The sequence below is a fragment of the Musca autumnalis genome, unplaced genomic scaffold (genome assembly GCF_047663935.1).
Source record: "Musca autumnalis isolate F117 unplaced genomic scaffold, ASM4766393v1 scaffold_3, whole genome shotgun sequence".
Taxonomy (NCBI): domain Eukaryota; kingdom Metazoa; phylum Arthropoda; class Insecta; order Diptera; family Muscidae; genus Musca; species Musca autumnalis.
The window spans coordinates 135802845-135872837 of record NW_027411866.1 but is presented as its reverse complement, the minus strand read 5'-3'; the positions used below and the strand labels follow the sequence as shown (position 1 = coordinate 135872837).

Genomic DNA, 69993 nt, shown 5'->3' with positions numbered 1-69993 from the left:
TGGATTTCCCCTCCCGCACCTAAACATTTGGTCGCATCGAGCCAGATAGACGCCAGTATTGTTGTTGCTCCCTCTCTCTTGAACGAGAATTGAAGCTTTTGTTGTTGCTTTGCACGGAGAAATCATTGGATCATCTCACGTCACATATAATTGATATTATTACATCTACAAATCACCATACTAACACCAGGTACGTAAACTCAGATTCCATAAAAAGTGAGCTACCCCCGAGTGTTAGTATTTTTCGTTTCGGTTACTAATTTGAGCATTATAAAAATCATTGGTCGAATTTCAATCGCCCTACGCGAGTGCATTAAATTCGTTGCCTTCATTCCCCCTTCATACAGTCCACACAAATTTTGTCTAAATCGTTGTTGTACCGATCATCTGACGTCGCGTTGATCGTACAAATCATTTGGCGTTGTTATTTTTGTTTGATTTGCTCCTTACAATTTGGTCTCATCATAACAACGAACTCTCATTACTTCCAATCGCCTATTCTCATTGTAATCCCCAATTGTAGCTAAAAGTTCATATTGGTCGACTCATATTAGCACTTCTTGTCTTAATACTTGCTTTGCCCACTACAAAACATCTTAGTTGTTGCTAAATTTGCAAATACTTTGTCGTTGTACTGATCACCCAACGTCGCGTTGATCGTACGGAGCATTCGGTGTTGTTACTTCGTAAAATATTAATTGTGGCTATTCTCATTTTAACTGAGAACTTGCAAATATATTTTATAATATTTGCAATAACAACATCGTTAACTTCCAATAACTCATGCTCTCGAGTTGTTAAATTATTACACACATTGATCCTTCTTATTTGTTGATCATTTGAAAGTTTGTTATTGTTGTTGTTATTCCCCAAGGCCTTTTCTATCGAAGCCCTTTTGTTGAGAATTTGCATTGGCAAATTAACAATAACAACACACATTGCCTACACTCACATATTGTCGTTTGTTTTACCTTGGTTTTACGATCATCTCCCACCAAAAAATATTTGGCGTTGTTATTAGTCCTCGTTTTATTTTAAAACCCTTTGAAAATTTGCATTGGCAAATTTGCAATAACAACACTCCATCCAAATTCTCATTCCTTTGGTTTATTTGTTGTACAGATCGCCAACATCACCAACCAAACACATTCGTTTGTTCCATTCTCCTACCTTTGTCTAATAGGTAATTCTACTAATTTGAGAAATTACATGGTAATTCTACCAACAACGTTCCCGCCTTTTTAAGCGTCCCTTAAAAAACTCTGCTGCTCCTCTGCACTCACTTGCTTGGTCGTTTGCAACGTCTGTTGTTCAGTGGGAGTTTCGCTGTTCACACACAGCCATTTCTCTGCTAGCGTCGCTTGTTTGGTTAGCACAGTGGGGTAAAATAGTACAAATTGTTTTTTTTTAATAATTAATTTTGAAAATTATTTTTCAATTATTTTTTGAAATTTAATTAATTGGCAGTAGGGTTTTTGGAATTTTTTGACAAATTCACCCTACACTCGACATTTTTTCCTCATATTTCTAGCAGAGAACATACGTGAAAAATATTTATTTTTTGACATTTTTGTATTGTTTTTGGAGTTTTTACTTACAAATTTTGGAAAATTGTTTGACTCTCCGTAGGGAATTTGGTATTTTTGGAAAAATACACCCTACTTTTGGCATATCTTGCACCAACGTATCAACCAAATAAGATATATTTCTTGCAAATTATTTTATCTGCGTTGATTTTCTTGGCCAAACATTTCTTTTTCAGACAAAAAGTTTATTATTCGTTGGAATTTGGACAAGTACACCCCAGCATTGGAAAATCGCACTTTTCATACACCCTACACTGGGTAGCACCATATACACTTTTGTATAATTGAGATTTTTTAGCATTTTTTGGCTTAATTAAAGTAGTTTTTGTTCGTCCTGAGAAAGGTTCTTGAACATATCTCCCATTTCACCCTACTTTAATTTAAAATTGTTATCGCCCTGCGATATCTCGACGGTACAATTGTACAATTTTGGAAGTTTTTGTGGAAATTTCTTATTTCCTTTGAGCTATAGTAATTTGTGTCAACTGAATTTCCTCTTTTTACCATTCCTCGTAGTTTGTTGCAAATTAAATTGTAGATTTTCGCTGATTTGTGCATTTAAACTTCGAAATGTCAGTCACCCCACACACTCGTTTTGTTAGAGCTTCGGAGATATTTTTGAAATGTGTAGCATCCTTTGAACGGATTGATGAGTCCACATATAATGTCTTCACTCTCGAAATTCGCAATTCAGAATTTCAAAAATTGTGGCACAAAGTCAAATGCGCTTATGATGAGTGCAAAAACTACCTCACGACATCCGAGACTGCACAGGCTGATGGTTTTGATGTCGTTGAGGAAAAATATGGTACATCCTACATGGCCTATATCCGCTGTATGTCCACAATTAACCAATATCTTCAAAGTCCTAAGTCTGCAGGCACTGAAATTCCTTTACATGCTATAGCTTCCCCAATCTCACCACCTCCACCAAAAGAATTGTTCAACGTTTCAAAAGAAACGCAATCTCCAGGTTTGCTTTCGAGTAAATCTTTAGCTTCGGTTTTACCCCCCAACATGCTTGCACAGTTAGAAATCTCACCACCTCCTACAAATTCGTTGAATCTTCCCGAAGTAGAAACTCAACCCAATTTATCATTAGACGAACCTGTCTCGGTTCCTGTGCAGTCTACTTCTCCCTCCGTACCTGCTCCACCTGAAACTTTTTGTAATCCTTGCAATTGCTCTAGTGACCCTGTTTCTAACTCCACATCACCTGTCGATACCCACAGCTTACCATTGCCACCAATCGACATTGATGTTTTTGCCGGCGATTTTATGTCTTGGCCATCTTTTCGTGATCTGTTCACCACTCTGTACATCAAAAATGTGCGTCTTTCTGACATTGAACGTCTGTGCTACTTAGTACAGAAAACCTCCGGTGAGGCTCGGGAAATCGTTTCGAGATTTCCACTCACCAATTGTAGTTTCCCCTTAGCGTGGAAAGCCTTGTCGAATACGTACGACAATAAGCGCATTCTGGTGAATAGCCACTTAAATCAATTGTTCAATCTCCCCTCTTTCGATAAAGAAACAGTTTCGGGTTTGAAAACTATCCAGCGTGGTATTAATAGTTGCCTTGCTGCAATGGCCGTCTATGATGTCATTACGGATCATTGGGATCCAATAGTTGTTTATATTTGTTTGCAAAGGTTGCCAAAGTTAACTTTGACTCTGTGGGAGCAAAGTATCAAAAACAAGTCGTCTTTGCCTTCTTGGAAAGACTTAGATGCTTTCCTCACAGAGAGGATACAAACACTTATGTGTATCCAAAGCCTGTATGGAAATCAGGTCGCAAAATCATCAGCCACGAATGTGGTTTCATCCAACTCCTCCAAAAAATTGTTGTTGGTACAAAAATCACAAAATGTATCACCCCTTCGATCCACTAATTTGTCGAACACTTATTGCCCAATTTGTCCTAACCAGAGCCATGTTCTGCGTCTCTGTCCCCAATTTGCTAAACTGTCATTTGAGGACAAATTCTCCTTGGTAAAAAAGTATAAGTATTGTATAAATTGCTTATCGCGTGGCCATGTAGTTAAATCTTGCCAGAGCAAACATAGTTGCAACTGGTGTAAACAAAGGCATCATAGTCTTCTCCACCGGCCACAAGTTAGAAGAGTACTTGCTCCGGACACTTCAAAACTGTCTCCCTCATTTACTGATGTCAAAAGAGGAGATCCCAGTTATGGTTTGTCGCAGCCCAGACACCCTACAGGCAGTTCTACTTTGCCATGCACTTCTCCGACTTTTACAAATGTCAAAAGTCGAGAGTCTAAGTGTAATATGTCGACCCGCTCTTCTAATAAATGCCAAAGCAATCTTCCAGATACTAATACTTTGCAAATTAGAAAAGTTGTTGCTTCTTCAACGAAGACAGATCCGGCTTTTACTAAGGTCAAAAGTCGAGAGTTTACTTCTTCTTTGTCACGCCCATGCACATCTCCGGCTTTTACAAATGTCAAAAGTCGAGAAACTGCCGACAAAAACAAGCTAAATCCGGTTCCTATCCCTTCAATAGATAATAATGTGCTCCTGGAAACTGCGAAAGTGAATATAGTTCACAATGGCAAATCGCACACGAAATTCAAATCGACCACTTTAGAAATCACCAAGTGAATAATTGTTAAACATAATAACTTAAATCGCTCGCACACTATCTTGAAAGTTAATATCGGTATATTGTACATAGCTCACTTAGGAATCTGACTTTACGTTCTTTCCTAACATTTGAATCGAATATATTCCAATTTGTAATAAAATGCTAGACAATTGGTCTAGCATGGGAGGCGGAATGTTTAGGTTTGATACATTCCAGCTCAACTTCCCGAGCTCAGTCGATCACGGATGCTGATTGACATCATCGTGCATCACCTCAGCAAGTTCCCTCTGCGGAGACCGTAGAGTGTTGATGCTAACGAGCGGTGGTTGTTGAGTTTTCTCTCATTGGAATATGTAAATGTAGTAGTATAAATCGACTCAGATCCTCTGCGATCGCTGCAATCCTCTGCGATTGCAAGAACCTCTGCGATTGCAAGAACCTCTGCGTTCACTTGTCGACCAACCTTTGCATAGTTAACTTGTCGCGTATTAACCAACCGTCTCGCGTTAGTACTAACCGGCCTCTGTCGCCACTCCAGATTACAATTGGTAATCTTTGTTGTAACAGGCCTCTGTCGCCACCCCAGATTACAAGGTAATCTTTGTTGTATGAGAAAAGAAATATATTCACCAATAAACCAACTTATCTTTAATATTAAAAACTGATACTGCTTGTGTTTTTATTTTCTTTGGTTTCTTTTCTCTCTCCACTGCTCATCAAACGGTATCCTGAGCTATCGTTTGTCTAGCCTATGGATTTCCCCTCCCGCACCTAAACAGATGTCAATTGCAAAATTCTCTAAAGGAGGTAATGGAGACTGATGAACTAAGGCAAAGTTTTATCTCGAGAGCGGTGGTGATTTAGCTAACAAGCAATTATCATTAGAAACTGCCTTATATGTGGCTTTGTGGTACGAGAACGACACTCAGAATATACCTTTGTTATACTGCCTACGCAACTGCATCACTGTAATACTATTCAAGTGTGCCTGTTAGGATATTTGATCTAGAGGTTCTCGGTTGTACCTTTGGAAAATGAGCTCTCTAGGTAATGAAGATTTTCCAGAAGGTGGTCCAATGGTGTCATGAAGATACACCCTGTTGCAGTTCTCAGGGCGTTGCGCTATCCCTTGCATACCACACAGGCGCGGCATAGCTTAAGACAGCATCCGGCAAAAAGGGGCACACGTGCCCTTGATGAGAATAACAACAGAACAACCACCACTCAGTCTTCTTTCGGAAGTCAATGAAGAAGGTTCTGATGTCGCTTGTTTTAATTTTAGCAATGTATTAAAGCACACGCTGTTTGTGGAGAGAGCGAGAGAGAGTCGCATGCGTGAGACCGCAAACAATGCGTTTGTATTAGTGCCGATACCTGTCTAAGAGGTCGACAAGGGCTGACTTCCGCGTCGTCAATTGTTTTGTGTTGTTTAAACTTCGTCAAAATATTTCAGTTGCTCACTTATACATTGTTCCTCGAAAATGCAACTAAATGTAAAAGAAATAAAACTGATACATGTTTGCTTTATACTTGCGTTAAAAATGTGTATTTTTGACGTTTTGAAACACGTAGCTTCGCAGTTGTTAAGTACAACGCCGTTTAGAAACATAATACTTCGCAGATTTTCAGTCATTCGTAAAGCAACTAACGATACGGAAGTCAGCAAGGTTTCATTTTCTGCAACCCCAGTGCTGCCGGCCAGCGACTTGAGGAACTTGTTTCTACTTCTGATTTTGTGGCTAAAGCTGTGGCTTGCGTGGACAACATAAACATGCTATGGGATGTTAAACCCATTATATTCGGATAATTTATGGTCGGAATCGTAAAAACCACATACATTACAATATCTATGTCATCTGGGGGTGTGATATTTTAGAAAGGTTATAACGAGGGTTTTGTCTAAGGCTGAGGTGAGCTCAGTCGCAGCCAGGGTCAACTCAAGGACCCACGAAATCTTAAGTGAAAACACGAGTGATGACAATTTAATTCTTTATTATCACCCTTTGGTGCTTAATTAATTATTAACATGTGGGTATTTATGTGAAATATGCAATTATGTATGGTGGTTATTCGTCTCAGCTGGGTGGAACCTTACTGTGGGCTCGTCAATCGTCTTCGGGCGACACGAGAAAGAGTGTTGTTGGTAAAGTGGTAGTTGTAGCGCTGGTGGCAGTTGTTGACGTGATCGTACCCAGTAGTAGTGGTCGTTTCGTTGATGCTCGGCTGTAGTACTCGCACCCAATGACTCGGCTTGTTTGGCTTCTGGGTTGATGTGGTCGTGTTGAATCGACTCGGGTTGATGGTATTTGGCTTGGTGTAGTCGTGTTGAAGCGACTCGGGTTGATGTTACTCGTCTTGGTGTAGTCGTGTTGAAGCGACTCGGGTCGATGTTACTCGGCTTGGTCTTGTCGTGTTGAAGCGACTCGGGTTGATGTTACTCGGCTTGGTGTAGTCATGCTGAAGCGACTCGGGCTGATGTCTTCGGGTTGATAATACTCGGCTTAGTGTAGTCGTGTTGAAGCGACTCGGGATGATGTCTTCGGCTTGGTGCAGTCGTGCTGAAGCGACTCGGGCTGATGTCTTCGGGTTGATAATACTCGGCTTAGAGTAGTCGTGTTGAAGCGACTCGGGATGATGTCTTCGGCTTGGTGCAGCCGTCTTGGAGCGACTCGGGTTGATATTACTTGGTTGGGTGCAGTCGTGTTGGAGCGACTCGGGTTGTTACCCTCGGCTAGGTGAAGTCGTGGGGTCACCCTCGGCTCTGGATTCGGCTGTGGTAGTCGGGTTGGTGGTCCTCGTTAGGGCCCTTTGGTTTAGTCAGCCTGGAACGAGAAGACGATCGTATTTAGAGGGAAGCGAACGAATCGCGAAAGCGAACGAGTCGCGGAAGCGAACGAATCGCAGTGAACACAAAAGAAGCGAACGAATCGCAGGAAGCTTCGTTTATGTTGGGTACCAGGCGACTGCGGACACTGCCACACGTCAACTTCGTGTATCTTCGGTTAACTCCGGCACTTCACGACTTCTGGTGTCAAAACCTGGAGTTCTTATTGGGGGGCAATGCGAAGTGAATGAGAATTACTTACCCACACTTTAGAAATAAGTATAATTTATAGGCATCGAAGTAAAATAATCGCATTAAGATAAGTGTTATGAACTGATGGTATTTTATAAAGATGTCCGGGTATGTATTGACCGAAGGTAAATTCATACGTAGCGGTATTTATAGAAAGATGTACATTAAGGTGGGGCATATATTGGGGTGGGTAGACCGCAAACTAAAATATTATTAAGGAAAATAAATAAATGTAATGGTCACGTTACAAGGTAGAGGTAAAACAATTTCGGAAATATCACCACGCCCTTTGGAACTCCCTGTTTCTCTTCGGGTCTTGTCCTTCTCATTTCTAAATTCAAGATACAGCTAGCTATTCTGCCTCCCCAATATACCAAAAAACCTAGGCCAACACTGGACGGACTGGTCTATAAAGGAAGACAAGTCCTCCGCTTCTTGTACGATCCTTCCGCAAAACGTTGTAACCAACGCAACGAACTGCATGAATGGTGCATTTTCGGGGGCGCTGAACAACAACATGTGGTGTCAGAGTTATGTCTCGTATTCCGACGACGAAATTGGAGACACGCTAGGAGATGCTCTGGCGCAACAACGTAATTCCTATCGGAGTATTCCTTGAGGCGACTAAGATTGTAGTGCGATTCTGTAACTACTTAACGACAAAATTACCGACATGGATAACTGCAAATTTTTATTTGCTTATAATATCGATATTTAACGAAAATTGTCAGTAAGTTACCGACCAAAATAAAGTAGTCGCTAACCTCTACCTTCTGTTACCTCCCCCACAAAAGTTCGAAAATGTTCGGAAAATTTGTGCGCACGATAACTGTTAAAGGAAGTAACCGATTTGGTCCATACTTTGCACATCGTGAAATTTCTACCAAACTCTTGTGCGTACCTCCCACACAAAATTTCGGAAAAGTTCACTTTAGGACCTGCTCTCGAATCGATTTGATTTTTGTTGTAGCAACTTGTATTCACTGCCCCCATACGACGGTATAAGTTTCATCAGGGGCAAGTCCATACTTCCTGAGAAAATAGCGTGAAAGGTACAAAAAGCAAAGTCGGCAAAGCCGACTGATACTTTTTTACTTGTTTTTCTTACACATCGCAATAGAGAGTAACCCTTCCGACAAGGGCAAAAAGAGCTCTGTGCATGCTTTGCGGGATATATTGCCAGTCCTATGATGAAAAGTACACGAATACAATAAAATAATTGTTAAAGTGACGGCCCCTGGTCGAAGATTCCTCCGAGTCAATCCTGAGCATAGAACGAGGAACCGGCAGTCGTAGGATTGTGCAGAGGTCGTAGTATTCGCTATTTTTTCATATGAATTTCCTTTCTCTGATAAATCATCACTGTCAAAGACTACTTGTGGTGGCACTTTCATATCACGAAAATGTCCCTTCAACTCATTTCAAAATAATCAGCGGGTTTAACTAGATTTTTTTAATAAATCAAAGTGTAATATTTTTTCCAATATTAGATATATTCTAAACTTGTACATGATATCTATTTTAAAAAATAATTAAAATACGATATACGTTGAGTAGATACTACTTATGTATGCTTATAACACTGTGCAGCAACATTTTTGGGGTTCACCATTACAAGAGCTATTTTTGGTAAATATTATTTCAGAAGCACCCCAGATGTCAACATAAGTCCCAATTTACATTGGGCGAGTTTACTTGCGGCAATTGCCATTTTGTACGAGAGAGAGGTGAGGCATATGGTAACCCTTTGCCTCTCAGCACCCTCTCTCACCTACAAACTGACAATTGCCGCAAGTAAACTCGCCTAATGCATTCACTAAGTTTTTCAAATATCCATAAACGTATTAAATACATACATAGACAAAAAAGAAGAGAAAACCTGTCCATTAACTCCAGCCCAACGTTAAATAATTTTTTAATGAAATAGTAAAAATATATAAGTATGTATAACGCAAACACGAAAACAGATGGAACATAAACAAGGTTTATATAAATGATTGTAAATTAGAAAAAAAAAAAATAATAAAACAAAAAGAAAAGAAACGCTAATAATTTTTCCTAATGAACAAAACCAAAAAAAAACATTATTCCAAAGTAAAAAAGAACCTAAATATCGAAAATAAATATGCAAAACCAATATAAATAAAGTGTTTTAATTGTACAAGGAAGGTTTAAAGATATCTTAACTTTGTCAGCAATCGATAACGAGTTGTTTTGCTCAAATATTATTTAAAGTAATAGGTTGGTGTTACAGCCTTTAAAAAAAATTAGTGTATTTCCTGTTGGTGGGAATGCTTTTTCATACGATTTGCCCAATTAATAAAAACCATTGCTTCAAATATTTCTTGAGGAATATCGGTTTTTTGTTGTTTATTAATTTTTAAAAAATTAGCTTATAAATAATTAAGAATATGTTTTTCAGAAACAATGGATGAATTGCCGTAGCATTGAAATGAAATGCATCAAAATCGTTTGTGATGATTTATATATGAGTTAAACTTATCATCAAGAAAATGATGCATTTTCTTTGTTTTTAGTCGTTTTAATTAGATTAAAGGACTCTTTTTTTGGGGAATGGGAAAGTAAATGTCAACTATAATTGTTTCCAAATATTTTCTTTGTTGTGTGTGTTAAAACTTTCCTAATTATTTTCCATTACTAAGAAATGTGTGTGTTTTAAAACAAAAGCGAGGAAAATCTAACTTAAAATAACTCGAAACGAAAATAAAGATAAGAATTGTGTTAAGACTACTAACTCTTTTAAATAATAACAAAAAGTCTAGAGGTTGTTTTTTTCTTTAACGACCCAAGAAATTCCTTGACCAATTCTTAACTATTGGTTTCGATTTAGCTTGTTCCATACGTTCACGTTCTTGCATTTGTTCCATAAGTTTTTGTTGATTTTCACGGAATTTCATAATGGGATCATCAAATTGACGGTAATAGTGTAGAACATCGCGGACATCTTCAACATCAGTGGTGGCAATGGCTAGGAAAGAAACATTGATTTGAGAATGTTAAGTTTTCTTTTTTGGAAATAGTAGCTCACTTACTCTTCAGAAAACTGATCAAATCAAATAGTTGTGAGTCGTCATCATTACCCATCCATCTGGCAATGTTAAATGTATTATCAGGATGCATTTTGGTGGAATTGGGATCCCAGTCGACAACAATTACCTAGAAAAGAGAGTTTTTGAAGTACTTTACAAGGAATACATTTTCTCTTTTAAAGTTGATAATTATTTATTTTATGCACGGGAATTGTGTAACAGTTTTTTTATTGAAGTTTTTGTACCCTTTTAAATAAACTTTATACGTATTTTTGGAGATATGGAGAACATTTTAAACGAAGATTTTTAAATTAGGTCTTAGAGCCAATGTCCACTCGATTTTAGAAGTTTTTAAATGCTTATTTCCTATTATAATGATGGACTTTAAGGGGTAGAGTCTAGACTGATTTTTTATTATTCTGAAAGGGGGCGGGGTCGTTATCGACGTGCATTTTAGAGAACTAAACCTCAATGATTATCATCCACGGTTGTTATAAGTATTGATAAGTCAGAAAGTATTGATGAATCCTATGCTTATCTTAAATATTTTCGTTTGGTCGGCTTAAAATATCTTAAAAGCCACCTGTGCTGTCACAACCAGATCATCTTAGTAATGTCATCAAATCTACATCTTGATGTCCTCCCATTGAAATATTCAAAAAATCCTCTTTATAATCATATTGTTACCATCTAGAGATTCTCCTAAACATGTCCCCGAAATATTTCTTTTCTCTTTCGAGATAACACCAAAAATATCATAGAAATATACGTTAATTTCTTTCTCAGGCACTTTAATTTTTTTAAGAAAATCCACCATACTCACCTTCCTTAAATCACGATTCAAATTATCCAAATTCTTAACATGATGACCATCAATGAAATGTGTTGCATCACGAACCAAACGATACATAATATAACCATTGGGATCCAAAGCATCCAGTATCGGGAACACAGTCATACCTTGTTCGGCAGTGAAGACAACAATTTCAAAGTGTTTTGCACATTCTTGCAGGAAGACATCTACACCGGGACGTTTCTTAAATCTCCAACCAGTTTGATATGTCCAATCGGGATGCACTAAGACATCTTTCATTTCTAAAACCAATGTATATGGTGGCTGGATATAAGGCGGCTTTAGGGGATCAGGCAAAAGTTTTTCTCTCGATGGTTCTTGAATCATTTTCTGATAATAGTGCATTGATTTCCACATACGCTTAAGATATTGCTCTACAGCTGGTAGCTTGATAAATTCATCTTCGATAATATTACCATCTGCATCAACTTCAGGTTTACCAAATTCATAAACTGACCAAACTAACAATGCTCCACCTGCCCCGGCAAAAACTGCAAAGCTACAAAATAAATACAAAGGTGAGGAGTTATTACGCAAGCCAAAACAACTCCGTAGGCATAACCAAATAACCCGTCAACACACTTACCCGACTTTCATACGTTTAAATGCTTTTTCATTTTCCTTGGCCTCTTCTTCCTCCTTACGTTTACGTTCCTTTTCGCTTTCTTCATCGACGGCAGCAGTTTGTGGAAATAGTTTGGACAAGATTTCTGGACTTGCTGGCTTTTCTGTGTAAAAGAGAAACAGAGCATACGTTTGAATATTGCCTGAATTTAAAATGTATCTACTTACTTGATGCATCTGTGGTATTTGTACGATAGCAAGCAAATATTGGCTCCGCATGGTTACGTACAATTTTGGATTTAGCTGGAACAACACCTAAGCTAAGGGCACGTTTCTGCAGTTGTTTTCCAACGAAGCTTTGAGCATATGCTGGCCGGGCCACATTGTTCAGTGAACATTTTAACAATCTTCCAAGGACACTTTGAGCCATCTCGAAGTTCCACTAATATTGAATTTTCTAATTGAAAATTCTAATTTTACGTGAGACGAAGTTCTAACCGGTGATGTTTCGGGTGAATTTCTTCAATCATATGGTTTTGACAAATGCTGCCAATAAATTTGCAATTGACGTTCAAGGGTGATTAGTGAAGTATCGTAACGTAATGTAGAGCAGAGGTGCTCACATTGAAGATGTGTTTCTCCGTTGCAGGCCAAACAACAACTGATGCTTAAAGCGCTCGGCACATACTGTGAGTTGAGCGTTGCTTTACAACAACCACATGAAAAAAGTGTAAGTGAAGCCAAGTTTTTTGAAAACAACAACATGACTGACGCATTAAAAGCTCTGTTCCTTTACGTGCAAGAATCTTCAAGTTTTACCACTTGTTACTCGAAAAGCGTTCCTTTACTTCAGTTACCATACAATTCATATTGTAGCAGTTTACAACTTTTGCTACTTTTGTCAGTTTTACCATTTTCAAAAGCAAAGGAACAGACCAAACGTTAAACATAAATTAACTTTTTTGGGACAACGCATGTCCCAACGTGTTACTAAACGGACCGTATGTGCCGAGCGCTTTACTCTCACTTTACGCTACCGTGAAGAAATGAGCAGCCCTGATGTAGAGCAACGGCATGATGAAAGGGTAAAGCCCTCGGCACATACGGTCCGTTTAGTGACACGTTGGGACACACGTTGTCCCAAAAAAGTTAAATTATGTTTAACTTTAATGCGTCAGCCATGTTGTTGTTTTTCCAAAAAACTTGGCATCACCTACACATTTTTCATGTGGTTGTTGTAGCGCGACGCTCAACGCATCGTATGTGCCGAGCGCTTAAGTGATGTCAACTTTTTTAAGTTTTCATCTGGTTGCTGTTTTTAAACGTATTTGTCCACTTAAAGCGCTCGGCACATACAATGCGTTGAGAGTCGCGGTACAACAACCACATGAAAAAAGTGTAAGTGATGCCAAGTTTTTTGAACGACGTTCAACGTATCGTATGTGCCGAGCGCTTTACTGCTAAACCTAATGGTAATGCATTATTGTGAGCAAATTTGACGTTTGACATGATCTGATGTAACACCTTCTTATTGCACCATGAACCTACCAAAACAACGCTCTCTGAGCGTCCGTATTACCCAAATACGTTGAGTCCCAAATCACGTTTAAAACACAAAATACACGACCGAAACTTATTTAAATGTTTTCATTCGTAAAACCAATAATTTTCCTTTGCAATGGATTGTATTTCGTGTTTTGTTGCGCTTTTGTTTTTAAAATACCAAACACGCACACATACAAACAATAACTAGGCGTTTACACCAGCCAGTTTGTCTTCAATAAAACTCTGATTTACTAACACATACATGTGTCGGCTGTCTCCCAGCTGTCCATCAGTTTTTCACAGACAGTAGGGTTAACAAATTTTTTAATATTTTGTGAAAATGTGTGAGATAATAATTGAAATGTGTTGAAAACAAAAGAATATGAACAAAAACAAAATATGTGAACGGAAAACAAAAGGAAATCGATGATTTTCATTAATAACAGTTTTTGCAGTTGTCGGGACGCCTACATGGTATAATTAAAAAAGGTAACCTTATGCAATCATATGATTACAATTTTTTCTAAATTGAACCTTTGACAACATTTCATTGTCAAAACGGATTTGACAATAATTTTCTATGTATAATGCGGGGCATACACTATGGGCATGCACGACAGCATTTGTAATAGTATTAGTAAATTTTGAAGTTTTTGTCAATGTATTTGGGAGTAGTTTTGGCAGGATTGAAATCAAAATAGTTTTGATTTTGTAAATGAACCCCTTTCAATCCGATGAATTTTGTTTATTTTCCAAGTAACCAACAAATAATTTTTGAAAACAACAAATATTATTTGTGAGGAAATTAAAAAAATTGGAAAACTTCAACCCAAAATCGAGTTTTGGAGGAAAATTCATCATTTTTGGAATATGGATTGAAGGAATGCCACACACTATTCAATCACACACGTACACAAGGGTTCATTTGGCAGTGCAGTTTGGCAGTATAGTGTATGCCCCGCATAAGTTATCATTACATACATAGATACATACATATTTGACGGTTATGTTTCAAATCCAAAATTAAATATTTTCAGTAAGAACAAAATTAAATAATAGGGAACGACGTTGGAGAGGAATTGATGTTTTAAATTTAAACACGATCCGCGAAGTGGATGGTAGCTGTTGTCGATTTAAGTTTGTGAGAAATATTGCGATATGCAAAGGTTGAACCAATGTCAGCCACTCCTTTCGATAGTTGTCGTGTCCACCGGAGATTTTGGATTTTCGTTGTAAACTTTTCTCGTAAGTTATTTTAGTAGTTTTAGTTAGTGCCGGCAAGGATTTTTAAATTTCATTGTTACAGGAAATATGGACTTGCCAGAAAGTATTGTACAGTTATAGGAGTTCGTGGAAAACCCGCGAAAGATTCGAGTCGCGTCCTTAAAATGTAGAAATGTTGTGTGGGATCTTCCCGAAAGAAGTTGGCCGATACCCAGCAAATGTTCAATGCCAAACGTTCTATTCGCACATGAGTGCAAGTGATTCGGCATGTTACCCCTTTCACTTTCATCAACTTGTCCCATAGTAAACCAACATTAAGAAGGCAAAATAGGAAAGAAATGTTTAATTTCTTATATTTATATTATAACAAATAAAAACATAACAAGAGTTATCGTGCGCAAACTTTTCCTAAAAAGTTTGAACTTTTTATGGGGGGATTGGATCGGTAAATCTAACTTAAACTAATTTTGGACAATATAATACGATATCCACAGTTTGGATTATGTCGATTGATTTGTTCGAGAGTAATCATGCGCACCAGCCAGCAAGAAATACAGACGCCCACGACTCCACTCCAAATAGTCTGAAATGGATTTCGCCCAAACATTCTTGAAGGGCAAAACCATTGTTTCGATGTGACACATTTTTGATCGAATTAAAGATAATAGACCTCGTTAGTCTAGAAGCTGAGAAAGTCTCCCCAATGTTAAATTTGTACATCATTCACTTGGAAATTCCTCTTGGGAAAGTCACTGCCTATGGCAATGTGCATATTACCTCAAAATTTAATGTAAGCACCATATTAGTCATCTTTATCCCTTCAATAAAAAATAAAACACTGAATATTAATAGTATCCACACAGAAAATCTGTTTTTTAACTTACCACTTCAAATAAAATATTAAATAAATGTAAACAAAAGTTTGTTTTTGCTTTGTCCCGTCATGCAGGGTTGGATAGTTTCAATTGCAAATTTAACTACAGACAGGCTAACTTACAGAGAAATCCAGAGATGTATCTTCGTTTTTTTGAAATGAGGTTACCTTTTATTATTTTACCATGGGACGCCTACGTCACACAGGTATGTTGTGGGATTTTGACAATCAATACATGAAGTCAACTGTCCTGTCTAATTTATAAAAAATCATTAAAAATGATATTCGCCCTTACAGGCAAAATTTCAAAAATTAATAATAATAATTGTTCCACAAACATCCCAGGCGGGACAGGGGAGACTTCTCTCATATCAATTAGTGCACCCCGATTCATATTAAGCTCAATGATGTGGGACCTACTGTTTATGTCCGAGTCCGAACGGCGTGTCTAAGACACCACTTGTAGAGAAGTTGTACAAGGCTGAAATACTCAGAAAATGTCGCCAGCATTACTGAGGGGTATTTTGCGGGTGTGCATACCATTGCACCACGGTGGCACCCAACAACTTTTTTTCAACTTACAAAAAGTATACGCTCGACGTATTTCGGTAGTTCTCATAAGAATACATGTGTTCTACTTTTTTCACCACACACGCCCTGGGTATACGTCCGTATCATGGTGGAATAAGAAGGTGTTACATCATATCATACCAAACGTCAAATTTGATCACAATAATGCAGTGCTATGAATTGCTTGTTTACATTTTGTATGAGATTTTATTCATAATAATGCATTTTGACAACTAGTCTGCAAATCAGCAATTTTTGGCGCTGTACAGGTGCAAACAGAATGAGAAATTCAACCGTATTCAAGCCTAAATTTATGTACAAGAATAAAGAAATGCAAGATCGCATTTTAATTAGGTAGTACTTGGCCTTTATTCTTCTACATGAAATTGAGCGTGAAGCAAGCAACAAAGTTCAATGTATTTTAACCTTTACTTCTTATTGTGCCATGAGCTGTGTTCCTTTACTTACCTGAGGTTACCATTTTTACCATTTGTTACCATTTTTAATCTGCAAAGCGTTCCTTAACCCCGAAAAGTGGCAAAACTGGAAGCAATTTTTAAGAGAGTGAGAGAGGAGAGAGAGCGAAAATGGCTTTCTCTTTTACCACAGGCCAGGGATGGAAAATTCAGTACAATAGTACTTTTTTCAGTACCATTTCACTACAAAAAGTACCGAAGTACCCCAGCGACCAATTCAGTACCATTTCACACTCTAGTCCCACACGTGGACAAATTGTATATGAAACTAAAAATGCAAAAAGCACTTTGCTTCGAATATTGACATTTTTATACCCTCAGCCTTTAGGCTAGAAAGGGTATATACACTTTGATACGATGTGCATCATCGAAATAACGGTTTTAGACCAGAAAATTTCATAAAATTTGGAGTCGATTTAATCATGTCCGTCTGTCTGGCTGGTGCGCACGAAAACTGCCAACGGATAAAACAATTCGAACCAAATTTTGGATATCGTAATATTTTGTTCAAGCTTAGTTTAAGTTCGAAGATGGGGATCATTAGTCCACTACTTCGGGTACATCCCCCACAAAAGATAAAAATTTTTCGGTAAAATGGTGTGAACGATAACTCTCGAAGGGAGCAATCGATTTGGTCTAAACCATGGTACAAATACACAGGTAGCCGCATCGGCAATTGTTGGCAACATAATATGTCAAAATTTGACATCAATTCAATGCAGTTGACACATTATGTTACCATCAGCTGGCATGATAATGCTACCTGTATTATTGTACCATGGTCTAAACTTTGCCCGTCGTATTATTCCTTTCAGGGTTCGAATATGGACTACATCGTTCCACAGGTTCCTCCGACACAAAATTCGGAAAAACTGAAGTTTAAGAGCTCCTCTCGCATCCTTTTGATCCTTTTTCAGTAGATTGTTCTAGCGAGATAATGACCCAAAAGCTCCAAAACCCTGCCGGCGCATACTAAAATGGCTTTGGTTCAAAATAACTCTCAAACTTTTTCAAAAATTTCTTCCAAACTTAGTTTAACGTAATCTAATATTTCGAATCCTTTATGAAGAAGTTTGGTTACTAAAAATGTTTGGTATAGGTATGACAATGATTTGGTATAGACCCACATTACGGTACCTACAGATTTTAAAGCAAACTTATGATCAATGTTATATACGGCATACTTATTGTGTTTAGTTTTTTTTTTGGTCAGTGGCTGAGGGTATATCTCCGCCAGCACAGCTTACTGATACTTTCTTACTTGTTATATATGCAAATTGCTAGAAATTTTAAAAATCTGGATGTGTGTACCGTCATATTGGGAATTTACCAAAATGATTAATGTAAATTTTTTCTTCGTGGATATCGTCCACACATTGAGAATCCGAATCCACTCACTACAGTAAACTAATCATTTAAAAGACTTCACTTTGAGCGGTATCGTAGTACCTTCCAATTTGAGAACCTGCAATACCTCTTCTATGGGGGCTATATTAGTGCCGGTAAACTATAGATAGTCCGACTATCGTTTCGATTTCTGACGTAAAACAAAGTTTACATTGATCACCTAAACATGTTTTTTTAAAAAATGATTTGTTTAAAGTTCAGTATATATTACATTCTTCATAACAGCTCTAGGCTATATTAAAATGTGCTTATGTACCCACAATTCTCTATAAGAATGTTTTATACTCATATAAGCTCTGTTCCTTTACGTTCAAGAATCTTCAAGTTTTACCACTTTTTACTCGAAAAGCGTTCCTTTACTTCAGACACAATACAATTCATATGGTAGCAGTTTACAACTTTTTCTACTTTTGCCGGTTTTACCATTTTCAGAAGTAAAGGAACAGACCAATTGAATACAAAATACCTTATTTCAGTCATTTCGATGGAATAATGAGCATAACACCTTTAACTACCGATAATCGGGTGGTACCGTTCTATGGGGGCTATAACAAAACGTGGACCGATAGAACCTATTTTCAATACGAAACATCCTAGGAGCAATATAAGCCTTTGTTTTTAACTGTTGTTTTTAACTGAATAAATTAATTTAATTTTTTTTTCAATTTTAAAAAGTACCTTTTCAACGAAGAAGTACCATTTTAGTACTTTTTAAAATTTGTAATTTTCCATCCCTGCCACAGGCTACCAGACAAATTTTCTGCAGGTAAAAATTGCCACTTTTCCGTTCCTTTACTTTTGTGGTAAAAATGTTCATGAGAGAGCAATTTTGAGCAATTTTGACACTTTTCTCTTTTACCACTCTTACCATTAAAAAAGTAAAGGAACAAAGCTATTGTGTCTGAAGTAATGGAACGCTTTTCGAGTAAAAATTGAAGATTGTCGCGGACCACACTAGAGTAATTTCACTGAAATTTTGACATGAAATTATGAGTCTCTAGATCAAGATCCATAGTAGACAAAAATCATGAAATTGCTGTAGTGGGGAATTCGACCTAAGAACACCTAATTTCATGACATTTTTTAATGAATTTCCCTCTAGTGTGGACCGGGACATTCTTGCTCGTAAAGGAACAGAGCTCAAATATAATATTTTTCTACTTTTCAAACTACATTGTCTAAAGCAGCCCTATATTATGTGCATGTTTTCATAGAGCTGAGCTTTTTCTTATGTTCCTCATCAACCAATAACAATGGCGAAAAGTACAACTCTGTGCCTTGTCGCGATTTTAGATATTCTCAATTGCCAGCCACAGAATTTTGTTTACAATAAAATTGTGAATTATATTCGTTCAAAACTAAAAATGACCGCGGAAGATCAAAATTTAGACGTTGTTATCTGTCGTGCTTGCCTAATTGATTGCAAAGATTACAAACCTTTGCACAGGGAAGGAATAATATTTGGAGAAATTACAACCTTAGCAACGTTACTTAGTTTTTTGGCTGGATTGGACATTAATGAAGAAGATAATATGCTACCCGATCATTTATGTTCACGATGTGTTAAAGATTTGTCCATTTCCTACATCTTTAAAAAGAAAGTCTTGGAATCCAATGAAGTTCTGCGTTCACAACTAACTGATGATGATGAGGAAAATGAAGAACGGAAAGCCACTACTGAAGAAGCTGGCAAACAAGAAGAACATGAGAAAGAAAACCAAAAACAAAGGTCACAAGAAAGTTGTCAATCTGAAACTGATCTTAAGGAGGCCGCACAAATGAAAAGAGAATTGGAAGCCTCCCAACTCTATGAAACCACCGAGGAAGAGTATACTGTTATCCGAAATGAAGCTGACAATGAAACCATGGAACAGCAAGAAGAACCTATGGAAGAAGATGATATGTATGTGGTTCAAGAAGTAGCAGAAACAACTGAAATTTACCACACTACCGAAATTGAAGGAACCCATGAAAATTCTCAACCTGAAGAACACCATGAAGAAGAACACCATACAATTGTTGACATTGTTGAGGAAAGCGATATTCAACAAGTCGACGAAGATGAGGAAGAAGTTGCATATGAAATACATGTAACCGAAAATTTGGATGAAGAATATCATGAAATAATAACATCCGATCCGGTGCCGCCCGATAATAAACAAGAAAAATCAAAAAAGAATTATACCCTTAAAACTAATTTTAATATAAAACCTGAGGTACACAATTACGAATCCTCAGACAGTGGACAAAACACAACGGCTGGAAAAAGAAGCCGAAATAGAACTAAATCAACAAGTAAGGCGCCAAATCCTGATTTTCAATGTAAGGTAAGACATTCATTGTGAAAATTTTAATAATTATACATAGAATGTAAGCTATTGTTTAAAGTTTATTGAAAAGTTCAAAGGAAACTTCAAACCACTGTTGCTATCGGTAAAACTTACCCACTACTTTTTATTGGTCGCTAACTTACTGAATAAAATCGTTAATTAGAAAAATTATGAGCATTTTATGCTAGGTTTACATTTGCGAAGTCCACTCGATTTCAACTGCCAATTCCATTGACAACATTAGCAACAGTATTAGATAACGAAGGTCAGAATGTTATGTATTTAAACCCAGATATTCCCATTGCTTGGTCTTGATGACTTCAAAAGTATTTTTATATTTTTTGGAAGTTAATGAGAAATAAAAACATTGTATTTATATGTTTTTAAACATTGAACACATAACCAAAATCGATTTCTGAACCACTATGCGGCGTCCATTTGACATGATGGACTGTGTGTGGAATTCATTCTGCACACTTGTACTGCCTGCGCAACTGTATCAGTTGTATCAGTGCCAAAGCTAACAAAGCCTGCCTTATGGGCTCGCTCGTTTTTCTAAAGGCTCCCGTTTTATTCCTTGTTTCACACTACGGGTCTTAAACTTTTTATTTCTGAATTCCAAAAATTACTGGCGTCTAAACATATAGTTGATATTCCAATGTTCCAAACACTATTGGAGAGAAGTCATCTCTATGTCCTCGAACAGTTTGGCACGATTGACTGTATCAAAGGATTTGGGTAGGCTAAATGCCTTTTCTGGTGGTTGTGGATATGGCGTGTAACGCTGTTTTGGTAATATGCTTTTTCTTAAATCTATGTTGATGTGTTCGGCAACTGGGAAACTGCTTCTTATCTAAAATGCCTTATTCGTCGAATAAAAAGTTTCTTCCCTTAGTGATGTTCAATGTGTAGATGGGCAAAACGTCAATTTTAATTAGCGTAGATTTACAATTCTATTAAGAAATATTTTGGAAATACTTTGCAATTTGGGAATAATGTTATTTTAACATGGATTTTTTCCAAACTTCAAGATTTAAATTCTTTGGGAAATAAATATTCGGAACACGAAGTTGTTATACCAAAATAAAAACTGTTCTACCATACAAATTATGTCTCCGCTAAGTCGTGTCTTCTCTGATCAATATCCATTTTATCTTTACACACCTAGTCCAAGGTAAGTACGGTAAGTATTCATAGTTTAGTGTTCTAGTTTATATTTATTAAATATATAATTTATACACATCATTTTTATTAAAAATATAACATGTTTCCCTGTTTTATACTCTTCCCTAGATTTGTTTCAAACAGTTGAGTAATTCTAGTTCCTTTAAATATCACATGCAATTACATTCAGACGAAACCCCCTATGAATGCGAGATATGTGGTGAACGTTTTAAAACCCGCAATGCCCACGATGGTCATCGTGCTACACATGACCCTAAAAATACCTGTGAACTGTGTGGAAAAGTATACCGCCAGCCTTCATCGTTACGACTTCATATGTTATCTCATACCGGAGAGAAACCATTTAAATGTGATATTTGTGGCAAATGTTTAACACAAAAGTCTGGCTATAAGAAACATATGCTTACCCATACCGGTGAAAAGCCGTATCCATGTGATGTTTGTGGCAAAAGATTTCGAATATCGAGTAATATGCTGGTACATCGTCGTGGTCATTTTGGCGAGAAAACATTTGGCTGTTCAGAATGTGATAGAACGTTTGGTACATCGGACCAGTTGAAGAGACATATGCTAACACATACGGATGAGACGCCGTTCTCGTGTGATATTTGTGATAAACGATTTAAACGGCAGTCGACTCTAAAGGCTCATATTTTAAACCACAGCACTGGAGAAAATGTATAATAGTTTTAGTTACCCGGATAAAGGTTCTTATTTTAAACCACTGTTCATATTATAAACCACTCCACCAGTGGAGAAAATGTATAATAGTTTAATGAAATATGCTTGTCTTCATTTTTTATAGTTGCACTTATACTTTGTTATAAATATTTCAATAAATGTGAAATAAACTTTAATAAATTATGGTCCATTATTAGGTGTGTTCGTTTACTCAACAATTCGTACAAATTTGTACAAGTTCAGTAACTTCTTGTAATCGGCTAAGGTATTTTGCATTGTACTGTAGACTAAACGAACGACATCCAGTAAAAATTCGTACAAATTTTGAGTAAACGAACACACATATTATATGCTTTCTTTTACTATTGGTAGAATTTGAAAACGCAAAATAAACTAATTTGGAGGCATTAAAAATACAATTTTCAAATTAAAAATTAATGCTAAGAAGGTCCTCCTTAAATTTAATGATCACTTTTAACGTAGAGTTTACCGGAAGGTTATAAATCCCTTAAAAATTTAATCATTAACAAAATAACACTTAGTCCCAATTTACATTGTTTGTAGAAGAGACACGTAAGGGGAATGGAAATGGAAAAAAATTGCTCGTAGCGGCAATTCTCAGGCAATTCAATTTATATTTTTCGTATTTGACATTATTTTCATTGTTTTGAAAACTAAACTTGTCGGAACAGGGGCTCAATTCTGTTTCTATGAAAACAAAGACATATGGCCTGTAGTGCGATTCTGTAACTTTTTTTAATAACGGTTGAGTTAACGAATGTCCTATTCTGTAACTTTATGTTACCGATTGTAGAAATCGTTAACTCATACCGACGAATATCGATTGGAAGGAAATGTCAAATATTATATTTTAATATTAATTAAAATATATTTTGAAGCTGAAAACATTATTTCGTCGCGAATACAAAACATGAAGCGTTTAAGAAGGAAACAATTCAGACTTTTGAAGGAGTGTGGCTCAAATGTGTGTCTTTTGTATGGCTACGGATGCCAGTAATGAAGCATTTCTTAAGATGTTTTTATTGTGTGTGTGATTTAAATAAAAGTGATAAAACCACCATTAATCTTTTTAAAAGCGCAGTTGTATTTTTTATTTAAAAGTTGGGATCATATTTTCGGGTTGTGGCGCTCTGTATCAAAATTCAGCGGTGATATTTGACATGACTTAAGCCCCTTCAGTGATCGTGGATCCACGTTTCCGTCATTTGAGTTTATATATTCACATATTCAATTAACGCCCACATTAAAAGAAATTTCTCATAGCGGAGAGTATGAAAAGTTCAAAAATCCAAGCATAAACGCCATGTTTAGCATTCTGATTGTTAGTGATGGTGGGTTTAAATCTATGAGATTATCACAGAACAAAGTAGGTTATAGTAATATTCTTCACGTGTCACGAACTATTTTATTCACGTCACGCGCCTCCTAGAAAGATAGTGTTAAGGACATTGGTATAGGTCTTACATAGCAGTAACACACTTGAGTTCTTTTGAAGCATTAGCTAACGTTTTTCCTCTTTAATAAGTAAAACAAAGATTAGGGCAGTCTTCATACGTAGGGTAGTAGCATGGGGCAGCTTCGCCAATGTTGCGCCTTCGTCAGCGCCGATTTAATTGATGCTACATGTAGATATTCCAAGGGAAAGTTATGAGTTAATCGAAGATCTATAACTTTCTCTTTGGTGATATTTATGCAGCTTCAATAAAATCGGCGCCGGCGAAAGCACAACAGTGGCGAAGCTTCCCCCTGTTATCCTACATAGTTAACCCTTATGTAAATGCCTTAAAAAGATTTTTCTCAATAAGGCGGAATTTACGTTGTGTACCGTCTTTATTGACATAGCATATGTTCATATAAAACGCCGTTGTTAAAAGAATTCAGCAAAATATTGCAATAATTTACTGTCGTTAAGACTTAACAACTACTTTTTTTTGGTTGTTAACTTAACAATAATTTTCGGTAATTAACGACAAAATTTACCGACAAAAATTGTTAAAATTGGTTACAGAATAGCACTTACCGAAAATTATCGTTAACTACCGACATTCGTCGTTAATTCTATCGTTAAGGAGTTACAGAATCGCACTACTGTTCCCATACTTTATAAAGTGGAAAAAGTCGTAAAAGTTGTAAAAGTCGTAAACGATTTTCATATAAAATTTGTGTACGGGAACGCAAAATGTGAAAAAGTGGTAAAAATTGTAAAAACTTTTTAGTTCTGGAACAGAGCTATAAATAGAGTTGTATTTATGTCTTTGATGAAAATGTGAAATGAAAAAAATTTTAAAGAAAATAAATGTCAAATTAAAAAGACTATAAAGGAAATATTTTTCATTTCAAATTTTCATAGAACAAGAACCCAGCCCCAGAATTGCTTTTATAAACGCAAGAGGCAAGTTTAAAAAGGAACGAGAAAATTGCCGCAAGTAAACTCGCCTAATATAAATTGGGATAATAATGGGGGTATGTTCCACAAAGTTTGATTATTTTATTTTAAAAACGAGTACATACAGTAAAATATAATAAACGAAAAACGTTTATAACAAATCAGTAGTGGGATTCTCTAACACATTATTTGGGTATCGACAAAAGTCGTTAAATTTAAAATGCTTATAACTTCGGTAATTAACGATATTGTTCGGTAAGCTAGCGACCAATAAAAAGTACTCGCAAACTTCCACCTATAGCAACAGTGATGTCAACTTTTATTTGAACTTTTCATCATTATTTTTGCGTTTTAATTTGACCGATTTTTGTCGGTAACCAAAAAATGCCCTAGAGAATCCCACTACAGGGGTCTAATTATGTGATTCGATATGGAGTTGTTTCAACCCGAGTACCCAATTAGGGATGACATTAATTTGCGAGTAATTTCTCGTAGCCAAATTGACGATCGTAAGTTGTGATCAAATTAGAATTAAAATAAATATACATATGAATGGTTATATATAAACGCACTATAAGACTTTCAAAAATATTCTAAAAGATTACGTTTATTGTACTGATAGTCCTCTGCTTTTTTCTGTAATAATTTATATTTTTAAATTACATTTATTGGTATGATAATTCACATAAAATACCTTAAAAATCCACGTTTATTGGTCTATCTGATACACTTTATAGTTCTCGTAAAATACGTAAAAAATCCACGTTTATTGGTTTATCTGATATATCCTATCTATTATATATTTGAATTTGTTGATAAGTGACTGACTGACTGACTCATCCTTAACGCCCAGCTAAAACGGCTAAAGCTAGGAGCTTGAAATTTTACCAGTAGATCACTGTTGGTGCAAATGTGCGAGACAAGGCCGGGTTTTGCAAATTCGTCCTGGAACCACAAAAATAACAATAACAAAAATCCTTATTATTCACTGTTATTACTTACTTATGTACATACTTAGTTGGCAACACATTTGTCAAATTAAATACTATAATTTCTTAATACCGTAAAATATCACAAACAATTTCAAATTTTGTAGTTTTGTAGTTTACGATAAAATAAATGCGCCTAGAAGTGCATTTATTTTATCGTAAACCAATATATATTGGAAAGACAATGAAAGTTGTTATTTTCCATTGCAACAGATGTCGCAGTTGGTGATAATGGTATAAACTTCAATTAAGCTATAAAATTTTGCTATAAGCTATATAATTTTGTTTTCACATAACAGGTGTCGCACAAAAGATTTTCTTTCGTTAAATTCCAGTTAGACAAAAAATGATTACAAACGATGAATTTTGATTTTCAATTTCAAATTAAAACAAAAATTCTTTCAATAAAGTTTGGTTTGTTGTACATATCGACACCTCCAAATAATAGTATGCTAAGTCTAAAAAGTGAGTTTTGCAGGAGAAGCTCTCAAAGTGTGGAAATTTTTTTGAACTTCAGTACTATGCTAAGTAAATATTTGTTTATAACTTCTGTTCGGATTGACCGATCATTACCAAAATTTGACATAATTTAAGTTAAAGGACGTTAAATAAAAAAATGTAAAGAACTTGAAAACATGCTAAGTCGACTTAGCATACTATTGTTTGGAGGCGGAGATATGAGTTGCTGTTGAAGACAAAATTAGGGTATTAAATTCAGAAATCCGTCAGAAATAACAAAAATAATTTCTATTAAAAAAATAGTTTTAATGTTGAGATTTTCTTTATAATTGTGTCACTTCCGCTAACGAAGTAGCGGGCACATGCTATTAAATAATAATAGGAAATTAAAAAACTAGGACACATTTCTTTAAAAAATTATTGGTGATTAAAAAGCTCAGAAATATTCTTTAAAAAAATTAAAGGACGTCAAAAAGCTCAGAAATATTCCTTAAAAAAATAACGTTACATATTGCCTCAAAAATCCACTTAAATGTTGCTTAAAATATACTTTAAAAAATCCACGTTAAATGTCCATGTTCCCTCAAATATATTCTTTATAAAAAAACCCACGTTATATGTTACTAGTACCTCAAAAATATTCTTTTAAAAATCCTCGTTAAATGTTCCCACAAAAATATTCCTTATAAAATCCATGTTTAATGTTCCCAAAAAATATTCTTTAATTATGTTCTATAGTTTTAAATGTTCTCCCAAAATTTTCTTTAAAAAATCCCCGTTAAAAGTTTCATTAAAAACTATTCTTTAAAAAATCCACGTTAAATGTTCCCTAAAAATATTCTTTTAAAAATCCACGTTAAATGTTCCCTTAAAAATATTCTTTTAAAAATCCACGTTAAATGTTCCCAATTTTTTTTTAAAAAATCCCCGTTAAAAGTTTTATTAAAAACTATTTTCCCACTAATAAATTAAAGTTGTTTTAATAAAATATTAAAACAACGACTATGGGATTAAGCCTGACTATTTTAAAAAACAAGATAGAAGTCGTCATCCCAAACAAAAAACGCCAACTCTCCTAAAAACTATTCTTTAAAAAATCCACGTTAAAAGTTTAATTTAAAACTATTCTTTAAAAAATCCACGTTAAATGTTCCCAAAATTTTCTTTAAAAAATCCCCGTTAAAAGTTTCATTAAAAACTATGCTTTAAAAAATCCACGTTAAATGTTCCCTTAAAAATATTCTTTAAAAAATCCACTTTAAATGTTCCCCCAAAATTTTCTATAAAAAATCGACGTCATCTGGATTTCATTTGACGTTTAACCTATGGATTTGACAGTTGAAATCGAGTGGATTTCGTAAATGTAAACCAAGCATTAGAAAGTTCTAACGATGTATAAGTCACTGACAACCATTCTCTAAAAACCGAATTAATACACTACAAAATTAGTCTAAGCGGCCGACCTTGTGTGGGCCTTGAATACAATTTTATTAGTCTCCAAATTCAAGTTTATTGGCTTCTCATAAATAATGCTCCGAAAGTAAGTGTCCTATCCAGAGGAAATTTGTCACTCAAACTTCGGTGAGATATATGTGGGGAGTGGGTGCATCTCAGGGGTTGTTCTGGACTCGTCCACGCGAAAAACTGTCCATGCTCGTCCATGCTACGTGAACACAGCCCCAGTGAGCCATCGTTATGAGAATACGTGACTTCCCGCTGTCCCCCCAAACAGCAGCTGCCACGCAGCGCTTAACGTTGTTGTTCTAATCCTTGAAAATGCATAATTTTTGCAATTTAATTGCAATGAACTCCCAGGTATGATCGAGGAAATAGAATATCATGAATAACGGAAGAATATCATGGTGCGGTGGTGCAGGAAACCGAGCTCAACAACAACTGCAACTTACAGCGTTGTGGTGGTTACAACATACTGAGAAAGAATCGCACCAGAAGTGGAGGTGGGGGATTAGCATTCCTATTGCACCAGTCTGTTCAATACAGACCTATCTCGCTTAAATCTGACTCCGTACATGGAATGTATGGGGATAGTAGTCAGGTGTCGAACTGACGAGGTAGAGTTGCTGAACGCATATATCACGCCGATAAATAGATGTAATGCAGGTTATAGGACCAACGTTAGCCCGCTTTTGGAAGGCCTTTTGGGACTTTAATGCTCATCATAAGTTGTGGCATTTGGTCCTCGGAAACGGCCAGAGGGGCATGGTGCTGGCTGAGCAGATTGATAGTTTTAGGTTTTGAGCGATCAATGAGGACGCCCCTAACAGAATTAGCGGAGAGTGTCACAGTTCGCCAGACATAACTATTGTGTCACCTTGGTTTGTACACACATCAATCCACACACTCATAACCCTCACCTACACATCCAACATCCCAATACTCCACACCTAACACACTAGCACACAATCAAATCTAATCGGGATTTCTCATTCCATCTACAGGGAAAAACATACGGTTGCAGCCAACCTGTTACAACAACAACATTATGTCACCTGGTCCGACAAATGGCGTTGCCTTGCGTAGTAGTTTCTGCTGGATCAGACAATCTCTCCAAAATTGTCTCCATCAGCATCATCACCTCTGAACGTGGCACTTTCATCAATCATGGGAAAGCTAATCGGCCCAGTTTCAGAGAGTTCACTGATCACAGCTTCAGAGATCTATCCAACCCTTCTAATGTTCGAGTAGCAGAAAAGCATTCTGAGACATAATCACTGCTGCAGCCGCTCGCCTTATATCTGCTGATCGAAAAACCGAAGTAAGACTAGAGTCAGGTAGCTGATACTGGAAGTTTACAGGTTGGTCGGTGAGCATAAGCGGAACAAGTGGTTAAATCATCTGAAGACTTGCAACATTGGAACCGGAATACGTGAATTGTGGGCAATGATTAAGTCAATGTCGAACCCTGTAAATAAGGAAAATAGGCCCTCAGACACGTTTAGCGATGTTACGCTGATTGACCTCTTCGCAAGTTATTTCAATCGATACATCGTCAAGGGTGGCACCGCTACGAAAGCCAGTAAAAAATACGTCCAACCCTTATCGAGTGAAACATGGAGTTCCCCAAAGTGGGGCGATATCTTTGAAACTGCTTTTCACCCCCTCCAGACGACATTATGCGAATGATTGTACGAACTTGGCATTAAATACATTCCCTGATGGTAATTGTGAAAGGCGGAACTCCTATTTGACTGATCTTACCAACTGTTCACCACATGAACGTCAGTGGTGAGGACAGAGTTGAATGTTATGATTGATGGTAGTAGAATTCCGACCACAAACTACGCCAAAATTCTAGGGGTCACATTGACAGCATGTTCATGTCGTCCGCGCATACCACAGCTTTCCACGACAACCTGAGATGTGAAGATAAAGAAAATACCTTGTTGACCACATATAACGGGATAGCTCGGTCTGTACCAAGGTATGCGGCCCAAGTGTAGTCGGCTAATATAAGTGCAACGCGATGGAAAAATAGTCAAACCTTGCAGCCGCTGTCCGGAACATGGGTGTTGTTTGGTTCCAGGTCAATCCGGTATCGAAGAACCCGCCGCAGTAGGATTGTTGTATGCTTTCGTTACAATACTTGCTCAGGTATTACCGTGAGAGCCATCCTTATCCCAATATGGTGGATAGGACCCCCCCTCCCCCCATCCAGGCAGGTCAGGAGGGATCTTCATGATCTAGAAAGAGAGGTCCAGTGTTAAAGAGAGAACCACTACATATACATTTGCACGGATACAGTCGCAGATGCCACAAACAATTATCGTGCGAATGCGGCCCTCGGAGAATATCCACCATCTATTTCAGCAGAGGATCGTCGGCTGCCACGACAAACCAGAGTAGTTTTGACCAAAATAAGCTCGGGATGGAACAGCGGTCTGAATTCCTATAGGTCAAGGATCGATGACACCGTGCAAAACATCTTTCCAACATACGACACAGGCCCGCACGACAAACTACACCGTTTCAACTTCCCTGCCAAACCTACTCAACTAACTGCAGTAGCATCCAGATTTCATTGGCCAGATAAGTCCATGTTTTTTTTTATCGAACGTTCCCAAGGCCACACTTACCCGCCCCTGCCGACCGAGGGGGCGACCTCCCCATAACGTGGGGATCGCGTACACACCATAATCCGAACCATGGTGGGGCTGTATGTGTAGGGAGAATACCAGCTACAGAAAATTCTTCAGCCATTTAAACAATATTATAGCTAAATAAATAAATTATGCATTTAAAAAAGAAATTATATTCGACCTCCTATAGTGGTATATAGTGGCATATCCCTCCTATAGTGGTACCTCCCGAATTTTGGTATATTGAGGGTTTTAGGTACATTTTTGATCGAACTACTACCTGTAATTAAACATTTGAGATTCCCAGTGGTCACAAAATTTCTTCACTAAAGCTGAAAACACATCCAATGCTTTGGAAAAGTTTTGTGTTGTTTTGGCCGTTTTTACACTTTTGGGTAAATTCATTTGAAAAATATGCCAGCAAGCAGATGAATGCTGGACTTTGATGTCGGCGTCGCCCTGTTGTTGTTTTTTTTCTCTTTCTTTTCCCAAAACTTTACTCAAACGTTGGATGTGTTTTCAGCTTAAAAATTGTCAACATAGGTTTATTTTTTGGCATGTTACTCATATATTGGTACCTTCCGATTTTCGGTATTTTGAGGATCTTAGCTAAATTTTTTATTGATGCACGTCGTAAATTGAAAACTGAAGTTTCCTGCAGTCACGAAACTTCTCCACTAAAAATTGCCAACATAGGTCCACTTGTTGGTATAGCTGCCATATAACGGTACCTCCCTACTTTCGGTATTATGAGGATTTTAGGTACAATTTTTTAATAAACTAGCAGTAATTTGACATTTGAGGTTCCCAGTTGTCACAAAACATCTCCACCAAAAATTGTCAACATAGGTCTACAATTTTATATAATCCCCATATAAAGGTTACCCCCGAGTGAAGATATTTTGGTCGAAAAATATCTCCACCTAAAATTTTGGACTGTAAAGTAAATTGACTATTCCATTTTAGTTCAGAATCGCGGTGCTCTTGAAACAACTTTAAATGGAAGGGGCTTACACCTGGGAAGTTTTTGCGGATTCTGAAACTTCAATGTTTATAGATGAGAAAAATCAAAAAAAAAAAAAATCGCCGGAGCGCTTTTTAAATAAGTGGCGATTCAAGTTGACAGGTGTAAGCACCTTCCATTTAAAGTTGATTCAAGAGCACCGTGGAATATTTTATGGTGGAACATATAATTTTTTACTTGTTTCTATTAAAAGTTTATTTTTTGTTGTTTTTTTTTGTTTTTATATTTACACAAGCGTAACAATGAGAAATAATAATAAATTAATATAAAATCAAAAAAAAAATGTTATACGAAAATAAAATAAGAAATACTACCAAAGTCTAGATAAGTAACAATAAAAGTTAGACAAGCTAAATTATGCATGTGAAGAAGAGGCGTAAAGAGATAATGACTGTGGTATGGCAGTTTAACTGTATAGTGTGTTAAGTCTATTTGCCGCAGGTGTTACAACCTCCAGTAGAATCGCTATAGTATTTGGCAACAGGTTGTGAGCGGGTTTGACGGCAGGATACTAAAGCATCACCAGAGAAGCCATGGGGACATTTACAAACTGCCAGATGAGATTTAGGTTCGCAGACAGCATTGGAGCCGCATTTACCAATGCAGGGATTGACACATTGGTAATTAATACAGGCCTTGTTGTCGGGACATTCGTTGTTGCTCAAACATTCGCCCTAGCAAAACAAATAATAATTAACAAACTAATGATTTTCTCTAAAAATAAAATATACAAAACTTACTCTTGTACAGTGGGTCAAAGGATTTCCAGTATAACCAGGCAAACAGTTGCAAACGGGACGTTCACGACCAGTATTATCATGGCCAGGTACACAAATGGCATTGTTGCCACAAGGATTGGGTTCACAGAGATCAGCTAAACGAAGAAAAAACAACAACAATAAAAACTTCATAAACATTTTTTATATTCCTCAAAGCTTACCCTTGGTAAATGGACGACAGCGCACAAAAGGATCACCAGTCATATCACGTGGACAACTGCACACCGGTGTCAAACCTCTTAAGTTACAATCGGCACCAATACCACAAGCTCCGTCACAAGTATTCTTACAAATACCATAGAAACAAGCTGGTTTATTTGCAGGGCAGTCAGAATCACCATAACATTCAGGACGACATTCAGTATATGGACTGCCAATATAACCTTTAGGACATTCACATACAGCACGATGACCATTTACTGAACTACAAGTAGCACCCACCCCACACTGGGTACATGCGGGAACACATTTGTAGTTACTGCACATATCGCGTGAACTACAATCACCATCGTGATCACATTCGTGGCGGCAACCACTCAAGGGATTACCAATGTAGCCATTCAAACAGGAGCAGGTGGGTACACCATTAACAATTTCACATTTAGTATTCTGACCACACGGACTGGGATGGCATTGTTCCTCTGGAAAATCAAAGAAAATGGAAAAATGTAAAATAATTAGTTTTCAAAGAGACATTTCCTATTTGAAATACCACTCTGCGAACAACTGACATTGCATTTCGTTAGATCATTATGTTGACCAAACTATGAGGAGAAGAAAAATTACATCTTCATGTTTATTTCAGCTTGAGTCCATATTTTGTTGTATTCAAGTATGAGAATAACAACAAAATGTTTTACAGTGCATATGAAATTGATTAGTTGCGGGCGGAGGGTAGGGAATACTATAGTTTCAGTTGTCACCAAACAACTTCATCAGTTCCCTTTTCCGCCGACTCTGTATCGATAAACAGGTCAATAAGCCCATCCAGCAATTTAAACAAAATGAGAAATTTGCTGTATGGCCCTAAAGCTGATTACCCTACAGTTTGAGTCGAACTAAAGAATTTCATATCCACCACTGTTTTATGTCGTCTTTGCTTTGCAAAGAATACGACAACAAAACAAAATATAGACTCAAGCTGAAATAAACACAAAGATGTAAAATTCTGCAGTCCAACAACAAAAAAGCCAACAACGAGAAGAAAAAATTTTAACACATGTTGGCAGATCAGCAAGGAATGGCAAAGAAGATCCAAAACGACCCGTTCCATCACAACCAGTGGTACATTGGGGCCGGCTGGAGCAGGCAAGGAAAGCTGTAAAATTCTGCAGTCCAACAACAAAAAAGCCAACAACGAGAAGAAAAAATTTTAACACATGTTGGCAGATCAGCAAGGAATAGCAAAGAAGATCCAAAACGACCCGTTCCATCACAACCAGTGGTACATTGGGGCCGGCTGGAGCAGGCAAGGAAAGCTGAAGAAGAAATTAATTGAACGTAAGAATATCGAAAATGATCCGTTTTAGAGCCATTTAAGTAACCTAACAGAGCAACAGGTTCTATGAAGATTAACAAGAGAGAGGGAATGAGATACAATAATATCGTCACCAAAACATCCTGTGCCTTTTGTTCATTTATACGGTGGGACATTTATACGGTGTAGCATACTGCTCTTCTATATAACAATTGTGAATACCACCTAAATTACGGGCGTCGTACACTCAAGTTCAGCATCATGTGTTGAATCGCGTTGTTCGCAGCTAGCGTAAAATCTGTTCATTTATTTTTCATTCATGAGCTGATCACACTGTGAACCGAAATTTTGGGGGGTGGAAAATTCCTATTGGGGATGAAAGCCCTTGGTGAGTATATACAGAACCCCGAAGGACAGATTCGCCGTGAGTCGAACTTTCGCGATATGGCGTGATGAATATTTTGCTGGAGACCATACAAGCCATCTGGAATGAGCGTTATATCTTTGTTCGCTGTTGTTTAAGCTAATATTTAAGATGACATGTCTTCAGTCAAATCAAATGAGGATTTTTTTCGTAGAACATTTCGACCTTCTAACATGCTTCCTTCAATGTCCTTTTCGTCCTTTATTTCAAGAACCGGAATAAAAGTGGCACAAGATGACATTTTTCAGCTTCGGAATATTCTACAAAAATGTCGCTCGGATGATTTTAGGTACGGTTCCCAAAGACATAAAATCGATAAAATCTTGTTTAAGCGGTCGTTTTTCACTTTTACCCGAATCTTGCTCAGACAACCCTATATCTATTTATTTCAATATATTATTGTTAACCTATTGATGACCTAGAATTCTCGGAGTCATTAAAACAGTTGTATCTTGTTTTGCTAAGCACGTTAATTTCATTATTTTTTGGAATAAATATCCGGATATCCGAATTATGGAACCGGTTATTCTGATATTAAAACCGAATTTTTATCCGGTTTTTATGAACCGAATAACCGTATATGTATATCATTAGAAAGCTATTAAAATTGTCCAACAGATATGACTAATATGCATTAGACGTTTTAAGCGGTTATGGTGCTGGAACAAAAAAACCGTATTTTTGAACCGTTTCATAACGTTTGTGAGGATACATTTCTATGCGTGAAAAAAATTATGATCATTACCTGGGGGGTGGAAAATTCTTTTTGGAGGTGAAAGCCCTTGGTGTGGACATACAGAACCCTGAAGGGCAGATCCGCCGTGAGTCGAACCTTTGTGTTATGGCGGGTTGAGTTCTGGGATGGTGACCTATTATTGCAAGCGTAAAAAGTTACGTAACTGAATTTCAAGTGGGTTTAGGGTGCTACTGAGACAGTATGTGCTAAGTCAAATCGTTTTAAGACGATTTCTGTAGAACATTTAGTGTCTTACTCTTATCCTGCTTTGTTGTTTATGTCCTTTTTGTTGAAGAAGGTATACAAATATACTTTAAAGAAAATGAAAGATACAATTTCAGGGTTAAAATATTAAAACAAAAACAAAAAACCTCAGCCGATTTGGCTAGGGCATATCACGAAAATAATCTTACGCCGACATAGCTCATACTGTCCCAGTAGCACCCTAAACCCACTTGAAATTCAGTTACGTAACTTTTTACGCTTGCAATAATAGGTCACCATCCCAGAACTCAACCCGCCATAACACAAAGGTTCGACTCACGGCGGATCTGCCCTTCAGGGTTCTGTATGTCCACACCAAGGGCTTTCACCTCCAAAAAGAATTTTCCACCCCCCAGGTAATGATCATAATTTTTTTCACGCATAGAAATGTATCCTCACAAACGTTATGAAACGGTTCAAAAATACGGTTTTTTTGTTCCAGCACCATAACCGCTTAAAACGTCTAATGCATATTAGTCATATCTGTTGGACAATTTTAATAGCTTTCTAATGATATACATATACGGTTATTCGGTTCATAAAAACCGGATAAAAATTCGGTTTTAATATCAGAATAACCGGTTCCATAATTCGGATATCCGGATATTTATTCCAAAAAATAATGAAATTAACGTGCTTAGCAAAACAAGATACAACTGTTTTAATGACTCCGAGAATTCTAGGTCATCAATAGGTTAACAATAATATATTGAAATAAATAGATATAGGGTTGTCTGAGCAAGATTCGGGTAAAAGTGAAAAACGACCGCTTAAACAAGATTTTATCGATTTTATGTCTTTGGGAACCGTACCTAAAATCATCCGAGCGACATTTTTGTAGAATATTCCGAAGCTGAAAAATGTCATCTTGTGCCACTTTTATTGCGGTTCTTGAAATAAAGAACGAAAAGGACATTGAAGGAAGCATTTTAGAAGGTCGAAATGTTCTACGAAAAAAATCCTCATTTGATTTGACTGAAGACATGTCATCTTAAATATAAGCTTAAACAACAGCGAACAAAGATATAACGCTCATTCCAGATGGCTTGTATGGTCTCCAGCAAAATATTTATCACGCCATATCGCGAAAGTTCGACTCACGGCGAATCTGTCCTTCGGGGCTTTGTATATACTCAGCAAGGGCTTTCATCTCCAATAGGAATTTTCCACCCCCCAGACTTTGAGCTCCATTTTGTTGCACAGTGTCATTGATTCAATTGTTCCCCGTTGACGATTTTTAAGAACAATCTGTACCTCTGAATGACTACCCAAAAGCTCTCAAATGTTTGAAGACCCACTGTTTCTATAGAATAGAAGACCTCAATAGGAGGCTTTTGTAGAATAGAATGCTACATAGGAGTCTTCTATAGAATGGAAGGTCTCCATAGGAGGCTTCTGTAGAATAGGCTTCTAAAGAATAGAAGGCCTCCAAAAAAGGCTAATATAGAATAGAAGGTCTCCATAGGAGGCTTCTATAGAATAGAAGGTCTCCATAGGAGGCTTCTATAGAATAGAAGGTCTCCGTTGGAGGCTACTATATAATAGAAGGCCTCCATAGGAGGTTTCTATAGAATAGAAGGTCTCCATAGGAGGCTTCTATAGAAGACAATTTCTCCATAGGAGGCTTCTATAGAAGAGTAAGTCTCCATAGGAGGCTTCTATAGAATAGAAGGTCTCCACAGTAGGCTTCTATAGAATAGAAGGTCTCCATAGGAGGCTTCTATAGAATAGAAGGTCTCCATAGGAGGCTTCTATAGAATAGAAGGTCTCCATAGGAGGCTTCTATAGAATAGAAGGTTTCCATAGGAGGCTTCTATAGAATAGAAGGTCTCCATTGGAGGCTTCTATAGAATAGAAGGTCTCCATAGAAAGGTTCTATAAAATAGAAGGTCTCCATAGGAGGCTTCTATAGAATAGAAGGTCTCCATAGAAAGCTTCTATAAAATAGAAAGTCTCCATAGGAGGCTTCTATAGAATAAAGGCCTGCATAGGAAGCTTCTATAGAATAGAAGGTATCCATAGGAGGCTTCTATAGAATAGAAGGTCTAAACAGGGGGCTTCTATAGAAGAGAAGGTCTCCATAGGAGGCTTCTATAGAATAGAAGGTCTCCATAGTAGGCTTCTATACATATGACGCTTCTCTAGAATAGAAGGCCTCCATAGGAGGCTTAGAGAATAGAAGGTCTCCATAGGAGGCTTCTAAAGAATAAAAGGGCTACATATTAAGCTTCTCTAGAATAGAAGTCCTCCATAAGAGGCTTATATAAGAATAGAAGGTCTCCATAGGAAGCTTCTATAAAATAGAAGTTCTCCATAGGAGGCTTCAATAGAATAGATGGTCTCCATAGGAGGCTTCTATGGAGTAGAAAGTCTCCATAGGAGGCTTCTATAGAATGGAAGGTCTCCATAGGACCAGAAGGCCTTCATAGGAGGCTTCTATAGAATAGAAGGTCTCCATAGGAGGCTTCTATAGAAGAGAAGGTCTCCATAGGAGGCTTCTATAGAATAGGAGGTCTCCATAGGAGGTTTCTATAGAATAGAAGGCCTACATATGAAGTTTCTCTAGAATAGAAGGCCTCCATTGAAGGCTTATAGAATAGAATGTCTCCATAGGAGGCTTCTATAGAATAGAAGGTCTCCATAGGAGGCTTTTATAGAATAGACGGTTTCCATATGAAGCTTCTATAGAATAGACGGTCTCCATAGGAGGCTTCTATAAAATGTAAAGTCTCCATAGGAAGCTTCTATAGAATAGAAGGTCTCCATAGGAGGCTTCTATAGAAGAGAAGGTCTCCATAGGAGGCTTCTATAGAATAGAAGGTCTCCCTAGGAGGCTTCAATAAAATAGAAGGCCTCCATAGAAGGCTTCTATAGAATAAATCTATGAAATAGAATGTCTTAATAAGGGGTTTATTTATTCTGATTCTGATTTCAACAATACAATAAATTTCTAAAGAATGTTCACACCATAACTTCAGCTCGATTTTGTTGCTTAGTGTAATCAAAACAGTTTCGAAATGTGCGCTTGTGCCTTAAGTCTTTCGTTTTGGGATGTCATTGTGATTTAAAAATGTTAAGTTCAAGAAATACAGATATTGCAAATAAATTATTAAACCAAAAAATAATAACAACAAAAACAACGCTACCATGTAACATGTCGTATTCATGAAGGTGAGCTAGTAACAGATGAAACGAAGAAGCATTTACCATTTACTTGGCACACAATGTTAATACACAAATCTCATGCCTTAATTGCATTTCCTTAAATGTGTAACATATTCCGTGTGGTTGTTGTACTTGTTGTTTTTTTTTTTTTCGAAATATTATGAAATTGCAATAGGTAGTATAAGCAGCTTCTTATGTGGGTTGATGTTACGGGGACAACAAGATCAGAACAGATCATTGATGAAATTCAGTGGCTTGCAATAATAAAATATAGTTTTTGTTTTTAAGAACAATGACAGATGAATATGGTCATATCGTAAATACAACAATGAATGAATGTGTCGGATTTGTATTGAATCACTTGAACGTTCAAGATCAAGGTCATTGTTTTTATTACTTTTTTGTTGGTGTTTAGTGTTGTGGCATTTTAGAGATACTTAAAAAAACGTTTTATAATATTAGCCTGAGAGCTATTGTGATTTTTTAAAAGCCATAAAATTATAAACAAGTCAATATTTATTTAATAACATCATATTTTTTATAACACCTTAAAGCATATGGGGACTTAATTAGAACTTCCTCAATGCCTAAATTTGAGAATTTAAATTGCATTTAATTCATAATCAAATTTCAATTTTCAAATTTAAATTTATCGATATAATGATTGACTTGTTTATTTTAAGGTGTGGGCAAGGTGAAATAAAACAGACAAACTTTTGGAATATATTCTGAATAGTACACGCCCGATAGATAGCCTAGCGAAAACAATTGAATGGACATAATAAATTCGGAGTTTGCACCTTATTTGTGGAATTTTATATACACAATAAGACAATGTTACTGTGGCGCCTTTTTAATATGAAAATAATATTTTATATAACATTAATAGTTGTTTTTGCTATATTTTTAAACGCCCTAACTGCTTTGTATAGAAATATGAACTAATAATAATATTTAATAGTTCTTTGTCTCTTAGAAGAAATCAACCTACATTCAGTCAACCTACATAGAACTAATAGAAAATGTAAACAATAACAAAATTTACATTAAATATTACGTAAAATATCTAAATTAAAAACAACTTTGTAAGTTCCGGCAAAGACAACTAATTATTAGTAAATTACTTGGAATTGAGTGGGTGTTGTGAAAGTTAAAATTAATTAATGTATTACAACATTTAGTCAGTCATTGTAATCTATATATCGTCACCATAAATGCCCGAAGACGTAACCCACAAAATCAAAACTTTACAGGAGAAGCAAAAACATTATAAAATGAAAAACTGTTTTATGGAATATTAATCTTATGAGGGCGAGTATTTGATGTATTATCAACCACGTAAGAATGGGAGTAAGTAATGAAACTAAAACCGCGAAAACGCTTGGTTTTGCGATTTGTCATTACAACAACATCTGCAATGTTATTCCATTTTCCGAAATGCAATTTCTTGAATAGAATCGTTGTTTTTGAACGTAGAAGCTTGAAATCCCATCAAAAAACGAATTTCGATTTGCGTGTCGGTTACGTCTTTGGGCATTTATGGTGACGATATGTATGTTCTGTGAAATTGATTACGCGAAATTGTATGACCGTGTAATATACAAATTATGAATTAGCTCTAACGATATTTATACTATTACAAAACAGAGTGATTAAGTGGGTCATTCCATTCACACATGAAATCATTTAATCAAGAAACGAATGAACTTTTGAAAATGGGTTGAAATCTTACACAATTCCTATATTAGCCATAAAAATTAAACCTATTGATTTTGATCTTCATTTGTAGTTTTGAATAGGAAGGATGAATCATTTTCCACCAGTTTAAACTAGAGTCTATCTTCTAGGATTAGAACTGGAAGATATACACACAATTCATTAAGGAAACAAGTACGAGGGCGGTTCGGAAACTTCTTAGCCTATCAATGAAAGAGAATAGTTAGTTTTTCAAAAATATTTTTATTTTTCAATATAATCTCCTGAAACTTCAATACACTTAGTCCAACGCTTTTCTAGCAATTCTATCCCTTGATTTAAATAGTTTTCCTCAAGGTCTTCAAAATAATGGTTTACAACTGTAATTGCATCTTCATTTGAGGTAAAACTCTTGCCAGCAAGGAATTTTTTTTAGATTTGGGAACAAGTAAAAGTCACTGGGAGCTAAATCAGGAGAATAAGGTGGGTTGTCAAGCAACTCGTACTTTAATTCGTTGATTTGAGCCATTGTTAAAACACTCTTGTGCGCTGGTGCGTTGTCTTGATGAAAAATTATTTTTTTGTGTTGTAAGCCAGGACGTTTTTCTCGAATTTGTACATTTAATTGATCCAAAAGTTTGCAATAGTACTCTGAATTTATTGTTTTACCCTTTTGCAGATAGTCAATCAATAAAATACTTTTGAAGTCCCAAAAACCCGTTGCCATAACCTTACCAGCCGATTGAATTGTTTTTGCCTTCTTTGGGGCACTTCCTCCAGCTTCAGTCCATTGTTTGGATTGTTCTTTAGTCTCAGGAGTATAGTGGTGGATTCATGTCTCATCAACAGTTATGAAACGACGCTTAAAATCCATTTTATTTCGCTTAAAACGATCCAAACAAGCTTGAGACGTGTTCATTCTTATGCGTTTTTGATCGACTGTTAACAAATGCGGCACCGATCTTGCAGAAAGCTTTTTCATCTGTAGTTCTTCATGCAAAATCAAATGGACTCGATCATTTTAGATGCCCATGATATTAGCAATTTCACGCACTTTTATTCGTCGATCATTTAATACCATATCATGCATTTTGGCTACAATTTCTGTTGTTGTTGCTGTTTTTGGACGTCCACTACGTGGTTCATCTTCAATACTTGTACGACCACGTTTAAATTCAGCAACCCAATTTTTTACTGTTGCATATGAAGGAGCACTTTCACCTAACACATTCACCATATCATTATGAATTTCTTCTCCCGATAAACCTTTTTTATGTAAATATTTAATGACAGCGCGCATTTCTAATTTTTCCATTGTAAAAAAATTGCGGATGCGTCTTTTTTGAACACCTGTTTCTATATGAAGGAGTTGCCAGATCAAAACAAAATTTAACATGTGTACATAACAGAGATGGAAGTTTCCAAAACACTTAACTTTTTTCTGTTTATACCGCGCTTTTTGTGCTAGGCTAAGAAGTTTCCGAACTGCCCTCGTAAGCAAATGCTTTAATCGAAACAACCCCTGTGCATAAACAGTTGACAGATCAGTATTTTCAATCGATGAACAATTATACCAGTTGATTGTTGTGGCTAAAAACGAAGTCCTTTAAAAATGTGTAAAAATTGGCCCTGATTTCAATATTATCTACATTGTAGGGTCCAAAGTACATATAATTGGCCAATTACGCAATTATGGAGCAATATTAAAATCTGACCAGCTTTTCATACATTTTTGTAGGATTCGAAGATTTTCTTTATTTGGGTCTGTCTAATGACGCCTTTCGCTATAATAATTGTTCCACAAACATCCCAGAAGGGACAAGCGAGACTTCTCTCATATCAAACAGTGCACAGTGGTCCCACTTGTATGGGAAGGCGCGAAAAAAATATTTATAGTCGGATCAATCTGATTTTTTCAGTATATGCTAAAAATAAGTAAAAAATACTTTAGCCAAAAAATCATCAATATGTGTCCAGTTTTTACTATAGCCCCCATGTAGCGCTACCACCCGATTTCAGGAATTTTGAAGCTTTTATATACATTTTCGGCCCTAATTGGCTGTACTTTGGTATTTGGGGTTCCCAATGGTCAAAAACCTTCTGCGCCAAAAATTGTGGTATTAGGTCCAGGGTTCGGTATAGCTCTCATATTACGATACCTCCCGATTTCAGGTATTTTGAAGATTTTATCAACATTTTCGGACTGAATTGGTTGTAATTTGCCATTTGGAGTTCTCAATGATCAAAAATCTTCTGCGCCAAAAATTGTGGTCTTAGGTCCAGGTTTCGGTATAGCCCTCATATTACAGTACCTCCCTATTTCAGTTATTTTGAGATTTTTATCTACATTTTCGGTTCGAATTGGTTGTAATTTGCTTTTTGGAGTTCTTAGTGGTCAAAAAACGTCTCCGACTGGTATCATGGACAGGAAGAGAAACAAATTATTCCATTTGAGGTCAGAATATTTCATGGCAAGGGATATAATAAAGTTCGGTGCGACCGAACTTTACATTTTTACTTGTTTTTCATATTATGTGTAGCATCATACATACATATATCAAAAATATACAAATGTAAAAAAATACACTCATAACTAGATCCCAAAACAAAAATGTCTAAATCTTTAAAGAAAAAAATCTAAAACAAACAATTAAAACACAAAACAAAGAAGAAACTGAGAATACAGTAATACGGCATATTCACTGAAACGACCAGAGGCATCGTCAGTATTTTTAATGTCACACACGGAAATGCAAATATATGCAGCTGGAACCAAATGTTTTGTAAACTTGACACTATTTCGAACATTCTTCAAAAAATTTGGAGAGAGGCGAAGAATGGCGATGTTAGTAAAACTCAACTTCAATTTTTAGGAAAAAAATCCACAAAAAAGTATTATAAGAATGTGATTTCCGGCACATTTTATGCGAATAATGTTTACAAATTTTTATGTAAAAGTAATTAGAAAACCTTGTACTAAAACTTCCATATCGAAAAAAAATATTTTATCCTTTCAATTTCGAGTTACTTGCCTTGTAAGAAGTCACAACCTTACTGATGTTTTTAAAGTTTTTAAGAGATCATACGTAAATGTCAACTTCTTCTGTTTTGTTTTGTTAAATACCGTTATGAATAACCAAAACAGTGCTGGAATATTAAAATATAATATGTTTAGAGACAATTTGTTGAATTGTCGCAGAGATTTGCTGATATCGATTTTTGTCGCACGTTGGGACCAGTGTGCAGTGGACCCCGATTCATATTAGCCCAACGATATGGGACTTACTGTTTATCGCCGAGTCCAAACGGCGTGTCTAAGACACCACTTGTGGAGAAGTTTTACATGGCTGAAATACTTAGGAAATGTCGCCAACATTACTGAGGGGTATTTTGCCACCGTTGAAAAGTGTGTGATGTTACCTGGCCGGGGAATCGAACCCACGACCTTCATCGTGCAAGGCGGGTGTGCATACCATTGCACCACGCCTTTCGCTATATGTTTTATATTTTACAGCGCCCGACAACCAAATTCGTACTGGTTTTAAACTCTGCTGGTCTTCGTTAATTAGGAGGATACATTTTTGATTCGCCTAATAGAAGCAGAGATATCCTAAATTAAAATAAAATTGTTAAACTTTAAAATAATATATTAGTTTAGCGTCTTTGGTAATAATTCCAATATTGGCCATCAACACCAACACATTTGCTACTGATTTGAAGTTCCGATGGTCTACTTTCACTATCACGTTGGAATACGTCGAACAGAAGCAGAGATATCCGCCATGGAAATACAAATTCATATGTTAAGAATTTGGGGTCGTATAAGACTTCTTTTGTGACACAACTGTCCCTAATATGAAGCTCAGGATGTCAGAATAGTAGTCACTTTTGTTGAAATGCGCCCAACCAAAACTGGGATATTCGTCCTTACAATTCAAACCAACAAATTTGAAAAATGAGATGTATTACCGACTATTGTGATATCTCCGTTGTTTGACCACCTACGCCAACCTATTCCCTTTTTATACCCTTAGCTTTTAGGCCCACGAGAATATATACACTTTGATGCGACCAAAAATGTGCATATTTGAACAAAATTCGTTTCAAACAATTTAGAGTCGATTTAGCCATGTCCGTCCGTCTGTCTGGCTGGCTGGTGTACACGATAACTCTCGAACGGATCGACCGATTCGAACCAAAATTTGCACTTCGTAATATTTTGCCCAAACTTAGTATAAGTTCGAAGATGGGCCATATTGGCCCAGTCCTTCGGGTACGTCCCCCACAAAAGTTCAAAGTTTGTCTGTAAAATGGTGTGAACGATAACTTTCGAAGGGATCAATCAATTTGGTTCAAACTTTGCGCATTGTAAAATTACTAACAGACATAGATGAGGTTTCAATGTGGACTCTATCGGGTACCTCTCACACAATATTTCGGAGAAGTGCAGTTTAAGACCTCCTCTCGAATACTTTTGATTTTTGTTGTAACAACTTGTATTCGCTGCCCCCTTTACGATGGTAAATGTTTTTCACTGCTATGACCCGAAATCTGTAAAAAACCTCTATGGTACCATGTGTATTGGCTGGAGCGCACGATAACTTTCGAACGGATCAACCGATTCGGTCTAAAATTTCATAGTCGTAATATTTTGTCCAAACTTAGTTTAAGTTCGAAGATGAGCGATATCGGTCCACTCCTTACGGTACCTCCCCCACAAAAGTTCAAACTTTACGTTAAAATGGGGCGCACGATAACTCTCGAAAGCAGTAACCGAGTGTCTACGAGACATAGATCAGGTTCGAATATGCTCTATATAGCTCCACTACTTCGGGTATCTCCCACACAAAATTTCGGAAATGTGTAGTTTAAGACCTACTCTCGAATACCTTTTATATTTGTTGTAACATCTTGTATTCGCTGCCCCCCATTACGACGGCACAAGTTTTTTTTCAGGGGCAAGTAAATACTTCCTGAAAAAATGGCAAGAAAGCTGTAAAAACCCCTAAGACACCCTTTGTAGTGGCTGGAGAGCACAATAACTCTCGAACGGATCAGCCGATTCGGTGCAAAAATTGGCCTTCGTAATATTTTGTCCAAATTTAGTTTAACTTCGAAAATGGCCCATATCGGCTTTCTGCTTCCTGCCCCACAAAAGTTCAACACTTTTGTTAAATGCACTTTTGGATCTGTTGGAAGATCCTTTGGAAATTTATACCGCAGCTACTCCTTGTGGTCCTGTTTACAGTAATATTATGTTTTTCGTGTGCAAGTCCATGTTCTAAATTCAAGTGTGACCAACGGAAATGACTGGTGGGCGTGATATCTATCGAAAAGCAATGACTCCCAAAAATAAGATCCACTTCCAGATGGTACCTCTTCCGCAACACTTTTCAATTCAAATCCATATTTTTGTAAGCAAGTTCATATGTGCAAAAAGGCGAACCCTCTAAATAAATAGTTTTTAGAGAAAATGATGTTGTTTTTCGATCAGTGCATAGAGGAAACTTTCAGCTCACACAGGTTAAGGCTATTTCACTGTCGGCAAAGCCGACTGATACTTTTTTACTTGTTTCATTGACAGGCTTTGCATAAGAATAAATCGTTGGATTTTTCTCCAAATAGATCTTGTCAATTCCGACCGAAATTTTATCCGAAAATCACCAAATATGCTTCTTCTTCTTTGAGACCCCCAGAAACTCCCAAAATTTCGTGTCGATCCGATCAAAATTGCGAGCTGCAGCACGCTATAGGTTTCAAGGTTTAGTTGGACAAACGGACATACATACATGGCCAGATCGACTCAGCTCTACGAGACATTAATTTTGGTGTAGGTGTACGACCACTAAAACTAGCTTATAATACCCTCCCAAATAGGGTATAAAAATATATAGGGTGTAAAAATATGCCTGATCGTATTTTAAATTTCAATTTGGTCCAGACATACTTCAAGTTCGATGATATGTATATCGTACCGGTCCACTGCTTTGGGTACCTCAACAAAAGGCTATGAATCAGGTTTATTTGATCCGTATTCACCACATGTAAAGATCGGCGAGATGGATGTTGGGAATGGGTGCACTTCCGAGCTGCTGGTTGTAACGTCTTGCGAGCAGTTACTTAAAGCGTCCATACTGGCGATGAATAACTTTGCTTGCGTTATATTCCTGATGGTGTTAGGGGACTTCAATGCTCATCATGAGCTTTGGTGTCATTCCGACCTAGGCAATGACCAGAGAGGTACAACGCTGGTAGAGAAAATGTATGGCTCAGCTGCTATAAGGACAGGAAGATGTTGCCACAGCTAGCCAAACATCACCATTGTGGCATCAGGTCTGACTCAGGCCAACTTTCTATCACTGTCTACCTTCTAAGTTGAGTATTTGAAAAGTGTCCTCACGCTATCATTAGCCACCCATATTGTACCAGAGGTCTGAAAAATTTGCAGGGTGGTCACGCTACTGAAGCCAGGCAAGGATGCCAGGTGAATCGTACAGACCGAACTCCATCTTGTCGCCAGCAGCAACGATTCAAGAGGTACTACTCCTCCCCCATGATGAGAAGAAGTGTCCCAGTTGCCCAACATCAGCATGGACTCAGGAAATGCACAGTACCACAACAGCAATACACGCCATATCGACGCCTCCAAACAATAGTATGCTAAGTCGACTTAGCATGTTTTCAAGTTCTTTACATTTTTATATTTAACGTCCTTTAACTTAAATTCTGTCAAATGTTGGTAATAATCGGATAATCCGAACAGAAGTTATAAACCAATATTTACTTAGCATAGTACTGAAGGTCAAAGAAATTTCCAAACTTTTAGAGCTTGTCCTGCAAAACTCACTATTCAGAATTAGCAAACTATTATTTGGAGGTGTCGAACGTCCTTTAACTTAAATTCTGTCAAATTTTGGTAATGATCGGTCAATCCGAACAGAAGTTATGAACAAATATTGACTTAGCATAGTACTGAAGTTCAAAAAAATTTCCACACTTTGAGAGCTTCTCCTGCAAAACTCACTTTTTAGGCTTAGCATACTATTATTTGGAGGTGTCGATATGCACACATATCAGTCGAGGAATGTTATGGTGCCTCATGACCTATCGAAAGCCTTCGATAGCGTCAATCATGTCAAGCTGTTCGAGGATATAGAGAAGACTTTCTTTCAACCGTGTTTGTAACGTTGGATAATCAGATATTTGTGTAAACGCCATTCGTTTGTAGAATTCAGAAATAAGAAGTCCAAGACCCGTAGAGTGAAACAGGGGGTTCCCCAGGGGATGTGGTATTTCCGGAACTGCTGAACCTCTACCTTTCTGAAATTCCACACCCTCTAGAGATCCTAATGTATGCGGATGATTGTACGATCATGGCGTCGGATCCTATCGCCGATTACATATGTCAAAGATTAAATTTCTACATATCTGACTTAGTACAGTTTTTCCATCTGAGCAATATGAAAATATCTGCCTCTAAATCAACTACCACACTGTTCACCACCTGGACGGCAGAAATGAGGCTCTCACTAAACATATTGGTTGATGTTGTCCTAATTACGACCACAAACTAACCTAAAATATTGAGTGCAGCATTCGAAAGTATGTTTAAGTCATCCGCGGAAGCCCTGGTTGGGTGTGAGTACCTGCTTGGGCGTTACCGCCGTGAGTATCCGCGCACAATTTAGTGGACATGCTTCCCCCTCTTAGCTTCCTACCCTAAAATACTCAGTGCAACATTCGAAAGTATGTTTAAGTCATCCGCGGAAGCCACAGCTGTTTGCGATAAGATCAGAAGCAGGAACAAGGTCCTCAAGTCACTGACCGGCAGCACTTGCGGTGCTGACAAAGAAACCTTGTTGACCTCCTACAATGCAATAGATCGGTCTGTGATAAGCTATGTGGCTCCCTCCAGCGTGGTATGCAAATGTTAGCGCTATGTTGTGGAAGAATATTTAAACCAACCAGAATCCCGTAATGAGGACTGCAACAGGGTGCCTCCTCATGACACCAGTAAACCATAAGGAGATAAAGATTTTTCCGCTGCATCAGGTGTTACCTGGTTGGGTGTGAGTACCTGCTTGGGCGTTACCGCCGTGAGTATCCACGCAACAATTTAGTGGACATGCTTCCCCCTCTTAGACACGTCAGAAGAGATCTTCAAGATCTAGAGAGTGTGGTCCAAAGATACAAGCGAGAAGCTTTAGATCAACGAGCCTATTGTCAGGCTGAATAGATTTTACACTGATGCAGTTGCGTATGCAGTACACAAGTTACATTTTAAACGCCGTAGACCAAATATATACAGCGCAGCAGAAGAACACCAGCTGCCAAGGCAAACATGAGTGGTTTTAGCCCACATAAAATTCGTTTTGGGCCCGAATTTATGGCACGATATCCAACACATGCCCTGCATGGGGATTGGGACTGCACGCTACGCTGCATTTGTTTAACTGTCCAACTAGCCCCAATCACCTTTCTCCTGATTCTTTGCGGACGCTGTCAGCCCTGGTTTCAGAATTTTTATATCTGGACAAGAACCACATAAATGCAAACAATATACCAAGGGACAAATTTGCATTGGTACAAGTATTTTAAAAAATCATACGATAATCTGTCTCCTTACTGTACATACATACATATGTTTCCACAACATTTCCCGAAGGGACAAGGGGCAGCTCTCATACCAATGAGTCCACATTACACTGACAATATTTGCAACAGCCGAAAATGTTGATGTTTTGGTCAGGGATTGGACCGTAGACCTTGTGAGTGCAAGACGGACGTGCTTACCACTGTAACAAGTTAGCGGCCGCGAGATTAATATGTGATTTATTTGACGTATATAGAACGAAATTGAGAATTCAAATTCCGAGCTTTACTAAATTCCGTTTGATGTTAATGCGCTCTAAAATAATTTCTTCTTTGCGGTTTGCAAACAAATTTCTATAAAATGTATTGTAAAACGAAAGACTTAAGACACAAACTTATATATATACATACTCTTACATTCAATACGGTGCGCCGTTTTTTTAGATTTTCACAATTTTGCTTAGAAATCGAAATGAGAATAAAGAAAATATTGTAGAGAATTTTCACTGCTACAAGATTTTCTTCAGTCACATTTCGCTGGAATTTGCGGTTTCCAAGCAAAATCATGAAAACCTAAAAATTAGAAATTTGACCACAATTTATTTTGCATTGTCCCAATTGATATAGAAGTTCATATCTCATAAATGGTAAAACCTACGAAAATATCATAAAGGTAAATTTTGTAGGGAATTTTCATAGCTACAACATTTTCTTTAGTCCCCTTTCGATAGAACTTGCGGCTTCCAAGCAAAATCGTGAAAACTTAAAAAACCCTAAAAATGTGAACTTTGACAGCGATTTATTTAAAAATCTCTTCGGTAATTTTTTGTTTATGATTTTAAGTATCTATGAACATTAGGGATATAACCAAAAAATACCACGCCAGTACCATTGTCCTGATAACGAAAACGCGTGTTTTAGTTCGATTCGGTGAAAAAAGTTTCCGCACTGTCTGCGATTAGTAAAGCCCTTTTGATATTTTTTTCTTCTTTTGGCCGATAGGTACAATAAATGCAAACATAAAATTTGCGAATTTGTAAAGAAGAACAAAAAAATGAAATATTGTCAAAGGTGCATTAAATGCTATAAAATGTCGCGATTCTATTCCAAATTGGTCCAGAATGGGTTGATATTGATTTTAAATTAGATTAAAACTATAAATAAATTATTACAAAAAGCGTATATGCCATTATTACAGATAAAATTAAATAATGCATTACTGAACTTCAATGCATTTGGTGCGGAAATTTTTTTCGCGATAGAGAACAAATGACACCGTATTTCATAGTAGTTTTTCATGCTCTACAGCTGTGTGGTGGTATTTTTGATATTTGCAAAAATTGCAAAAAAGTTACAACCCTAATAAACATTGTAGTTTCAGAATCCGCACAAACTTCCCAGGCGTAAGCACATAGCATTTAAAAATGGTTAAGGCGCACCGTGTCATGTCAAACACTTTCTGAAGAGCGAATGGCATATGTCATACATTGTGATTGACGTGACAGTCAACAACAATTAGATTTACTCACCAGGATCAGACTGACGACAGGAAACAAATGGATCACCATTAAAACCAGGTGGACAACTGCATACAGCAACATGATTTCTGGGCTGAAAATATAAAAATTACAGAAACTCGTATAAGAGAGATATCAGTAAATACGCTACAGAAAATTCTAATGGACTTTGTTTACACTCAAATTCAGAATTTTGCCTTTATCTTCATCAAATCTTACCTCACAATTAGCATTTGAACCGCAAGCACCAACACAAGGATTAACACAACGGCCATTTTGGCACTGTAAATCACTGCGGCAGTCAATGTTGTCCAAACATTCTCCACGGTTGCAGTGAGTTAAGGGATTACCGCTATAACCGGGTGGGCAGGAGCAAACAGGACGTCCGCCAGCTGTCTCCTGACAAATGGCATTAACACCACAAGGATTGCCATGGCAACCGTTGACGCGCAAATCAGCTATATTGAGAAATAAAAAAGGGGGCAAGGGGAGAAAGTGCAGAAGGGGAAAAGGTGTTCAGTTATTATTCCATGAGGTTAACACAAACTACAGACAATAATATTCAAACATTTTAGAATAGTTTCAAGTTTAAACACAGATAAAAGTGATGGATAGTGGAGGGAGGAGGAATAAAGTAATAATTATTGAGGAAACACTAAAAACTATTATTAACAGAAAACACACACATAGACAGACATTAAACACACAGAAGTGTTTCATTAAAAGTGCAAAAGTGAGTTCAGTAGTCAGACTTTAAAGATTTTAGAAAACGAAATTAGAGATAGGGAAAAACTCAAATTGAAAAGTGCTCAAGAAGTGCAAAAAGTGTAACACAACGAACAGAAATTTTGAAAAGAGGCCAAGTATTGATTTGTTTTTCTTAAATACCACGTGAATGTGTATGATAAATTGGATCCCGGTAAACTAATCTCTCCACTGTCGTTCCATCAGCATATGTATAATACGTACGTCCATCGTAGGAGCATGTACTGCATGTTGCACGCTTGGTCAACTTTTTATCTTCTACCTCGGAAGAATTACTTGTTTGTAGCTGTTTATCCTCAGCATGGATACAGGCTAGGATGGCAAGTAGCAGCACCGCTTTGAACATCCTTGACATCTGAAAGAAATTGTTTTCATAGAAAAGGTTAGTTGAGGATATTAAAATATATTATACCTATCAGGGATAGATAAAATATAAACAACAAAGAGAGTCTGTAAAATTATTTTTTTTTTTATCACGGGATACGCTAATGTCAATTCAAACAGCATACAAAAAATTACCTTACTTTCATAGAAACTATGGAATACTAGAAATAATAGTCTTATACCATTCACAATAGGTAGCTTTTTATAATCTTTATAATGACTCTTAACCAAGATTGGTGAATTCTAACTTGTTTCCAAGATGACCAATAGGGTTAACACCCTGCTTATGTATATAAAAACCTTTTCTTTAGAAAAATAAATAATGCATGAAATTTAATAAATTATTCATGACAAACAAAATTGAAAATAAAACACACAAAGTTTGTAATTAATATATTAGAATACATATTAGTCGAACTTCTAACGATACTAACGATGGTCATTGTCATAAAAGATTGTTTTTGTTTTTCGTATTCATATTATTCATTCACGCCCACACTGTGACATTTTGTTTAATATTTATCTAATGCTTCTAATGAATTCACACCTCATGTTATTTGTAACCGGAACAAAGTAAATTCTCATCATAATAATGGTATCATGAGAAGCCTGATGACGACGATCTTGATTTTGACTTAATTTACATATTTATTTTTGCTCGCATTTTAGCCGATTAAGTCATTCATTCATCCATTAAAATGTTTGGTGTGTTTGATGTTAGATCATATCGGAAATGAACAAAAAAAACTAATGTTTACATTTAATTATACCCTACACCACTATGTGGTAAGGGGTATTATGTGTTAGTTCATTTGTATGTTAGTTCATTTGTATGTAACGAGATAGACCCATAGTTCCTTCTAGGGATATACATAGAATCACTTTCTGAGTCGATTTATGCATGTCCGTCCGTCCGTTCGCAACATACAGGTCGCATTTGTTGACCGATTTCGCTGAAAATTGGGGAATACAATTTTTTTAGCCGTCGGAAGATCAAGTTCGAAGATGGGATATATCGGTCCAAGTTTTGGTATAGCCCCCATATATATTTTCGGCCGATTTCACGTATTTTCTGTAACACACACGCTATATATGTCCGATTTCGATAAAATTTGGAATGTGTGACTGAACTCAGTCTAGAAATAAATGTGCCAAATTATATCGAAATCGGTTCAGATTTGGATATAGCACCCATATATATGTTCGCCCGATTTCACGTATGCGATGTACCAATCACGCAATATACGTCCGATTTTAATGAAATTTGGAATGTTTGACTGAATTTGGTATAGAAATAAGTGTGCCAAATTATATAGAAATCGGTTCAGATTTGGATATAGCTCCCATATATATTTTCGGCCGATTTCACGTATTTTCTGTACCAAACACGCTATATATTTCCGATTTCGATGAAATTTGGAATGTGTGACTGAATTCAGTCTAGAAATAAATGTGCCAAATTATATCGAAATCGGTTTAGATTTGGATATAGCACCCATATATATTTTCGGCCGATTTCGCGTATTTGCTGCTCCAAACACGCTATATAAGTCGGATTTCAATGATATTTGGAATGTGTGACTGAATTCGGTCTGGAAATAAATGTGCCAAATTATATCAAAATCGGTTTAGATCTGGATATAGCTCCGATTTATATTTTACATATTCACAGTGGTGTAGGGTATCATATAGTCGGCCCCGCCCGACCTTGATCCTTTCCTTACTGGTTTTATGTGGGAATTATGAGAAAATTGTGGCGTGTGAGTCATTTTACACTGTGCAACATTAAAACCAGTAAGGAAAGGATTATAATCGGGCGGTTCAGTCTATATGATACCCTACACCACCACGATTTCAATATTATTTGACGAAATTTATTCCAGACCATATTGCGTCACATTTTCAAATTGCATCCAAATGTCTGTCTAATTTTGTGTTTGGTGCGTCATATATGGGAGCTATATTCCAAGCTGAATTCCAAGTTATGAGAAAATTTTGGCATGTGAGTCATTATACACTATGCAACACTAAAACCGGTAAGGAAAGGATTATAATGGGGCGGTGCAGTCTATATGATACCCTACACCTCCACGATTTCAATATTATTTGACGAAATTTATTCCAGACCATATTGCGTCACATTTTCATCCAAATGTCTGTCTAATTTTGTGTTTGGTGCGTCATATATGGGAGCTATATTCCAAGCTGAACAATTTTCAAAATAATTTTGCGAACTTATTATACCCTCCACCATAGGATGGGGGATATATTAAGTTTGTCATTCCGTTTGTAACTACTCGAAATAATCATTGTAGACCCCACAAACTATAATTCCTGATCAGCGTGCAATTCTACATCGGTATAGCCATGTCCGTCCGTCTGTGAAAATCACTCTAGCTTCCGAACGAATTGAAGTAGATTGATGAAATTTTGGTAAAATCTATTATATATACGTAGGACTTTTGGTATTGAAAGCGGGCTATGTAGGTCCACGCTTTCGTATAGCCCCCATACAAAGTGACGCGTGACGTGTCTTCGTTTTAAGGAAATTTTAGGATATTTGTCCCATTTGACCATCGAATTGGATGTAATTTGGTATTTTGTGTCTCCAAAGGCTAAAAAATATTTCTACCAAATTTTGTTTATATAGGTCCACATTTTGGTATAGCCCCCATATAAGGCCCCACAAATAGTACGTACATTTTAAGATATTTTGAATGTATTAGTCCCATTTGACCACAGAATCGGTTGTAACTTTGCATTTTGCGTTTCAAGAGGCTAAGAAACATATCTACCATAAAATGTTTACATGGGTCCACGTTTTGGTATAGCCCCCATATGTATATAGTACGCGTCATTTTAAGATATTTTGAATGTATTGGTCCCATTTGAGCACCAAATCGGTGGTAATTTGGTATTTTGTGTCTCCAGAGGCTAAAAAATATTTCTACCAAATTTTGTTTATATAGGTCCACATTTTGGTATAGCCCCCATATAACGCCCCATATATAGTACGCGTCACTTTAAGATATTTTGAATGTATTAGTCCCATTTGACCACAGAATCTGTTGTAAGTTTGTATTTTGTGTTTCCACAGGCTAAGAAATATTTCTACCATAAAATGTTTATATAGGTCAAGGTTTTGATATAGACCCCATAGGACGATATCTGCCGATTTTCGGTATTTTGAAGGTTTTAGCCTCATTATCGCAGCGAAATGGCTGAAATTTGGTATTTAGTCTTCGTTGGGTGTATAAAACTTTCCCCCAGAAATTTGTAGGTATAGGTCCACGCCTTCATATAGCCCCAATAGGACGGTACCTTCCGATTTTCTGTATTTTGAAGTTTGTGGCAACAATATTGCACCGAAATGGCTGAAATTTGGTGGTTAGTCTTCATTTGGGGTACAAAACATTACATATGAAATTTGTCGGTATAGGTCTACGCCTTCATATAGCCCCCATAGAACGGTACCTCCTGATTTTCGGTATTTTGAAGGTTATGGCCTTAATATTCCAATCTATACAGATTTTAGCAAAGCTTTTGACAGAGTCAATCATAAGCTTCTGCTACATAAATTAGATTATATAGGCTTCAATACAAATTTACTCAAGTGGATAGCATCCTATTTGCAAAATAGATCTCAAATTGTTCTGTTTGAGGGATGTTCATCAAAGTCGATTTCTGTTCCGTCGGGTGTTCCACAGGGAAGTCACCTTGGACCGGTTCTTTTTCTTTTATTTATAAACGATTTGCCAAGTTCAATAATGTACTCCAAATTGCTAATGTACGCTGATGATGTTAAGTTATTCATTTCTCATAATTCTCTGATGCAAGCTGATTTACTTCAAACTGATTTAAATAATCTTTTTCAATGGTGCAAAATAAATTGTATGGATTTAAATTTGAATAAATGTAAACATATGTGTTTTTCCAGATCATCTTCTTTGACAAGGCAATTCAATATTAATAATTTTGTTCTATCATCTGTAGAATCATTTGTTGATCTTGGTCTTTTGATGGATCCAAAATTAAATTTTAACAATCATGTAATTTCTATGTTAAATAAAGCCTATGGAGTCTTAGGATTTATAAAAAGATGGGCCAAAGAGTTTTCTGATCCATATATAACTAAGCAATTATTCACTTCCCTTGTAAGACCTATATTAGAATATGGATCTGTCGTATGGGATCCGCTATATGGAATCTATTCCGATAAAATCGAATCAGTGCAAAAGCAATTTTTACTTTTTGCATTGAGAGGTTTACATTGGAATAGTAATTTTGAATTGCCTTCATACTCTAGCAGGCTAAAGTTAATTCGATTGCCTACATTAAAAAGTAGACGTATTATGTTGAATACTATGTTTGTTTTAAAAGTATTGAATGGTAGTGTGCCGTCTGATTTCTTAATATCGTCTATTAGAATAAATGTTCCTTTTAGACCTAGTAGATATTATCAATTCTTATATATAGATTTTCACCGAACCAATTATTCGATGGGTGAACCACTTAGCAAAATGTGTACTGATTTTAATTCCATGTACTATAATGTGGACTTTTGCATGAGTTTCGAAGTCATAAAATCTAATATAATTTTATCTTTAAATAACTAGTAGTTTGTATGGTTTAATATATAACTGGCTGATGAAGTAGATTCTGTAGCTGGTTTTCGAATTTCCTTCGTATACGCCACCATGATGCGGATCATGGTGTGTACGCGATCCCCACGAAAGGGGAGGACGCCCCCTCGGTCGGCAGGGGTGGGAAAGTGAGGCGTGGGAACGTTCGATAAAAAAAAAAAAAAAAAAAAAAATGGCTAAAATTTGGTGGTTAGTCTTCACTTGGGGTATAAAACATTTCATATGCAATTTGTCGGTATAGGTCACACGACCTCATATAGTCTCCATAGGACGATATTTTCCAATTTTCGGTATTTTTGAAGGTTTTAGCTATACTATACTACCAGTTTTGAAGGGTTTAGCCTCATTATAACACCGAAATGGCTAAAATTTGGTACATAGTCTTCGTTGAGGGTATAAAACTTTTCACCTGAAATTTGTCGGTATAGGTCCATGTCTTCATATAGCCCCCATAGAACGGTACCTCCCGATTTTCTATATATAGCTCGTTCTCTACCAAAATAGCTGATATTTGGTATCAAGTTTTTGATAGAGGTATGAAACATTCCAGCCGAAATGTGCCGGTATAGGTCGACGTCCTCAAATACCTCCATAGGACCGTACCTTCCGATTTAAGGTATTTTGAAAGTTGTGTCCTCAATATACCACCGATATGACTGAAATTTAGTATTTAAATTGCCCTGGGTGTATAAAATATTACAAAAGGGAATTATCAGTATAAGCCTTTTTCTTCAAATAACCTCATAGAAGTGTACTCTCCGATTTTCGGTATTTTAAGGTTGTGTCAACATTATCTCAACGAAACGAATGAAATTTAATATTTAATCTCCGTTAATGGTATAAAACTTCCCACCTGAACATTTCCGGTATTGTTCCATGTTTTTATATACTCCCCATAGAAAGATCCCTCCCAATTTTCGGTATTTTGAAAGTTTTAGCCACAATATTCAATGGGAAATACTGACATTTGGTATTTAGTCTTCGCTGGAGTTACGAAACTTTCCTCCAGAAATTTATCGGTACAGGTTAACGTTTTATACAACCTCCATAGAACGGCGCTCCTGATGTTGTTAACTATCCAAATCCAGAATATCCAGGTCTAGGTCTAGTCGGTTTTGCCCAATTTTATGTATTTCGCTCAATTCGATAAATTGTAAATATTGGTCAATGTTTTGGTGTTGGCGGTTACACAAAGTTCGGCCGGGCCAACCATAAAGCTTTTCTTACTTGTTTTTAGATCAAATTCCGTCACATTTTTTAAATTCGAATATAAAAATTGAATATAAATCAGAATCGATTTCAATTTAATTTGGCAAACTTTTTTCCAGACTTAATTCCGTGGAACGTTTATTCGTCTCCTCATGAAGATGGTAAATTGATGCAGTCTTTACGGCAGCATTCTGGCAGTTTTGAATATTCTTCCACAGCTTGGCGCTAACATTTGCATAACACACATAGCTTATTATGGACTGGCCTATTGATTTATATGAAGTCAACCAAGTTTCTTTGTTAGCATCCCAAGTGATGTCGAACAACGACTTGAGAAACTTGTTCTCTGGTCCTATCGTAAGTAGCTGTAGCTTGCGCGGACGACTTAAAGATGCCAATAGAACGTTACATCCAATATCTTGGGGTAGTTAATGGTCGGAATCAGGACCCATTCGTCATATACATACATATGTATGTTCAAGGGGAGCCTCATTTCGGCCGTCCACGTATTGAACAGTGTGTCAGTGTATTTCGAGGCGGATATGTTCATATCACTCAGATGGAAGTCAACTGCACAAAGTCAGTTATGTAGACATTTTACCTATGACATATTGCTTCGAAAATCGTATAATTATCTACATACATTACAATCCCTATGCCGCACAGTGGTTCAGAATCGTTTTTTCCTGGTCAAAATTCTGTAATTTTTGAACGGATAGAGATATATTCATAATTCTTTTTTTGTTAGACAGATAACACAATCAGCTTTCAGACGAATTATAAGCGGTCAAGTTCGGTCTGGTAGTTGCAGAGAAATTCAAGGTCAAAGTTAAACTTTTGAGTTTTTTAACTATTTTTCATCAAAATATGAGTGTTTTTGTGGTTTTTTTTATATCTTCCTATGTATTAAAGATGGTCAAACACCAACAAATAAACAAAATAATTACCAAAAAAAAAAACTAAAAAAAAATCGAAAAAATGTCGAAAAAATTTTTTTTCAAAAATTTGTAAAAAAAATTTTACAAAAAAAATTTTACAAAAAAAATTAAATTTTTTCAAAAATTAAAAAAATTCTCCTTAGGTTTTAATAAAACTTATATAACTCGTATAAAAACCCATATACTCAAAAAAGTTGTAATTTGTGTCAAAAAACTGTAATTTATAAGGAAACAGTATAGAAAAACACATAGTTTTACACATGTAATTTTAATAAATTGAAAAAAGTGTTAAGCGGACGGAACGGGACGGGTACAAAAGTATATATGGGCTGGAAGAGGAGACTTTCAGGCATCTTTCTGTGGAAACAGAACTTTGTTCCATGTTGTTCCACAAAAGTTCTAGTCCACTAAATTTGGAATTTCATAAAATTTAGTACCCGAGGAAAAATAAAATAGATCATGTTGTGTAAACGCTACGGTAATTTACTAAAACGATTTTTAAAGGCCACAATCCTACCTACCTTACAAAAAAACAATGAACACAATAACTGTTATAGTTTTAGCTTCGTCTTTCTCCAGAAATTTGCAAAAATGACGTATTTCCCAAAAATGGGGAAAATGCTCGTCTTTAGCGGCACGCCACGCCCACACCTTCCAATATTTGGGCCTAATTTTTTGGTTTCCTTAGTTTCAATATGTTTACTATCGAATCCCTTATAGAAATTAAATATCTTTGACAAAACAAAATTTAGATTTTTGGCCAGGAAAATCGATTCCTGAACCATTGTGTGCCGTCTGGATGGTGTAGAATTTCAGAAGAGAACTCCCTGCTATGGGTCTTAGACTTCTTAGTTTTGAATTCCACAAACGACTGGCATCTACATGTAATATTACGTTTCACACACGGCTGGATGAAAGTCTTCTCTAGTCCTCGAAAAGCTTGGCATGGTTGACGGAATCGAAAACTTTACATAGATCAAGAGTCACAATAATTGTTCGGTCGCACGTCCTCTTTAGGTACAGTGCTTGACTGATATGTGTGAATATGGCGTGTAATGCTGTTGTGGTGCTATGTATTTTCCGAAATCCATGCTGATGTTGAGCAACTGGGAAACTGTTTCACATCGAGGGATGGAGTAGTGTCTCTCGAATCTTCGCTGCTGGAGACAGGTGGGAGATCGGCCTGTACGATTAGACCCTGCTTTCAGACCATACTTCCCTGGCATCCGTAGCGGGTCCGTCTAGTTTCTAGTACAATATAGGTAGCGAACGATTGACCAAGGAATTTGTTAAATACTCAACTCCAGGTTCATCCAATTGTTTAGACATTACCATTGAGATACCGTGTGGGCCCAACGCTTTGGGTGATTTTGCGTTTCGGATGACGTCTGCAGCATCTCTTATCATAAATTGTGGTGGTATCTCCTCAGCTGAGAGGGTTCCTATACGGAGTAGGACATTCCTCTCCACTACACACATCACTCTCGGTGTGCCCTATAATTTTCCGATTAAAATAACACCCGTACACCCAGAGAAAAAATTACACCATACGTGATTAAACTGATTACATCCGTTGTCGATAGTGTATCAACACCGTTTGTGGTCGAAATGAGAATTCGAGAATTGACAACGTACCGAGGTCAAAGTGAGCACGTCGAAATTTTCGGAAATATTAAAAATTGAGCACGCATGTTACTTTCAACGGTGTGACAGTGACACATCCGAAAAGGTACACACTTATTTGCTAGTCTGCTGGTGCTTTTGTTCTGATTTCCAAAATGCGAAGCGATGTACCCCTCTGGTCATTGCCAAAGACGGAATGCCAAAATGCACCCATTTCCTACATCCATTTAATCTCACCAATATTGACATGTGTTGAATGCGGCTCTGCCAAACGGAAAAGATCAATGGTTCTTCTCTATCCCGGCATGAACCAAAAAAGATCGGAGTAGGCATTCCAAGATATATTGCTGGTCTTATGGTGAAAGAATATACAAACACATAATTGTTGAGGTGATTGCCCCTGGTCGAAGATTCTTCCTCAGTCATTTTATTTGGTCACGTAGGGTTTTTATAGCATAGAAAGTTAGGAACTTTTCCTCGAAAAATGTTTACAATTGCAATAGAGGCAACGAGAACGACCTACTCCAAATAAATGAAATGTACCGAGACATGCCATTAAACTTCAATTGTGAGAACAATTTTGAAATGTTGTCTGGAAGATATATTACGAGGAACAACATTTGGACAAAATCCAATTTGCCTGAAACGGATTACCTTCAAACATACTTATTTCGATGAATCACGTTGATAATTGTATCAAAGTGTATATATATAATGCCTGGCTTGGGAATTATACCACTGAAAGATTTAATCAATGGACAAAATTCATAATCTTTTATATAATGCATGAACATTTGGATGGGATTTCGGACCTTAGCGGGAGAAGGAGAATAAAATTACAACGTTGTAACAGAGTCCTCAAAGACAATCTGCAATATAAACTTGGTCTGCATTTTTGTGCGGAAGATGTATGATGGTGTTTGAACATTTCGGGGCTCATATTTCGGGAAGTATTGGCTTCGGTTAGACCAAAGGATATACAATTGTAGTTAAGATCACAAGGACTACCCGCTATTAAAATTTCAACATAATAGGAGAAGTGGATTTACGTGCAGAAGTGTCCAACTTTTATAGAAAACCAGTAAGGAAAGGATCAAAGTCGGGCGGGGCTGACTATATGATACCCTGCACCACTGTGAATAGGAAAAATATATATGGGAGCTAAATCCAAATGTGAAGAGATTACGATATAATTTGGCACATATATTTCTAGACCAAACACCGTCACACATTCCAAATTTCATCAAAATTAGACATACATAGCGTATTTGGTGAATCAAATACCTTAAATCGGGCGAAAATATATATGGGAGCTATATCCAAATCCGAACCGATTTCGATCAAATTTGGCACACTTGTTTCTAGACCAAATTCCGTCACACATTCCATATTTCATTGAGATCGGCCATATATAACGTGTTTCGTGCACCAAATACCAAAAATCGGCCAAAAATATGTATGGGAGCTATATCCAAATCTGAACCGATTTCGATATAATTTGCCATACTTATTTCTAGACCAAATTCCGTCGCACATTCCAAATTTCATTGAGGTCGGCCATATATAACGTGTTTCGTGCACCAAATACCAAAAATCGGCCGAAAATTTATATGGGAGCTATATCCAAATCTGAACCGATTTTGATATAATTTGGCACATTTATCTATAGACCAAATTCCGTAACACATTCCAAATTTCATCAAAATTGGACTGGTTTGGTGCATCAAATACTTCAAATCGGCCGAAAATATATATTGATTAAATCTGAACCGATTTCGATGTAATTTGGCACATTTATCTATAGACTCAATTCCAGCACACATTCCAAATTTCATCATTGGACAGATACAGCGTGTTTGGTGCATCATACATACATACATAGGTTTCCACAACATCCCTGAAGGGACAAGGGAGACTTCTCTCATATCAATGAGTGCACGCCGATTCATATTGGCTCAATGATATGGGACCTACTTTTTATTGCCGAGTCCGAACGGCGTGTCTTACGACACCGCTTGTAGAGAAGTTTTTCATGGCTTAAATACTCAGAAACTGTCGCCAGCATTATTGAGGGGGAATTCAGCCACCGTTGAAAATTTGATGTTGCATGGCCTGGGATTCGAACCGCAGACCATCTGAGTGCAAGGCGGACGTGCTAACCATTGCACCACGGTGGCCCCCCCCCCCACCGTCAAATACCTCAAATCGGCCGAAAAAATATATGAAAGTGATTCTATGCATATCCCTAGAAGGAACTATGGGTCTATCTCTTTTCCTTAGGCATGTTACATACAAATGCACTAATGTAGGGTAGTAATGTAGGGTAGGGTGTTTGAGAGTCACTCCTTTACAAAAAGATTTGTTTAAAGCTTTAATGGCAATGTGTCACGAAGTATTGACTTAGGTTAGATTGAAAAGAGGGGCGACATAAAAATCGCCACATGTCCGTATGGACACACACTTAAGTCAGGGTTGGCCTGTTGTGTCCTTTAAATTTGAATGTCTGGAAGAAGGTTGTTGTTTGGAATATTTATCTTTTTTTTAATTATCATCATTTTAGAAATTCTGTGCCATTGAAATAATCTCTTAAGTTTTTGAACTCGGTTGCTCTAATTTAGTTGAGTTCTTGTATAGTGTCGTCTCCCAAGAGTTGATTCCTCAAGGTCGCGAAAACTGGGCAGTGACAGAGATAGTGTTCCAACGTTTCGTCGTCTTCTCCGCATGCTCTGCATTCGCTGCCTTCTGTACAACTCTCATCTGTGTTCCCCCATTGGATTTTTGAAAACAATTTTTTTTAAATTTGTTTCCAAGATTGAAAAAGGACTCCATGGATTTTCATCAAACTCTTATAAATCTTATAAAAACTCAAATATTAAAAAAATTGTCCATTTGATGTGAAAAAGCTATATTTTATATGGATGACGGTATGGAAAAAACATAAATTTTTACCCATGTAATTTCAAAAAATTAAAAAAAAGTGTTAAATTGACGGAACGGGACGGATACAAAAGTATATATGGGCTGAAAGAGGACACTCTCGGGCATCATTCTGTGAAAACGGAACATTGTTCCAAGCTGTTCCCTAAATGTTCTAGTCCACTAAACTTGGAATTTCACTAAAATTTAGTACCCGAGGAAAAATAAAATGGCTCACTTTGTGTAAACGCTACGGTAATTTATTACAACGACTATTAAAGGCAACAATCCTACCTACCTACGTATTTTCCAAAATTGGGAAACATTTTTCGTCTTTAGGAGCACTCCACGCCCACACCTTCCAATATTAAGATCCTATTTTTTTGTTTTCCTTAGTTTCATTACGTTTACAATCGAATCCCATGTAGAAATTACCATACCGTGACAACAAAAAATGGATTTTTGGCCAGGCAAATCGATTTCTGAACCACTGTGCCCGGCTTTTAAAGGCTTAGCATTATCTAGTCTTATCATAGTTTGCTTAATGACGAATTTTGCAAAAAGAAAGTATTGACTTGCCCATTTTTTATCTTTTTAAACAGAACCAAAAGAACTACCTTCGGTATATCGACCCTCGAACAACCCCTTAACTGCAACACTATTTATGAATCGTAACACAAGGCAGAAAAATGACGCACAAAAATTTTTAATTTTTAAAACCTTAAGGACTTTTTCCTTATATTGTTCTCAACCTCGTGTGGCATTATTTTATCTCAATTCACAAAGCATAATTTCCTCTAAGTCTCGCCTATTAATTTATATTTAACGTATTCTACTAATATTGTAAATTTTCTCACAATACTTCCTGGCAGTTTTGCACAAAAATGAATTGAATAGCATTTCCGATATCCGTTCAATGAATTGTAATTTTTGTTTTCAATAACACAAAAGCGGCCACCTTTTTTGTCACGATGATCATTAAAGATGTTCTCAACTTTGTCACTTTGATGATTACACACATCGGGTAATAGATTTGCAATTACTCACTATCCAAATAGAATGATGTTTATTTGGCAAACACAAATATAGAACTTTAAACAGATAATTTCACTTGAGAGTTAGTTTTTTTATTATAAAATGTATTTTTGACATTTACTTTCTGCTCACGAACACGTCGTCGCATAAGACATAACAAGGTACAATGTCCACGTCCAAAGCAAATGAAAATAATCGACTAATTTTTTTTTTTTTTTTGTATAAACACTTTTGCTTATAGTCCAATTATGCGTTTTCTTTGCTGACACTGTGGCTCCCTCTTGTGCATTTACACTGAGTCACCAGAACCGACAACTTACCATTTCGTTTATTTGCTCTTTAGTTTATTTATTTATTATTTTAATTCCGACAACGGCGATTTAAATGTTTCGATATCGCCGTTTAGCGAATATTGAACACTGATCTGTTCTCAAGTTAAGCACCGGCTTTTATAAGCATTGAGTGGTCGGTCGCCCGCCCGTTTGTCGTACGCTTAGAGAAGTAGTGAATACGGTTTTGTTTAAACTATAAAAATTGTGACGTACAACAAACTCTACAAAGCACCAACAATTTACAGACGCACAGAAGGCGTCTTGAAAGCCATATAGAGGTATTTTCTTAAGTAAAAATGTCGATTGTTTCAAGTTTTTATAAAGGGAAGAGTAAATGTTAACAACATCCAACAAATACAACAAATAAAAAAGATTTAAATATTGTTTTTGTTATAATAACTTTTTTATCAATTTGCTGGCTTGTGTCTGTCTCTCTGTCACAGCACACCACACAGTACATCACCACCAAGTGTAGAACTTCCCAACTACCATCGCATCACCATCACCACCAACAACAATGAGACAAATTACTTACCTACCAATCAGCCAACCACAGTATGGCTATATCAGCGTTGAATTTGGGTAAATGATTTCTTATGCGTGGGATTTGCATAGATTATTTTGTTTTGCTTCTCCAATATATTCATTCATTCACCCATCTCGGTTTCTAATTCATTTACTTTCTTGGAAGTGTTTTTTTATTATTTTATTTGCAAATCAGCTTTTCCAATATAGAATCATTTTATTCTGGTTGTAAGGCGGTGTATTAAGAGCCATGTTAACATTGTCAATTAATTAATATTTGTCCATATGGAAATACTAAATTTAAAACTTTGTAAGAATTTTCAAGTTCAGCAGAAGCTTAAATATGAATTTATTGTACACAAGTATACAGATATACGCGTATATTTTATACAGAAAAGACTTTAGATTTTTCTCATCACGTCTAGACAAAAGCCTTGAGGAAATTTACTTTCATTTGAATTTTTTTAAAAAATATGATGGATTGTTTTATTAATTTTCTCGTTAAGAGTTAAGCTTGATGATCGGAAATTATTAGCAAGTGTAAAAGGAAAGCCAAGGACTCGAACCCACATAGTCACCAATTACGTTACGTGGTTTCACTGATGGTAAAGCAGATCTTCAGACGTACCGACTATGTAATGACTTCTCTGTCCTAGAACTTTTCGTTTTTCAAATGCAATTGTGTTTTTATACATTTACGCGGATATTTGGCCGCTGAAATGTATTTTCTTCACGACAAACGTTTTTTGCGCTGCCTTTGAAGTTTGTTTTTACTTGTTGCAGCAAACGGTCGAATCCATTTGAATGTAGCGAAAAAGCTGCGACTGGCACAACACGAAATGTGGATAATCAAAATAGAAAGACATTGCGAACAAAGTTCGAACTGAAACAACACGAAAGGTGGACATCAATCAGATATCTGCAAACGTAACAGACAGGTACATGATACGAACGTAAGAAGGGACTCATGGTACCTCAAAGTATCAAAATACACACATTTATGAGATACCTATCATTATATATTGTTCGAGATAACAGGAGTTGTCTATAAAATCGCTACAAGGACAATAGCCTTTTTTGGCTACCACCAAAACACTTTTGTTTTCAAACACACTTAAAATCTATTGACTAAAATATTGTCAATTCTGGCACAAAACTCAACTAAAATATATATTTTTATTGTCTTTTTTCTTCCACACTCCTATATTTTAACAAAAAAAATTGAAGACTATTTAGAATTGATGCACTCCCCAGGGCTGCATTCTGAACATATGTTTCGTATGACCGTAGGTCTAATGTTTTTGAATATAGTCTACTAGCAAAGTGCCCGCTACTTAGTATGCGGAATAGATATAAAAAACAAATCAACAATATTTAATCAGAAAATTTTGTTGAACTAATGCCAATTTTAATAAATATTCATTATTATTAAAGTAAGTTCCAATTTACATTAGGCGAGTTTACTTGCGGCAATTGTCAGTTTGATGGAGAGAGAGGTGAGGGATCGACCCTTATACCAAATTTCAGAATTTGTACGCATTTCAAAAAAAAAAAACTCCTTAAATCAGCGTTCATGCAATACAAAATTTAGTACTTTTCGAACACCTGGATATAACCTTAAACCATATACCAACCGCGATTCTCAATTCCTGCTCTATTAGTTCTCTCAAACCCAATTATAGTACTTTACATATAAATACATATATAAGTACGAATTTCCTAAACCTCCTCCTAAAATTACAAAAATTCCTGCTAACCCCTTTACACAATAACAAATTATACCAAATTCTGCACCATTTAGTACTATATGCATTTTCAAAGCCATCCCCTTTTCATAAACCCACATACCAACAATGACTCTAAAAACAAATTTCAGAATTACCAACACCCGATACAACATTTACACCGCATTAGTACTTTTTGTAAATTTATGGCATGCATTTCTTGAAACACGTCCATATATCAACGTTACACACCAATACTCACCCTAACTCCAAAACACGCACATTCCAGCTCGGTCCCTACACCCAACAACAAATAGTGCACTTCTTATTAATTTTCGTATACTTATGGTACGTATTTCGACAACCAGATATCTCAAATCTACTCTGACATTAACACAAAATAATAACAGTAATTTCAATTCCAAATCTCAGGATTCCACCTGTTTCCGTTTGTCCAATACCAAATTGTAACAAACTTAGTACCATTTAGTTCTCTTCGTACCCATAAGTACGAACTTTTAAAACTTCCTCAATCCTACAGGACAACTGTAATCTTAATTCGGAATTTTAGAATTCCAGCAAATTGTACTAAACTTAGTACTATTTAGTACTTTTCGTACCCGTAAGTGCGATTTTCCAAAACTACCTGAATCATAGACTTCGACATTAATATTACTTTAAAATGTCAGGATTCCAGCACTATTCGTTCACCCTTATCCAAAATGTACCAAATTTAGTACTTTTCGTACCTATTAGTACGAATTTCCAAAACCACCTCAATCCTACAGTCCAACAGTAATCTTAATTTCAAATTAAGTACTTTCCGTACCAATAAGTACGAATTTCCACAACTCCCTCAGTCCTACAGTGCAACAGTAATCTTAGTTTAAAATATCAGAAGTCCAGCTCCATCCGTTAACTCATATCGAAATTGTACCAAATTTAGTACTTTCCGTACTCATGAGTACGATTTTCCAAAACTTCCTCTATCCTACATTTCAACAGTAATCTTAATTCCACATTTCAGGATTCTAGCTCTATCCCAATTTAATTTATCTATCTATTGTATCGAATTTAGTACCATTTACTACTTTCCGTACCCATAAGTACGAATTTCCAAAACAACCTCAATCCCACACTCTAACAGTATTTTAGGATTCTAGCTCTACTCGTTCATCCAAATCCAAAATGTACCAAATTTAGTACCATTTTGTGCTTTCCGTACACATTTCCAAAACTACCTCAATCCTACACTCCAAAAATAATTCGAATTCCAAATTTCAGGATTCCAGCTCTACTCGTTCATCCAAATCCAAAAATTAGTACCATTTTGTGCCTTCCGTACCCATAAGTACGAATTTCCAAAACTACCTCAGTTCTACACTCCAAAAGTAATTTTAATTCCAAATTTCAAGACTCCAGCTCTATTCGTTCTCCCAAATACAAATTATACAAAATTTATTACCATTTAGCACTTTCGTACCCTTAAGTACGAATTTTCAAAACTGCCTCAATCCTACACTCCAACAGTAAACCTAATTCCGAATTTCAGAATTCTAGCTTTACTCGTTCACCCAAATTTAATACCATTTAGTATTTTTCGTACACATAAGTACGAATTTCCAAAACCACCACCCTAATCTCAATCCTACGAATTTTCAAAACTTCCTCAATCCTACACTCCAACAGTAACCCTAATTCCGAATTTCAGAATTCTAGCTCTACTCGTTCACCCAAATTTAGTACCATTTAGTATTTTTCGTACACATAAGTACGAATTTCCAAAACCACCCCCCTAATCTCAATCCTACACTTCAACAGTAACCCTAATTCCAAATGTCAGGTTAACAGCTTTATATATTCAACCAAATCCAAACTGTACCAAATTTAGTACAATTTAGTATTTTTTGTGCACATGAGAACACATTTCCAAAACCACCTCCTTATATCAACCCTACTTCTAAACCTTGATTTTCATTCCAAATTTCAAGCATTTAGCTCTATCCGTTCACATAATACCAAATGGTACTAAATTTAGTACATTTGAGTACTTTTCGTACACTTCTAGTTCGAGTTTCTAAAACCGTTTGGTACATATATCCTTCATTCTATCAGTGACTCTCATTCCAAACTGTAGCATATTTAGTACCTTTTCGTACCGTTCTAGTTCGAATTTCCAAAAACCCAACCTTATCTGACCCCTTTGGACCAAGAGTGACCCTCACCCAAAATTTCAGGATTCTAGCTTTAGCCGATTAGGCGTTGATTATCAGTCAGTCAGTCATCATTACTGAACTCTTTTATAACATTTTGATGTAGATCCCATATAACGGTAGCGCCCGATTTTCGGTGTTTTTAATAGTCTAACCACAATTTCTGACTGAATAAGCTGTACTTTGACATTTGGGATTCAAAAAACTCCTCCACAAAAAAATTTAGGACATAGATCCACGCTTTGGTGTACTCACATATATATGTAAGTGCTATCTGATTTTAGGTATTTTAACGTTTTGAATTACTTTTTCTTACCGATTTAGCTTATTTTGGCATTTAGGGTTCCCAGTGATCAAAAAACTTCTCCACCAAAAATTGTAGGCATAGGTCCACGTTTTGGTATAGTCCCCATATAATGATACCGGAACTTAAAGCCATTTTTACTTCAAAATAAAACGGCGATAAAATGAAGAGTAGCAAATAGTAGCAGTCGAAATTTTCAGAGTAATTACCTCGGAGTATGTACTTTAAGAAAAACAATATCCGGGCGCGAATGCCAGTCAATGAAATTTGTTGTGCTTTGTAAAAAATACACAAAGTCAAAAAAATTGTGTCTTAATACACTGTGAACCGAAATTTTGGGGGGTGGAAAATTCCTATTGGAGATGAAACCCCTTGGTTAGTATATACAAAACCCCGTAGGACGCGATATGGCGTGATGAATATTTTGCTGGAGACCCTAAAAGCCATCTGGAATCAGCGTTATATCTTTGTTCGCTGTTGTTTAAGCATATATTGAAGATGACATGTCGTCAGTCAAATCAAATGAGGATTTTTTCGTAGAACATTTCGACCTTCTAACTCGCTTCCTTCAATGTCCTTTTCGTCCTTTATTTCAAGAACCGCAATAAAAGTGGCACAAGATGAAAATTTTCAGATCCGGATATCCGAATTATGGAACCGGTTATTCTGATATTAAAACCGAATTTTTATCCGGTTTTTCTGAACCGATTAACCGTATATGTAAGGCGGTGTATTGTTAGAAGGCTATTAAAATTGTCAATCAGATATGATTAATATGCATTAGACATTTTAAGCGGCCGGCTGGTGCTGGAACAAAGAAACCGTATTTTTGAACCGTTTCTTTACGTTTGTGAGGATACATATCTGTGCGTGTAAAAATTATGATCATGACCTGGGAAGTGGAAAAATTTTTTTGGAGGTGAAAGCCCTTGGTGAGGACATACAGAACCACGAAGGGCAGATCTGCCGTAAGTCGAACCTTTGAGTTATGGCGGTTTTAATTCTGGAATGGTGACCCATTATTACAGATTTAGTAAGATTATTTTCGTGATGTACCCTAGGCAAATCGGCTGGGGATTTTTTTGTTTTAATATTTTAACCCCGAAATAGTATATTTCCTTTTCTTTAAAGTATATCTTTATACCTTTTTCAACAACAAGGCAGGATAAGAGTAAGACACTAAATGTTCTACAGAAATCGTCTTAAATCAATTTGACTTAGCACATAATGTCCCAGTAGCACTTGAAATTCAGTTACGTAGCTTTTTACATTTGTAATAATGGGTCACCATCCCAGAATTCAACCCGCCATAACTCAAAGGTTCGACTTACGGCGGATCTGCCCATCAGGGTTTTGTATGTCCTCACCAAGGGCTGATCATGACATAATTTTTTTTACGCAAAGAAATGTATCCTCACAAACCTTAAGAAACGGTTCAAAAATACGTTTTTTTTGTTCCAGCACCAAAGCCGCTTAAAATGTCTAATGCATATTAATTGACAATTTTAATAGCTTTCTAATGATATACATATACGGTTAATCGGTTCATAAAAACCGGATAAAAATTCAGTTTTAATATCAGAATAACCGGTTCCATAATTCGGATATCCGGATCTTTATTCCAAAAAATAATGAAATTAACGTGCTAAGCAAAGCGAGATCCAACTGTTTTAATGACTCCGAGAATTCTAGGTCATCAATAGGTTAACTATAATATATTGAAATAAATAG

At 36.5% G+C, this 69993-nt stretch overlaps 3 protein-coding genes across 4 annotated transcripts; 1 reads left to right on the top strand and 2 right to left on the bottom strand.

The window, feature by feature from the left end:
• Positions 1-9608: 9608 nt before the first annotated feature.
• LOC141397785 (mitochondrial import inner membrane translocase subunit TIM50-C-like) lies at positions 9609-12397 on the bottom strand. The gene is made up of 5 exons (XM_073974508.1): positions 11963-12397; positions 11757-11898; positions 11141-11669; positions 10321-10444; positions 9609-10256 (listed from the first exon to the last, which is right to left on the bottom strand). The coding sequence occupies exons 1-5, from the start codon at positions 12162-12164 to the stop codon at positions 10066-10068; spliced, it is 1188 nt and encodes a 395-aa protein (XP_073830609.1). The 5' UTR covers positions 12165-12397; the 3' UTR covers positions 9609-10065.
• Positions 12398-18972: 6575 nt separating this feature from the next.
• On the top strand, positions 18973-22216 carry LOC141400122 (uncharacterized). The gene is made up of 2 exons (XM_073979566.1): positions 18973-20157; positions 21454-22216. Exons 1-2 carry the CDS (start codon positions 19084-19086, stop codon positions 22027-22029), a joined length of 1650 nt encoding a protein of 549 aa, XP_073835667.1. The 5' UTR covers positions 18973-19083; the 3' UTR covers positions 22030-22216.
• An 8955-nt stretch (positions 22217-31171) lies between these two features.
• aspr (asperous) lies at positions 31172-64012 on the bottom strand. Of its 2 annotated transcripts, none has more exons than XM_073974506.1 (7): positions 63485-64012; positions 50540-50771; positions 49871-50109; positions 49664-49745; positions 31943-32422; positions 31743-31876; positions 31172-31676 (listed from the first exon to the last, which is right to left on the bottom strand). In XM_073974506.1, the coding sequence occupies exons 1-7, from the start codon at positions 63485-63487 to the stop codon at positions 31431-31433; spliced, it is 1416 nt and encodes a 471-aa protein (XP_073830607.1). In that variant the 5' UTR covers positions 63488-64012; the 3' UTR covers positions 31172-31430. The 2 variants fall into 2 exon arrangements, with proteins under 2 accessions (XP_073830607.1, XP_073830608.1); XM_073974507.1 differs by having other exon boundaries at positions 50621-50771; positions 63485-63655.
• Positions 64013-69993: the final 5981 nt, after the last annotated feature.

Excerpts from the sequence above, each read along its gene's own strand:
- LOC141397785 (XM_073974508.1), bottom strand. The coding sequence starts at position 12,164 with ATGGCTCAAAGTGTCCTTGGAAGATTGTTAAAATGTTCACTGAACAAT. Across the intron at positions 11,670-11,756 it reads TTTAAACGTATGAAAGTCGG|CTTTGCAGTTTTTGCCGGGG; the intron begins GTAAGTGTGTTG and ends TTTATTTTGTAG. Across the intron at positions 10,445-11,140 it reads TGAATCGTGATTTAAGGAAG|GTAATTGTTGTCGACTGGGA; the intron begins GTGAGTATGGTG and ends TCTCTTTTCTAG.
- LOC141400122 (XM_073979566.1), top strand. The coding sequence starts at position 19,084 with ATGGCGAAAAGTACAACTCTGTGCCTTGTCGCGATTTTAGATATTCTC. Across the intron at positions 20,158-21,453 it reads ATCCTGATTTTCAATGTAAG|ATTTGTTTCAAACAGTTGAG; the intron begins GTAAGACATTCA and ends ACTCTTCCCTAG.
- aspr (XM_073974506.1), bottom strand. Across the intron at positions 31,877-31,942 it reads CTGTCGTCCATTTACCAAGG|CTGATCTCTGTGAACCCAAT; the intron begins GTAAGCTTTGAG and ends TTCTTCGTTTAG. Across the intron at positions 31,677-31,742 it reads CTTTGACCCACTGTACAAGA|GGCGAATGTTTGAGCAACAA; the intron begins GTAAGTTTTGTA and ends TTGTTTTGCTAG.